A 72,089-nucleotide genomic window follows, 5' to 3' on the forward strand; every position below is an offset into this window, starting at 1 on the left:
TCTGCGACATTACTTCTTCACAGAAGGGGGCATCCCTTTCCACGACTCCTCGCTGCCGACCATGTAGTCGACCACAGCCGGTAGCGTGAGGTTACACCCGATAACGCCCCTAAGGACACGGCGGCGGCGGCTCTCGAGCTTCTTGGCCCCACACGGGGTATACCCCGCGGTAGTAAGGATACTTCAACGTCGGCTAACTTAGAAGTCTAGGCGCCTTATAACTCGTTTTCACTGTATATATATATTTATCCGAAGAAAATAATAATGCATCATAATTAATTTTTCATGAATTTTGATTAGATTATAGTGAATACAGACATTTTTTCTATTTATGTATACATACTGCACATAATGATCTAATACTTTTTATATATTTTAAAATTACCAGCATATGCTTGATATTTTTTTGAGATTTTGGGATAAGTGCCGTGCAACTTAACAGTTCTCTTACTCTAGCATACCTATACCCCCCCCCCGTGATCGTATCCTCGTGGAACAACATTCTTATTCTCAAGGCAGCACGACGCAACGTCGGATAGCTTACTATTTCCCCCTTTCATTCTCTCATAAATATTCGTGTGTCGCTTGATAGCTGATTGATCCAATACGTTCATCTGCTTCCACTCGACGAAAGTTCTAATTAATCTCAAGCGTTTCCATTCAAGACTGCACACACAATCTAAAAACTTTTTTACAAATCTTTTTGAAGGCTTTGACATCACTAAAGATATTGTAGGAAAATGTATGTGATCGAAATCGTTGGTTAACGAAGAGATAGTTTTATTCAATGCTATTTAACATAATCTACTATTATAAAGATCGGTTTTTCTCCTCTCACAAAATAACATGATCTCAAAGTCTGCCTCACACTGAATATTAAATTATTATAATTTATATTATTACCTCAATTTTTGCAAACATTACATAAAATATAAATTAATTTGAGAGTAAAACGTGTTTTAACCCTTGGGATTTTTTTCCCCTATTGGATATTAACAACGGATTCCAAATCATGCCAGCGCGGATGCTACTTCTGTGTTAAAAAAGGATGTAGGCTTTGATCCAGCCTAAAAGATGATGTAGGTTCTGATCCAGTCTAAAAGATAATGCAGGTTCTGGTCCAGGCTGAAAGATGATGCAGATTCTATACCGAGGACACTGAAACCACAGACGAGATACAGGAGTAGACCAATCACCCAATGTATTTGTTTGTCTCACCACAGACGAGGTATAGAAGTAGACCAATCACCCAATGTAGTTCTTTGTCTCACGTCCGCGGGGCTCTAGAGCCCCCTTACTATTTTTGTGTCACATCCCACCGTATCGGTCGGGACTAATATTGTGGAACTAATATTACAGACGAGATGTAGGAATAGGCCAATTCAGTCATCTCATCTTATGCTGTTTCGTGTCGCACGAAATAAAATACCGTGAGAATGTTCATGGTATAAAAGTTATTCTGTACCTTGAATTCTGTTACCTACCTTTTCTAAGAAATTAGGTGGCAACATGGTCAAAGGAGCGCTTGTCGACATCATTACCAAAAGAAATTGTTATAAACATTAATCAGCCAGAAATAACAAATTTATCAATAATCACTATCACGGCGATCGAGATCTACCAAAATTAACTGGGGTGGGAGAGTTGAGCACCACGTACTGCGCAGCTGAACTCGGCGGCCGCGCTCAGTCAGTCAGTCGAGGTGCGCACTCAGAAGGGAGCGGAAGTGCTGCGGAACCAGAAGGCCGAAGGACCTTGGAGCTGCCTTTTTTTTTTATCGTGAGGAAATGTTTTATACATACCCCGACTCCCTGGGGGAAGCCGGGGTTATGTGGGACTCTCCCCCCGAGACGAACCCCCGGAGACTACCCACTAAAACCTCACGCCCACCTAAGCTAAAGGGGAGGTGCCTGGATCAGGCGAGTACTGAACAGGACACCTCCCAGCTATCATCATACCCCGGGGGAGGGGTTAACCTCCCCCACTGCCTACGCTATAAGACCCCGGGCGGAGGGACCCGCCCGGTGTCCCCATCCCTGGAGCCTTCGAATTGGGCTTCCCGAGCCCCAGCTCGGTCCACCCACAGCTCCCGGAGTCTTTGTGCCCCGCTCGGAGCCGGTATCCCGAAGGAACCAGCCCCGGCCGAGGCAAGAAGACGCCGCCACCGGAAGGAAGGGCCGTCGGAGGCGCGATCCGGCACGCCCCGACCCTTCCTCACCCAGTACCAATCGGGGAGGGACGGACCGACACCCCCCTACACCGGGAAACTAACCCGGGGGGTGTCGGCCTATCACGGGGGGAGCTATGCTCCCCCCGGGGGCCCGGGTCAGCTCACGCCCCGGGCCCCCAAGTTCGCCGCCCCCAATGGTGGGGGCATAACAGGGCCAACCCCATTCCGCCCCCCACCACCGGGGGCACATGTTGACGCGGGGGAGACCCCCGTGCCCTCCCAGCCGTCGCCGCCCCCCTCCTGGGGGGCACACGTCGGCGCGGGGGTCGCCCCCACGCCCAAATACTCCTCGCGGAGCCCGGGTCTCTCTCCCGGGCCCGCTCGGCGGCCTCCTTCTGCTTAATAACATCATCGAAGAAGGAGGCCACCGCCTTTCACGACCTCACGCTGTCGACCATGTGGTCGACCACGGTCGACAGCGAGAGGTCCCACCCTTCCACCGTAGCCCTAAGGACACGGCGCGGCTCAGCCCAAGCTGGGCACTCCTCCAGAGTGTGCCGCGCCGTGTCCACATCTTCGCCGCAGTGGTGGCACTGCGCAGTCGGCTCCCGCCCTATTCTGTGCAGGTACTCTCCGAAGCAACCGTGGCCGGAGAGCACCTGCGTGAGGTGGAAGGTCAACCTTCCCCGCCTCCTGCACCATATATAAAATATAGGCAGGAGGGCCCGGACAATCGGACGTGTGGAGGTCGCCAACAGCGCCCTCCACTCCGAAAAAGCTTCCGTCCGGGCCTGGCGATTCTGGCCCTCGAGCTCCAACTCCTCCTCGCGCGTGAGTTCCACCCTCGGCGAGCGGCGGAAGGAGCGGGCGATATGGTATAGCTTCGCCCGCTCCGTCGCCACAATATGGCAGGATGGAACCACGGCGAGGAGTCCCGCCGCCTCGGTGGAGATGGTGCGGTACCCCCGTATGACCCGCAAGGCCAGCCGCCGCCGCACTCTTTCTAAGAGCTTGCGGCTGGGCGTGCTGGCCTCGAGCGAGCGGTGCCATACGGGGGCCCCATACAGGGCTATAGACCGCACCACCTCCACATAGAGGCGGCGTACTTTCAAATCCGGCCCCCCGACATTCGGCAGCAGCCGCGCCAATGCGGCTGCCGTCCTCTCTAGTCGGGGGGCGAGGAGCCCGAAGTGTCCATCGAATCGCCAGCGGCCGTCTATGACCAGGCCCAGGTACCTCATCCTGGGCCCGATCGCGACGGAGGTTTCAGCGACGCGAATCCGGAGATCTTGACCACGGGGTAGCCGCCACACCCGAGACGAACCTTGGAGCTGCCTTGGCCCACCTTGACCACCCCGGCCCACTCTTGCCTACCTTCCAGTTGACCAAGGATCCTCCAGAGCTTCACTGGACATTACTGGCCGATCTTGGTATACCTTTAGCTAGCTTAAGGTGGACCAACGGTCATTTAAAATTTCCCTGGTCCACCTTAAGCTAGCTCGGGGTGGGCTTCTTGGAGACGGCGAGGTCCTTGGAAGCTGTCATCGCTCACCTTGATCAACTTTCAGCAGCTCTTTGTAAGTAACAATTCAAATATACACTTTCTGTTTTGGAATTCGTGTTCATTCAACGAATGCGGTCAATTATTATTTCTGTGTTTTTAATTCGAATATGCGTCGGGACTTTTCAAAAATTTCTCTCCTTGAAATTATATTATATTTTATTTTTTACATAAAATTGGTATTCCTCCGATCGGAGGTCATCCGATCGGGTGCGTCCCGTGGGTGAGTACGGGTATTGGCGAACCCGGGGTGACCCGAAGCGCCATTTCAGTAGTTTGAAGTTCTGACTTCAACTACTCTTGTTGAATTCTTGTCGGTTAGGCCGCACTCGCGTGAGGTGTTAGCTTGGCTCTCGTGAGCTGGTGTTAGGTTGGCTCTCGTGAGCTGGTTAGATTCGCACTCTTGTGCGTGTTAGGTAGGCCGTACTCGTGTACGGGGTTTAGAGTTGTATTTCGTCGTTTCTTAATGTTAACGTTTCGTCTTCTTTTCATCGTTTCCTTCTATTTTTGTACCTCTATGGAATTGTGACTAATTATGATTTGTCTGCTTCCGCTGGAGTACGACAGCTCATCATCTTTGTCATCGACGGAGGACAACATATCGACCGAAGACGTCAGCAATATCGACAACGAACAAAGACGTCAACAACATAGTGTCTAATTATTGTTAGTCTGTTTCAGCTGAAATCCAACAGCTGAGCATCTTGGTCGTCGAACGAAGAGACTACATCAAACAACGCATCGACGAAGACATCGAAATAATTGTAAGTTAGAATTAGTTTAATTCTTAAGATCGTCGTTGTAAATATGTCGAGTAACTATTGCCCTAACATCACTTTGCTCGACTCGATCGTTAATTCGATCTTGCTTGCAAGTTTTGAACCGGTCCACGTTGCGAGATTCGGCGTGGATGCACTGAGAAATGATGGTCAGGGAGCAGTACTCGCCAGGTAGAACCCTTCCTTCGTAAAATGTCTGCCTAAGTCATGTCAACGCTGGCGTGGCTCGCGCCGGGAGCAGGGGTTTCATTCTCCATAAGTCTCTTCGTCGCCTTGTCGCGTCAGCATTGCTCGTGGCGGCTAGTTGGGGTTAGGTTGATGTACCAAAAGGTGGAGGCGTTTCTGTTCATCATTCTCCGTGTGGAGCGTCGGGTATCGTATACTGGTCGGCAGAAAGCTCTGCAAACATTGTACGCGTCACGTCACTCTCGAACCAGAGCCTTCTGCTCTGGTTCGGTTTTGTTTCTCTCTTTGAAAGAATCAGAGCCTTCTGCCTGATTCGTTTTTGATACCTTTTGCCCCGCAATAATTACTCGACATACGCTAAATGGAAAAGTGAACTTTTCTTTTTGTGGAAAACTAATCTCATCCATTTAGCGATCTGCGAAATTTAGTTTATAAGATTGTACATCGTCGTTGTAAGAAAGGGAGTCAGAAGGAAGCGTATTGAATTCCTTCTGGCATCCTTTCGGGTCTCTTGTGCAGCAACCTCCTCGTGGTGAGACCTGGGCAATTGCTATTATTCTCTATTTGTAAGAGCTTCTAGTATCTTACAAATAGAGAATAATATCGAGCTAATAGCTGCACATAATTTACAAATTTGCGATAACATTGTAAAATAGAATTTAAGACTTGGTAATTATAAAAACTTGTACATTTCGTTGAATTGTGTTTGAATTTACTTTAGATTAGCTCGGGACGGGCCAAGGAGCCTGCAATGCTTTCCTTGTTTAACCTGGAACCACCTTCACCTTCTTGGTATGCTCCTTTCATTATTAACCGAAACACACATTTTTTGTTTCGGATTACCTTGTCATTCAATGAACATCATCAACTTTTTTCTGGATTTCTAATTGAAGTTTGCTTCTGAACTTTTCAAAAGTTCCTTTTCTTAAAATTGATATTTTTTGCTTAAAATTGGTATTCCTCCGATCGGAGGCCCCCCAGGGGCTCACTCACGGGTGGGGCCCGTGGGTGAGTACGGGTATTTGCGAACCCGGGGCACCCCTAGCTTATAGGTCGTTGCGTCCCAATTTTGCTACATTTATTTTTGATTAGGCTTTTTCGTTTTTCGAATTGAAATTTACTTCTGAACTTTCAAAAGTTCCTATTATAAAATTGATATATGTGGTTTAAAAGCCATATTCCTCTGAACGGAGGTCCCTCCATTTATTATAGGTATATGGTCTAAGCTTCTCGTGGATCTAGTAGCAACATTTATCGTTCGTCAGCGTAGAGGGCGTAAGAAATCTAGTTGTTGTTAACGATGTCGGTATTTCAGATCGTGAGTCACGAAATCCCATATAGTGATTGGTTTACTCTTATACCTCGTCTGTGCTGAAACCCCGGACGTGAGCACTCTCATTTCCTCTCTATTATAATCACCAAGAACAAAAAAAAAAGAATGTCGGAGAATGTAACATTTGGTAATAATCGATATGGTTACGTGATGATTCGCCTTCTCACCGACGAAAATTTCCTCAGTAGCCTTCTGCACCGACAAGATACCGTCGGTGGCTCTTTGTTTCTTAATCCAGCTACAATATATCTTAGAGGGCGTTAGAGAACACCGTATTATTCGAGTTACACAATCTCCCGTAATGCTGGCAGTCTTTAACAGTATATTGTCGGTGCCTCCAGTGATTCATACTGAGGAATATCTCCCATCTCCCCGGTCGGTCATGCAGCGACTTCCTTCAAAGCGGGGAGTTCTCTCCAATCGGTTATTCTTTTTTTTAGGAAAAGCATTTCTTCGCTACTTTTACAGTATGAACCATAGCGTTTTCGTGTTGGAAAATGAATTTATCTTCAACAACACTCGTAGCATATGTGTTTATTTATTCATTCTATATTTATTCTATTTCGACAATATCTCGTTAACTATTAGGTTTAGGACATATGAAGGTCAGTGCATTTTTACAGAGAATTTAGTACTCTATTGATGCATGATATAAATGGTAGGTTATTTCATTTAAAGAAATCAAGGTGACCTTGAACCTCCGACCCACCTCCACCCATATAAATGATGTTTGCATCACAACATTTCTTCCTACTATACCATGCAAATTTTGTACATATCATTCTTTCATATTACTACAAATAACAGAAATATTCAAGGTGGTCAACTTTAGTGGACCACCCTGCATATTCGTCTACCTTATGAATAGATAGCAAGATTTTGTGCAAAATAAATATTTTCCAATTCGATTGTAAGAAATCGTGGTATAATTAGACGAGAATGTACTCTTTTTTTCAATAGTTTCAATAAGACGAAAATAGTGTAACAACATTTTTAAATTGTTCTAACGTCTTTACAGTTTTACTGTTTAGTCGTCCATTATTTTGCCATAAATGCATAAAATTTTCAGTTCATTTATAAACACGCCCTTGGCATAAATCTATTACATTCAGATCATAAAATGAAAAAGTGAAGGGAGTAGTTACGTTTTTACGAAAAGTTTTACAATAAAAAATGAATTATTCAAACAATATTAGACACAAAAGTGCCAAACAGCATTTGGCTAACTAGTTAGTTCATCAGTGTAGGTGGCACACTTAGTTGAATCACTCTGTATATGTAAAGAGTTACAGTAACGATTTCTGCAAAAAAAAGCGATTTCATTCATCTCGCTACACTAGATTTTCCCGCCTAAAAGTCGAATATGTCGAAAATGTTTGCTGAAAATGTGAGCATACGTATCTGAATTCCTTTACTTTTAGAACTTGTCGCATTCTTCATAATGTAATTCTACCGTTTTTTTTTTAATAGTAGTGACACGCTAGTCATCTTTCAATTATGTGAATACTTAATTAGAAAAGGAAAAAATTATTCACAATTGAAGAATATTTAATTGAAAAATATTTCATAGATGGAATATTGCTTAATGTAAGGTCTCATCCTGTTATCCATTGTTATCAATGTAGAACATAATACTTGAAAACAAATTGTGTTTTCCATGTGAACAATTCCACGAAAATAATTGTGACAGCCTTTGTACCGTAGTTACCATGTAGTAATTAATTAATAGGATGGAGTTAATCGTGTCATCATCTGGTAATGATAATGATTCGGAATTCCATAAAAGTCAATACTCAATAAATCAAAATCTTCAAATCCGAATATGTAACACATATATATTTATGTCGATGTTGGTTATGAACGATCAAAGCAATCATTGATGATATTATAACAATTTACTATTAAAGAGAACATATGTATGTAGGTTGTGTATAAATATATATGCATACATCGGGAAGTACTTTTATAAGCCGCGCATAAATACTAATCCCTCCGGGTAGGAGGGTTTCTTAATATAGAACTACTAAAAATAATTATTGTTTTCTTCCTTAGTATCAGTTTACTATCTTTTTTACCTATTTATGTCACCCATTCTCTATGTTGCCATAACCTATGGAATTTAGGACACAGTTTTCACTAACTGTTTAACTAATTTTTATACAATTTTTGCCAAGTGTAAAAATGAACGACACTCGACCTATAAATGAGACAATTTAATAGCAATGCCATAAAACAGTTTTATACATCGTTTCTGTGTATCGCAAACAATTTTTATAAAATTGTCATAACGAGTGCAATAAAAAATTTAGTGTTATCTAGAAGAAAATGTTTAGTTTTATATTGGGGGGGGGGGGGAAGAATTTTCTTGTTAATTTAAAAAATATAACGAGTGGACTGCTAATATTTGATGTTACAGTCCTGGAAATTGAACGATGCATTTTATATGTGCCGATGTTTTCTGTTCTCGAATATCGGACAGTTATTTATGGTAACCAAGCACTTTGAACATTGGTGTGCGCGCGCACATATGTGTATACACAGGCACCGGAAATTCTCGCGAAGTATACGAATTAGTAATCAAAATTTTTCTGTGACAAGTTTCAAGTCGGTACCCCTACCACAAGGGTAGTTACAGGCTGAGCACGGTTTAATGAATTATGGTCTATTTCTTCTGTTTTGCTCAACAAAAAATTATTAAAAAATTTATGAACATTCTACCTAATAGCACACATGACAAGTGAATTATTTCAAATTGATTTTTAAAAACATCTGGAAGCATAAAATTTCCGATTTTATATTGGAGTTTTAAGATTACCACGTTTATATTATCATGTTAGTCGTGTCTCATCGTGATTATTACCGTGTATTTTTTGAGATTTTTCGGATCATGCGAACATGTTTAAAACAATTGGAAATCTCCAGAAATTCTAAAAAAATGCATATTTCGCAGTGAAGTTTCGTAGATACCAGTTTTATAAAAATTCAGTAATGAGATATTGTTGAAACCATTGTTCTTAATTTTTTTCAGAATTTCTTATAAATTGCATCATCGATCAAAAAAGAAAAATTGAGATCGATTTTTTCGATGCCTCTTCACCATTTTGTAGATGTCTTATGTAATATTAAAATACTTTATTTGGCTACACTGTCACTTCGAGGAAGCCCTGATAGATTATTCAGTTGTATTATATTTACAGCAGACCGAATTAGAGGATCAGATAATCAGGATAAGAGAGAGAGCTAGTCGGTTAAGTCGGGATAAAAGAATTTGTTCGTGGTTGCACGTTGAAACGCGGAAAATTCGAAGAGCACAGATTATCGGTAGGCATTCTCTTCCGGGGTACCCTTGACTCATATTTTCGTGAGTAAGAAGCCTATGGTTACTGTGAAAAAGGGCCGCAGCGACGAGACGTCGTCGGTCGTACAATCCTGAGCAAACTGTTTTAGTCGAAACATCGAAAGGGTTGCTATTTTGAGGTGGCTCGCACTAAATATGGTCAGATAGGCGTTGGCGTTGTACCCGGGCAAGACACCCCTGCTCAAGCACCGGCCCTGTAGTGGGGGAGATCTACCAAAGTTACTTAGACAAGTTCACCTCTATGACTTGGACAGTTGGTTCGTCGTGACCATCTCGTACCATCCTCTTACAAACCAACTGTAGACATGGTAAGTAGGTGCCGCGTGTACCGCGACGCCATTGTGACTTTCGTTTGAAGCATACAATACGATCATATCGCGGAATATTGCGAGAAATATTCGTCGAATGTCTTGTAAAAAAAAAAAGAAAAGAAAAGAAATACCAGTGAAATGCTGCGAAAACGAGAAATCGAGAATGTTCGATATCGAATACATACTTGTGACTAGTGGTGGAAAGATTACGCACGGGCCTAAGATTCTTAACGACTCGATGAAACGCGGTAAACTGTGCCCCAAACTGAGTGATGAATCCGTCAGAGTGCAAACTTGCACCAGGAACGTCGGGAATTGTGTTTAGGGAGTGAAAAACAGTGCTCTTCGTTAGATTCATAGTTGAACATTATGGTTGCGTCTATCAGTGAATCCCATTCTTTGCGCGCATTACGTTTCTTGAAATCCTGGCTTTCCTTACAATTGCGGTCTGAACACGTTCGCACTCTCAGCTTTTCGGTCCTGACTTAATGGAAATTTTATTTTTCGTTCGAAGTTTCATGTAGTTTCTTTTTTTTTTTTATTAAAATTCATGTTTTCAAATATGTTCCAGCGTATCCTATTAATCGTACAAAAATACAATACTATTGAGTTTTCGGTGAAATAATCTGCCTTCTTGATTCGCGGATGATGGTGCCCAGGTCCAATTGCTCTTCAGACTTCGCGTAACATTCTAATCTGAAAAGATCAACTTAACCTGTAATTTATTTGTATCAAGTTCAAGGAACAAGGAAGTTCAAGTTTTGGAACAAGCACGACGAGGCATTTTCTCATCTTAATGGACTTGGGCTGCGTCTCCTACGATGTTTTCAAAAAACATTCGTCCCGTAAAAGTGAAATTATGTCACCTCTCCCGAGTTTCTGTCCGTTGTTTTCACCCCTCGCAAAGATGTAACTTCATTTATGCGGTAAAAAGAAATTATGTCATCAAAAACTTGAAAAATGAAGTTTGCGTAGTGTACAATTTTCAAAAGGGGGGGGGGGGCAGGCTAGTGTTTTGAGTTCTAATATCGAGTCAGCTTTGCGGAAACGTTTGCACGTTACTTCAAACAAAATGAAAAAAAACTGGAATGTTACTCGTTTGTTGTAACTATAAAAATGATTATCAAGCGTTTTACTATTAGCATTAAATATTCTTAACGCATAGACATTGAAAGGAATAAGTAAATCATCAATATGTTCCAATAAATTGATAACGAATAAAGTAGTTTTAGCTAATATGTGCTATATATAATGTATGCTATATATTGGAGGGTTACATTGGGCAAACGTAATCGTAGCCTAATCGTTTACTCTGTATACTAGCGGTTTGCGAGATCGTCGCGCATATCGCGAAAATAAGAAAATTACGTAACTGTAGTAACTCGAGAGGCGGCTACGAGTAAAACGGTCTATATATGTCTTGGCTTCTTTTCAGTCACGGGTGATAGAAAGATTCTATTATTAGTCCTTATGAGTAACGCCTTCCAAATTTTCCTCGACGATGCTTACGTTAACTCGGCATTACCGGAATATTAGATAATTGTTATGTCACGACATTATTATTTAACTGTTACATCTACAAAAGCTTTTTCCTGTACAATTTGATATTCAAACGTACAAACAGATTTCATTAATTACGTATACAATTTCCTTAAGTTAAAAATATCTTTTTCTTTTTATTTTTATTGTATTATAAACATTTTATATCAAGAGTTTTGTATTTTATAATGATGGACGAGGTTTTCACGCCTGCGTATGTAGATACGTAATTAATCTTAATTTTGGTGGTAAAGTTAAGTTTGTTGTCAATTTCAATGTGCTATACCGAATTGCAAACTATTACCTCAGTTATTTAAAATGAATAACTTCGATATCTGTAATTGTCTCTCTGGAAGTTTGAATTGGGATAAGCAGTGGTTGAACAGTAATATTTCTACAAGTTATATAAGTACAATTATGAATATATTAATATATTATATATATAAATAGAAACATTATTTTTTAATTTAAATACATAAGTAAATTAAGAGTGTTATAAACGGATACATTAAATAAAATTTATGTAATTTATTATAACTTTTGCGTGATAATTCATTCTATATAAATTGCTTTCATTTTTCTTCCCCATAGTTGAAAGTTCTTTGTCATATGTGAAAAATATATTTTTATTTAGATAAATATATTAACTAAATCTACTTACTTTTCTTTTATTACGCATTTAAACAAAGTTATTTTTCTGTTCAATATATACATATTCATTTTCCAATAACTGTTCTAACAATGAGGTAATAATTTGACGTATTAATCTAGAACCTCGCAAAGCTTTATAAACAGAAAATTAGAGATTTTCTGCATTAAAGTGTGGTCGTTTAAGATCGTGTAGAGAAATAGCGTATCTCGATTTGAAAAATAATCTACGAAAAAGGAAAAATATGGAAATGCGCTTCTAGATCTAAAGCAGAGCAGTTCCCAAAGTTTTACCCAAATTGTAAATTCCAAAATATATGTCGGGCTACAAAAAAAAAAAAAAGAAAAAACTAACGGCATAGGATAACAGACAATAAAAAAATGTATGGTGTAAGTAGGTAGAATTGAATAGGAAGTGATTTTTGTTTATTATTGACGCCACGGTAACGGGAATGAATCCAGTCTGACGTCAATCTTAGCTCGATTAGAGCTTAATTAGAGCCAACTAATTTCCTATTCCATTATTATTTTCTCGCATAACACCTCCTTTTAGGTTTTATTATGAACTTTCTGCGAATTTTATCCAAATACGCTGTGTCGTCGAAATCGAATAATACTATCCAACGAAAAGCAATCGTTAACGTCAAAGACGCCATAGACGCATTCGGTATACATAATCAGTCATTGTCAGTGATATGAGTAACGCAGGTTAAGTATCCAGAGCACTGTTGATTTAATGAAAAGAAAATTGGAATAGTAGAGAAGTTTTTTAATAGTTTTCAAATACTCATTTTCATATCGTAATACAAGAATCAATATCAGAAGAAAATTTTTATACTTCTACCCACTCGGAATTTGTTATGTAACAAACAAAGAAAATTTATATTTATTAACTTACATCAGTTCACGAACTCCATACATTTTTAGCATACTAGGATTTAAATAAACATATTTGCTGTAAACACATGTGATTCACTTGTGTCTATTAAAGTAGAGGCCTCTTTAAGAACTTTTTTCTGGAACGTTAGAGATTTAATAAAAATAGTGTCTGCTCGATAATTGTACAAAACACGGGTCTGGCCAGGGACAATTGTCGGCTAGAAGATACTATTCTTTGATCCACTGCCGGACGTAGAAAAGAACAGCGAACAATTATGTTCTGGGACAATTATAGGCCATATATTTGGAGTAGAGAGTGTAGTCTTTTGGTACGCCATTACATATATGGTGTTTAATAATGTTTAATACTTTCTTTAGATTGAAAACTAGACTTACGAAACGCTAAACGTGGCTATTTTACATTACTTTATAAAAATAACGAGAATGTGTCCATTTTGTAGTATAATTCCTCATAGATGTATTTTTACAATCTCAATAATCTTAAACTGAACATACTAGAACGCGTCCGGTAAATCTAGTGTTAAAATAAAAGTTCAGTGTTCATTATACAGATACAACACGTTTGCAGAACTAATATTAGGATAACAAATTGATTTGAGTGTTCAAAATGGCTGTCGTTAGAAAATAGAAAATCAAAAATCGGAGATCATAAAAAATTTCTGATTTCTTTTTTTCTGATTTCTGATTTTTTTATTTTGTTAATAAAATGAAAAAATGTTTTACATTGTTAGTTCATTATATTTGGAAGATATTTATTTGAAATGTGGTTGAAATTTCAAGTTAGTAAAACACATAGTTTTAAAAATAAGGGCGTTTAAAAGCAGGGGTTGAAAACGGTTATGATATCGATTCCGGTTCTTGCAACAGTTACCACCGACAACCGAAATGATGTTATAACTGTTATGAGAATATCGGTTCTGGCTTATATCGGTTACGGTTACGGTTCTTGAGAACCGATATTATATCGGTTGAACTATAGGCTGTGAAAGTAGAGGCTTCAAGCTTTAAAACGACTCATTATACTGTTTTTTTTTAATGAAATTATTACAGTTGAAATATTGACAACTTTTCAAGAATCCAAAAATTAATGTTCATATACTTGTCACATCCACTATAAATGAAGCTGTAGTAGATGAAGTGGTAAGAGGTTTAAGATTTGTATTAAAACTCGTAGTCTGTTGATAACCACTTGAAAATCATGTTTATATACTACTTACATTAGTTTTTATAGGTAGGGAAGAGTGTGGGAATTAGGAACACCTTATGAAAACAAAATATTATTGTAGAAAAGTAATATTTTCATTATTGCTTATGGCATATTATGCGTTTACATATTTCTATAATTGACTTTAATAAAATTTTAAACTGAATTCAATTTTTAATGAAAAATAAAACCGTTGGTGTTTGTGATTACTATCGTGGCAACATCCTCTTAACTATCGTGGGGTAATCGCGAACAGAGTATGGGGCAATCACGAACACTACTTATTTCTTAGAATAGTCGCATGAATAGCCTGTAGATGTGTTCTGTCCATCATTGGATTTTTCGTGTGCCCATTCGCTGCATTCGTAGCATATAACGCTCTTTACTGCAGAACATTGTTGATTAATTGAACTTTTTTTTTTAATTTTATTTTATTTTATATTTACGAGTCATTTATCTCGATGTACGTGTATATTATTAATTTCAATCAATTAGATTTCACGCATAAAATTGCATATATAATTAAAACTAAGATTTATTTATTTACTAACAGTAATAGAATAGTTAGATTAGAATACGGTTATTGTTATGTACAGCAGTGGTATTTGTTGAAGAAACAAACAAAACAGCTTTTGAGATCGTGGAAACCCTTTGAGAACACAACGTGACGCAGTTTGAAAACGTCGGGTTACAATTCCTTACCATTCGTGTTCGCAATAATAAATTTTGAATTTTCTTGTAACAATTAGTTTTGAATTCTTTGTCCCTCAATGGATACAATAAGTACAGGTTTCGTGTATTTTATTTCAAAAATAAAGATAATGTAATTTTAACTAATTCGAATTCGAAATCTAACTAATTCGAATTAATAATATACATATGAATTGAGACAAATGATTCATACATATAAAATATAATAAAATTTTTTTAAAATCAAGGCAGTCGAAGAACTTGAACTTGGTCTTCTGCGTGAAAACTTGACACGCTACCACCACGCCACGCCGGCTTTTGTTGTAGCCTTCAAAGAATATTGTATTTCACTGAGCAATGAAATTTTAATCGTCAATATCTCTAAAAATATTAAGTGTCTGTCCCTATAATGGTATATATTCGTAAACTCCTAAACATAGGCGCGGAGAAGATTTCCGCAAAGGAAAAGGTTACTTCAAATGACCCCAGGAACCTCCCCTTTCAATGAAATACAACATTTTTGGGACACCTTCTATAATATTCGTATTCGCGATTACTACACGTCTGTGTTTCCCCCACTCTTCTCTACTATGGAGACGCCTAATTGATTTACCAAACATTTGAAATGTTAGGCGGATAAGGAGAAGAAGAAGAAGACCAAAAAGAAGGAGGAGCCGGCGCCGGCTCCTGCGCCGGAACCTGAACCAGCACCACCTCCACCAGAGGAGAAACCACCAACTGCTACTAGCACGCCGAAGGAATCTGGTTCGACTAGAGCGAGCAGTCGTGGTAGTCGAAAAGCAAAACGCTCTGGATCCAGCGTGTTTTCTATGTTTACTCAGAAACAGGTGGCCGAATTCAAAGAGGTAAGTTCCCGATCATTTCGGTCACATGTAACAGCTATAAAAAGAAAGGTATATGATAATTGAGGTGATTACGTCAGGTGATCCATCCTGTATATCAGGCCTGGGCAACTTCTTCCCCGCCGTCGCTTCACGATCCCCACCACCAGTGTACAGGTTCCCCCACCACTGGAGACTTCATATTACCCTAACGTGCTTATATCTGTCCTGGAAACAGCCTCCTATATTCTAACCCCCGCCCCTTCTCCCACACTCTATACGAGCATGGTGGGTCTCAGGAGTGGGAAGAAGACTCACATGTGGCTCGCGAACCACCAATTGCCCAGGCCTGCTGTATATGTGATATTGTGATTAGAAATTTTATATAATAAAACAATTTGAAAGTTGCAAATATAATATTATAATTTATAATATTACTTTACAGTTTCAATTTCGTAGTATAAAAGTAACCAACTAGTGTTTGTATAAGGGGAAAAGTTGGCTTAAGCTAAGATATAATTTAATGTGCATGTAAATATATCATATACGAATAAAGTAGACACTCTGTTAATTATTATGATCGTGTTTCCAGGCATTCCAACTTATGGATGCAGACAAGGATGGTATAATTGGAAAGAACGACCTCCGTGCGGCTTTCGACCAAGTTGGTCGGCTTGTCACTGACAAGGAACTTGATGATATGCTAAATGAAGTTCCCGTCCCAATCAACTTTACTCAATTAATTAATCTGTTTGCAACCCGCATGTCCGGATCAGGTAACTATCAATTCAACAAGAATTTTCCTGTTATAATACAATCAGTATTATAATTGATGGCACACACTTTAAATCAGAACTTTTTTATAAATGGGCCGAACGGCAAGTTTTTCTACCAAGCTAAATGAATTAGTTTATTAAACATGTAGTAAAATTTTGGAAAAATTACGTTTGGTCAGAATAACGAAAGAAGAAGTATAAGTTGCTGTTTCTAACTTGTATTATTCGGGCTTGTAACGAAAATTTTTAAAAAGTGTTTTGTAGAAACATATAAGTTATATACATGCTGAAAATTGTATCGAAATTGGTCAATTGATCTACGAGTTGTAAAGATTGAATATGGTGAAAATCACAGTTCCTCACGATTTTTATTCTATTATTCGGCGATTTTCATCATTTTTAACCGTTTATAACTCATAAATCAATTGACCAATTTCGCTGAAATTTTTACCACATATATAACTAATGTGAATCTGCAAAATACATTTTTTAAAGTTTCGCCACAAGACCAAATAATAAATTTATAAAAAACAACTTTCTCTATTTCTTTGGTAATTCAGACTAAACCCAATTTTTCCAAAATTTTTATTACGTATAATCTAGTAAACTAATCTATCTAGCTGAGCAGGAAAATTGAAGTCATGTGGTCCATTTCTAAAAATGTTATATTGATTTAAAGTGTGTGCCATCAATTGTGAGACTGCCTGTATACATTTTGAAATGATATTTAGTTTAAAATTTTTTAATATTTAATATTACAGTTACTTCTATCTGTCAACTGTAAACATGTAATATTAATTTCAATTGTCATTTTAGGTACCGATGATGATGAAACAGTAATAGCTGCCTTCACCACCTTTGATGTAGATGGTAAAATTGATGGCGAAAGGTGAGTAACATATTCCATTCGTTCCATAGCATTAACCCCTTGCAATCGAAACCATTTTGACTTCAAACTTACAAATTTTATCGAAACCAGAAATTTCACGTGGCTTAAAACATTTTACAAACAAGAAAAAGTAAAATTAAAGGCATTTACTTGAACCATATTTAAACTTTCAGCAATTTACCAATTACAAACAAATTTAGTAAAGTGAAAATTATTTCGAATTGTAGTACAGTAATTTTGAATGGCGCCTTCGCCGCTTGAGTGCCGATTTGATTGATTTTATCAAATATTGTTATATTGAGTTGAGTGGAAAGTTCGTTACATTTCGTGTCACAAGCTAATGCATCTAGTTTTAAATAATTGTACTTAGTGTGATTTTATTAAAATATGTTACTCCTTTTAGTACGTCTAAATTAGAGTATACATTTATTTACATATGTATGATGACTTAACTTGTACGATCTAAGTCAGAGATATTCTGTTGACAATAATGTCTGATATATTACTCAATTTAAAACCTGAAACGCTAAAAATCAATTACCTGGTTTCAAAATAGAATGTTAAAGGTTCGAAAATAAACGACTCCTTTTCTTATAGATTGAGGCATGCCTTGATGACCTATGGTGACAAATTTACCGCGAAGGAAGTCAACGATGCATACGACAATATGTACATTGACGACAAAGGTTTCATCGATACGCAAAGTCTTATCGCGATGCTGACTGGTACGGGCGATGAAGATGAGGATTAACTTTAAGTGATCTAACATGATACAAACTTCTGTTAAACCTTTAACCATTGAAACAAAGTCTTGCATTAACGCCAGACTCGTGTGATTTGCTTCCAAAGGGTGAAAAGCAGCGATAAAGTAATCACAATCATTCCCTTTCCTTTGCTCTTCACTGGTAGATGTCTTCTTTTCCGAGGGAAATGTTTCAAATAATAAAAGTCCAGTAACAAATGATGAAAGATCACAGAACATTCTCCTGGAGGTAAAACAACGTATCTGCCGATAAACGAGGCTTTGAATATCCACATTATTGTTCGTATAATAAAATTACATAAAAAATTTCTAACAATCGTTTCAATTTGACCTATTCAGGAATATCATCATCAAATACATGGACAAATATATTTTGTGTAGCAATTCCATATTATTTAACGAAACAAACGTTGATACTAGCGACAAACATGTCAGAAGAATTTCAAAAGCATACCTATATCGAATTATCAAGTTTTGATTCATAAGCGAAGAGATAAAGTTTAAGATGTTCGCATGTTTATATCCCTCGCGAGAACTTTGCTATTAAAGACTTAAAAGGATTGTAAATATTTCCGAAAAGAATAAACGGATCAAATTATCGGAACGCGTTTTGGTTATGTCCACTTAAGACATATTCTTTTTTTTTTTAATGTTTCCAAGTGGACGGAACCGTATTAGCCAGTCTGCAATTCGGTAAGGGAATTTCATTTCACCTTTGTGAAATACACTCTCAATATTACCCAGTCAGACAAACCAGGCAATGTCAGAAAGTCAGCAGAGTGTGCTAGACGATGTAGGCAGTGGATTTGAAGCGGGCAGTTGGTACAGCGCCCCCTAACTATCAAATATCTGTTACACCATCTACCGACGATTTCAGTAACTGCAACTCTTGCCAGTTTAGTTACAACGATAGCGACTATTTTTCATTACATTATAGAAAAACAGAAATTTATTCAAATTATAATTAATATATTATAATGTACTATAATTAAAATAGTCGCTTTTAGCAAAACGAGGTATAAGAGTAGACCAATCACCATATGAGGCTTCGTGTCTCACACCAAAATAACTGTGACGGATGTCGATAATGTGAATCTCTATTATAATATTGATTAATTGTAAATTTTGTAAAATAGTTTCGATTACTTTGTTAATATTCATTCGTTTGGTTGCCTACCAACGAATTGCATTTGTATTCATCATGTTGAACCACTGCCAATAAAGTTACCAACAAACATTTAAACATTTCTAACCAATCTTCTTTAGAACTTTGAAAAAAGTTGCATACTTACGATATTCATTCAGCACCATGGTGCAATGGCTGCATCGGCGCCAATCGTTTCCATCCTGGACTTCCTCGTGGCCTTATCGGCGATCAAAAAGGAATGTGCCTGGTATGTTGGCTGCGAAATTATGATAAACCGCACGACGGAATTGCCGATTTGCTCGTTTCGGATTATCCGGCGAGTGCACCAAGTCCACCGAGCGTACGCACCCCGCGGGATGTCATGCCGGGAAGCTCTTCGTGCGAGCATGGCATCGCCGCGGCTTCCGTAAGAGTGCCGTGCGTCGTTTCCGTAAGTGGACGGATGTATCTCCGAACCTGCTGCTGAACGACCTCATGATCGTACGCGAGGAGGACACGTACTGGCGTTTCGGTCAGGTAACCGCAGTCCATCCTGGCTTAGACACCCTCACTCGCGCTGTGACGATACAAACCGTGCTCGGACACATGCAGTGACCGATCGCGAAGCTGGTGTCCCTGCTAACCGGTACCGATGCTTACGACACCGCAGTAACGACAGATATCCCCTAAGCGGTAGCATTTAAGCGTAAACGGTAAGACGCAGCTTGCAAGGCTTAGATTGTAACACGTAACCTTAAGGTGAGTTGTAAGGTACCACAGCGTCTCGATCGGGCCCAGGATGAGGTACCTGGGCCTGGTCATAGACGGCCGCTGGCGATTCGATGGACACTTCGAGCTCCTCGGCCCCCGACTAGAGAGGACGGCAGCCGCATTGGCGCGGCTGCTGCCGAATGTCGGGGGGCCGGATGTGAAAGTACGCCGCCTCTATGTGGAGGTGGTGCGGTCTATAGCCCTGTATGGGGCCCCCGTATGGCACCGCTCGCTCGAGGCCAGCACGCCCAGCCGCAAGCTTTTTGAAAGAGTGCGGCGGCGGCTGGCCTTGCGGGTCATACGGGGGTACCGCACCATCTCCACCGAGGCGGCGGGACTCCTCGCCGTGATTCCACCCTTCACTGTGGTGGCGGCGGAGCGGGCGAAGCTATACCACATCGCCCGCTCCTTCCGCCGCCCGCCGGGGGTGGAACTCACGCGCGAGGAGGAGTTGGAGCTCGAGGGCCAGAATCGCCAGGCCCGGACGGAAAGTTTATCGGAGTGGAGGGCGCTGCTAACGCCCTCCACACGTCCGATTGTCCGGGCCCTCCTGCCCATATTTCATATATGGTGCAGGAGGCGGGGAAGGTTGACCTTCCGCCTCACGCAGGTGCTCTCCGGCCACGGTTGCTTCGGAGAGTACCTGCATAGAATGGGGCGGGAGCCGACTACGCAGTGCCACCACTGCGGCGAAGATGTCGACACGGCGCGGCACACTCTCGAGGAGTGCCCTGCTTGGGCCGGGCCGCGCCGTGTCCTGAGAGCCGCAGTGGGCGGGTGGGACCTCGCGCTGTCGACCGTGGTCGACCACATGGTCGGCAGCGTGGGGTCGTGGAATGCGGTGGCCTCCTTCTGCGATGAAGTTATTCAGCAGAAGGAGGCCGCCGAGCGGGCCCGGGAACGGGACCCGGGCTCCGCGAGGAGGGTGTGGGCGCGGGGACGACCCCCGCGCCGACGTGTGCCCCCCAGGAGGGGGGCGGAGAGGGTAGGGAGGGCGCGGGGGTCTCCCCCGCGTCAACGTGTGCCCCCGGTGGTGGGGGGCGGAGTGGGGTTGGCGCGGGGAGTTTCCCCGCGCCCTGTTACGCCCCCACAACTGGGGGCTGCGTACTTGGGGGCCCGGGGTGTGAGCTGACCCGGGCCCCCGGGGGGGAGCATAGCTCCCCCCGTGATAGGCCGACACTCCCCGGGTTAGTTTCCCGGTGTAGGGGGGTGTCGGTCCGTCCCTCCCCGATTAGGGAGGGGGATACGTGGGGGGTTTGGGGAAAGGAAGGGTCGGGGCGTGCCGGATCGCGCCTCCGACGGCCCTTCCTTCCGGTGGCGGCGTCTTCTTGTCTCGGCCGGGGCTGGTTCCTTCGGGACACCGGCCCCGAGCGGGACACGAAGACTCCGGGAGCTGTGGGTGGACCGAGCTGGGGCTCGGGAAGCCCAATCCGAAGGCTCCAGGGATGGGGACACCGGGCGGGTCCCTCCGCCCGGGGTCTTATAGCGTAGGCAGTGGGGGAGGTTAACCCCTCCCCCGGGGCATGATGATAGCTGGGAGGTGTCCTGTTGAGTACTCGCGTGATCCAGGCACCTCCCGTGTAGCTTAGGTGGGCGTGAGGTTTTAGTGGGTAGTCTCCGGGGGCTCGCCCCCCGGGGAGAATCCCACATAACCCCGGCTTCCCCCAGGGAGTCGGGGTATGTATAAAACATTTCCTCACGATAACAAAAAAAAAAAAAATGGTACCACAGCGTCTCCCACCATTGGGGGCGGTGGATTCGGGGGCTCAGGGTGTGAGCTGACCCCGGCCCCCCGGGGGGGGGGCGTAGCTCCCCCCGTGTTGTGACGACACTTTAGCTCCACCCTTGTGGGGGTTGTCGGTCCGTCCCTCCCCTAGGGGAGGGGGAATCGTGGGGGGTTTTGGGTAGGAAGGGTCGGGGCGTGCCGGATCGCGTCTCCGACAACCCTTTCTTCCGGTGGCGGCGTCTTCTTGCCTCGGTCGGGGATGGTTCCTTCGGGACACCGGCTCCGAGCGGGGCACGAAGACTCCGGGAGCTGTGGGTGGACCGAGCTGGGGTTGGGAAGCCCAATCCGAAGGCTCCAGGGATGGGGACACCAGGCGGGTCCCTCCGTCCGGGGTCTTCTAGTGTAGGCCATGGGGAAGGCTAACCCGGGAGGTGTTCTGTTGATTACTCGCGTGATGCAGGCACCTCCCCTTTAGCTTAGGTGGGCGTGGGTTTTTAGTGGGTAGCCTTTTGGGGATTTTCCCCAGGGGTAGTCCCACATAACCCCGGCTTCCCCCAGAGGACCGGGGCATGCGAAAAGCATTTTCCCACAAAAAAAAGGTACCACAGCGTCGGGGCCAGCCGTGACAGTCAAGCGCTATTGGAAAGAATGCGGCGCCGGCTGGCCTTGCGGGCCATACAGGGGCACCGCACCATCTCCGCCGAGGTGGCGGGCCTCCTCACTGTAGTTCCACCGTTCCATTTGGTGGCGGCGGAGAGGGCGAAGTTATATCACATCGCCTGCTCGTTCCGCCGCCTGCCGAGAGTGGAGCTTACGCATGGGGAGGATCTCTGTTACGCGAGGTCCGGGCGGACATGTTTGCTGAGTGGTGGAGACTGTTCGCCTCCACGACACGTACGACCGTCCGGGCCCTGCTGCCCATATATTCGATATATGGTGCAGGAGACGGTGAAGGTTCACCTTCCGCCTGACGCAGGTGCTCTCCGGCCACAGGTGCTTTGGGGAGTACCTGCACAGGATGGGGCGGGAGCCGACCCAGGTGGCGCAGTGCCACCACTGCGGCGAAGATGTCGACAGAGTGCCCGGCGTGGGCCGAGCCGCGCTGGGTCTTGAGAGCCGCAGTGGGAGGGTGGAACCTCCCTCTCGCGGCCGTGGTCGGCCACATGGCCGATAGCGCGGAGTCGTGGATGGCGGTGGCCTCCTTCTCTGAAATCGTAATGACGCAGAAGGAGGCCACCGAGCGGGCCCGGGCTCGGCCAAGAGGGTGTGGGCGCGGGGACGTCCGCGTGTGCCCCCCACTCGGTGGTGAGCGTTGGGTGGTAGGGCGCGGGTGACACACCTTTGACTTTGGCACCAAAATTTGTCTCCAAATTCTTATCCATATGTTTCCGGGTTCGTCTGCGTTTGACTCCATTCCTAGAGGCTTCCTGATTTCGCATCAGATTCGTCCGCATACCTAAATAACAAATTGAAACCATATTCCTAAAGTAATAACCCTTCGTCGGCCTCTCGCGCTGCTCGCAGCCCTGGCTCGTAACAATGTTAACTCACCATTCAGATCCAGCAATTCTTAGTGGATCATTCCCACATTATACAATCTTACCGCTCGGGTAGTATCAATTAAATCTATAATATTAAAGTTACGAGGCCGTTACAAACAATAGGAAACCTTATCCTTCTATAAACTATAAACCGCTCGCCGGCCGCTTGGCTTAGGCTCGTAACAAGTTTTTTATTGTAAACTTTACATTGCAAAACTAGAAATTAACACTAAACCTACCGAACCGTAAAAGTAACTCAACCATGTTGTCTTATAAAAATGACGAGATTGAATTTATTTGGATTTTGTGCGGTTCGCATCATAATATTAGGTGTACCCGAAAGTAATGTCGTTACTGCGCATGTCAGTATTTGTTTAACATTTATCAGATAATTGTGTACTTTAAAGTCGTGCCAAAGACATTTTAAGGTTAAAGTGACTTGTTTACTTGTAAATAATTAAATCTTGAATTTATTTTTGCAAGTTTGATTGAAATGGCCAGCGAAATACCAGAAGAGGTACACATTCGGCATTGTATGCTTTTTGAGTTTCACAAGGGTAATGACGCAACTGTTACTATCAAAAACATTTGCGATGTTTATTCAAGTGCATTAGACGTTCGTAAATGCCAAAGCTGGTTTTCTAAGTTCAGACCCGGTAATTTTGATCTTTCCGACTTGTATCGATCAAGAAGACCAACAACTTTAGACAATGACGTGTTAAAGGCGGAAGTGAAAGCGAATCCGTGTCAGACAATCGAGGAACTGTCAAACACTCTTAACCAGCATAAATCGACCATCCAAAGACATTTGGAGCAGATTGGTAAAGTAAGCAGAGCAGGTGTTTGGATCTCGCACAATCTGTCCGAAGAAAACAAAAGAAGAAAACCAAAGAAAAATTAATGAATTGGGGTGGGAGGTACTGTTTCACCCATCATACTCGCCCGACAAGGCACCATCGGATTTCCATTTATTCCGATCGCTACAACACTTTCTATGTGACAAAAAATTTGAAAATTTGGCTAATATCCAAAATGTCCTCTCCCGATATTTTAAAAAACCAATTGATTTTTATCGATCCGGCATTAAAAATTTGCACACTAGATGGCAAAAGGTTGTTGATAACGAGGGTGATTACATCATTGATTAAAACTAAAAACTTGTTAAAAAGACGACATTACTTTCGGGTACACTTAATACATGCTCTACTAAATATATTTATTTTATCATTTCCCACGGAAGCATCTTTATAATTTCAGTAATTGTAAAATAAAAAATCTGGAACCGGTCATTTGGACCGGCGGTTGTAGGTGTAGTGTTAATGAAGTTCTTGAGTACTATCACAGACGAGGTATAAGGATAGACCTATCATCCAATGCATTTTCGTGTCCAACGTTTTTGAGGTCACGTAACCCCATTACCATTTTCGTGTCACATCCTGTATTACCAACTGGAACTAAAATCTGCTGACAGCGTCGTTAGTGGTAGGAATTAAAATTAAAAATAGCTATATATATAGTCACTGCAGTCTCGCGAATACAATAGAATATTGTTTTCTAAAACGCTTTAACGATTTCAAATACTAATTTCGGTTATGATTAGTTAAACTTTATGTTGGGTATAAATAACAAATGAATGAAACTGTACGTACAATACAGAATATGTTTAACTGCAAAATTCGAAATGTTGTAAACAGCCAAATATTAATATGTACTTTATAAATGTAACGTATACGCGAATAAATTCATTGTTCAGAACTGTATTGTTATTGTTATAGGATGACATCATTTTGTTCCTATTATTAATTAACTACATTGCTTTGAACAGTAATTATTATATAAATATTTTTTAAATGGTTTTTATGAAAATTTTCATGAACATTACAAGACAAATGTTTTAATAACTTACTAAAAACTACAAAGCCAAGCTTTCAACGTAACTTGGTTATATATAAATAACCTTTTGTAATTTTGAAATTTGAACACCAATTATTACTATATTTGTTAACAATAAATAAAAGATTCGTCTTAACATCAGCTACAACAATATGTAATAAAAAATACTTAGTTTTATATTTACTTAAAAAATTAAGATGACCATAATTTTTTATCAAAAAAATTTTTGTCTATTGGGATTTATAGATAACTGAGTATCGATTAACTTTTGTTGGAAACATTATTCTGCCAGATTATCCGAAATGTTTAAAACATCCCCAGATGGCTTCTTTTGGGTCACTGAGATCTTGGTTGGTGGCCCGTCGAGAAATTTTCCGAGTGTGGTACTCGCGAAATTATCGTACATAATTCCTTATGCGTTGCTTCCTGGGTATCTTCTGAAAGATTTCCGATGGATAATAGGATGCTTTCTACCACATCAGCACCTTGTATGAGCACTTTGTGTACAGTTACCAATATATAATACCATGGATATAAATTCATTCCCCGATGCTCTGTGTGCAACTCGTGCTATGTACTCCAACTCTTCCGGGGTGTACTGCGTCAACAGGCTTTCTATTTGCCCGCGATTTATCATGTCACTTGCCTCAGAAAACCCTTTTTTTGGTCGTCCACCTTCACTGCGTCCTTCAAATTCAAACAGTGGTTGTTCAAACCAATCGGGACATTTTAAAAGAAATCTATCAACATCGCGTTCGTTGTTCTTCCATTTTTTTACTAAATTGATAGAAAATTGTTTAATTATTTTTCTAACAAAATCTTCTGACGTCTATCAAAATTTTCAAAATTACATGTCTGAGCCACATATTCATAAATTGAATTTTGGACACCAACACTACTAGACGCACAGATGTTATTTCTATCTCGAAGAAATTGAAAGATGTCCCTCCCTACAAACAATCAAGATTAATGTAGAATACTTTGCACAAGTGTTCATTAGATTTATCTAAGAATTTCGCAGTATTTCGTTCGTAAACAAATTTATTTGAAGAGAGAAGTCATCCTTTTGTCCGAACTGACCGTTCTATGTAAGTGCTATGTAAGCATGCTTATGAATCAACGGCTATCGCCATTGTATATTGTTTTGAAAGAAGTCAAAGGGCAGTTAGGACCTCATGTACGAAGAAGTGTGTTCACAGCACCTAATGTCCACATTGAAGCTTCCACATCGGGTAAACTAACGAAAGAATTATTTAGAACGTGGTTGACTGAAGTATTTCTCCCATCTGCTCCAGAAAATTCTGTTTTACTTCTTGATTCATGGAATGGATATAACGACGAGATCATACGTAACGCCCTGCCAGAGGGCCGATCTTCCGATCTTGCAATATTATTAAATATTGATATCAATCTACACGCAAGAGATAATATTATTAAACTACACTCATTAATCCACAACCAATTATCAGCTGCGCGTTATAAACGGCTGTTTCAATATGCTTGGTTCCGCAGTGGATATATAGAAGAGCAGCCAGGAGAATTTGAAAATCCCGTAGAGTTCTGCTTTACAAAATTAGATGGTCTAACGTGTTTCCATTGCTCAAATGTAGTTGTACTTAAATGTTCTTGGTGCAAAGAACATTTATGTTTTTCTCATTTTATCCTTGAGTATCATTATTGCCAGAATTATGTAGAATAATCTTTGCGGATAGCTCTTCTTTCAAAATCAGCTCTTTTCAGAGCTACCACAAACGACGCGGGAAACTCTAGCTTCGATTACTTTAATGATCCACAGTTTAAAAAGGTTGCAGATATATTTTGACCGAAGGCCCAACAACCGCGCAATATCAATATTGCCAGAATTATGTGGAATAATCTTTGCGGACAGCTCTTCTTTCAAAATCAGCTCTTTTCAGAGCTACCATGAACGACGAGGGAAACTCCAGCTTCGAGGATTCACAGTTTAAAAAGGCTGCAGGTATATTTTGACCGAAGGCCCAACGATTGCGGAATTTCACAGGCGAATTGGCTATAAAAGTCGGTACCCTTACTCCGCCGCACAGTGGTCTGAGAGCGGCTAAAACTCCATATTTTCAAGTGTCTTATAAAATGAAATTTGTTATATTTTTTACTAGTAGGGGATTAAATCAAAACGTTTCAAGGATGAATCAAATTCGGCAATTCCATAAAAATGAATTAAATTCGGCCATGCTAAACATACCTAGGTTTCAGAATGAACTCAAGCGCATGTTTGAAGAAACCGTATGCGCCTGTAAAAATAGAAATACGAAAAATATTTTTTTTTCCTGGCTTACTTCGAGTACTAAGACTCGGAAACAATCGTGGAAACTATTTATTTTTAATTTCTTCGAGCAGTTTTACATGTAATGCCATTAAACGTGGAAAAGAGCAACGTTAATGAAGTTTAAAAAGCGATATCTCTCTTGCGCCAACGTGTGCCAACGTGCGCATGCTAAAAACACGTTTGTAGATGTCTAAGTAAATAATAAATCCAAAATTATACTGCGGCAACCTGCGGCTTCGCGTTTTATCTCATGAAATGTCGGTGAAAAACGTGGTGTCCCGGGTGAGGTCAGGTTTTTAGTGGGTCTAGGTACGCCAAAAATCTGCTACCTGAGCCCCACACTACCCCATTCTGGGATGTGCGTAAGGCATTTTCCTCCTCTTACTTAAAGAAAAAAAAGTATACCTTTTTCGTGTAAATAATAAGCTTAATTAAAATTTAAATAACCGTTACCTCTATATCATAAATTTTCATTAAATCTTGTTCATAAGCGTATTCTTCTTATTTCATTTTATTTTAAATTACATAAAATTATTATTATTTAAATTAAGTAGTATTTTTTTATGGAGAGGAATTATTTTTTATCATTTTTAATCTAAATTGTTTCTATACTCATTTAAAGCAGAATAAATGCTTTTTCAATTTATATAAATAAACTTTTATTTATTGATAGTAAACAAAATAATAATTGTTGTTGAAAATTTAAATACCTATTTAGCGCTATTTATATCTTGAAATTGATTCATATAAACTGTTGTTGGCTTCTTTGAACCTTTTGTTATCAAATACAATTTTCAAAAAGGGCGGAAAAATATTCAGAAGATTGTCAAAAAATATTTTAGTGACAGTTGTTATGCGAGGTTCTATATTCGTTACAAGTTGCGGCATGTCTGTTATTATCGATAATTATTATCGATATTGTTATTATTGATAAACAATTACTTCAAAACTGATAACAATAATGGTAAGAGATCAACTAAATCTGAACTCATGTATGCTTTTACGATTTAACGATTAGTCAGATCAGCAATAAACAGAATTTTATACAGATTTATTGTTTATAATTAATAAGTTCTTGCACAACTTATGAAAATATTTGGAAAAAAGAACTAATAATTGTATATGTAATGTTAACATATAATAACAGACACGCTGCAACTTGTAACGAATATGGAACCTCTCATAACAGCTGTCATTAAAATTTTTGTTGACAATCTTTTGAATATTTTTCCGTCCTTTTCGAAAATTGTATTTGATAACAAAAGGTTCAAAGAAGCCAACAACTGTTTATATGAATCAATTTCAAGATAAAAATAGCGCTAAATAGGTATTTCAATTTTTAACAACAATTATTATTATGTTTACTATCAATAAATAAAAGTTTATTTATATAAATTGAAAAAGCATTTATTTAGCTTTAAAATGGGTATAGAAACAGAAAGCATTGTACTTAAACAGAGATGAAATATTCAGGTTGAATTAATCATGTAATATCTCGTTTCGTTTACTTTTCCAGAATTGCGACTGTAACTTGGAAAATAGCCGAAATACGCGCTGTGCATTACACGGCAGTAACAGTAAATTGGCAACTATGCGACGAATATTCTCCGATGTGGTTTGGCAACTACGCCTTCGATACCTGTGATTCAATTTAATTCCTAAACTCACCACTCTAAATCGTAGAGGGCATACCAAAACCTCTGATTTTTTGAACGGTCGATATTTCAAAACATCGGACACGAAGTCCCATAAGATGATAGGTCTATTCTTATACCTCGTCTGTGCCAAAACCTCTGATTTTTTGAACGGTCGATATTTCAGAACATCGGACACGAAGTCCCATAAGATGATAGGTCTATCCTTATACCTCGTCTGCGGTACTATAAGTGTATCGATTCGAAAGACTGCTGCGGGCACGCGCAAGCGTGCTTCCCAGGATTCGAATTGTAACTGAACTCCTCTTTCTGTAGGGGTCACACGTTCAGAACGATAAAAATGCTTAAACTGCTATCCGCAGACACCTAGCAGTAAAGGGTTAAGATAAGAGTAACGAAGAAGTTCCAGATTTCAACAAATAGAAGTTGCAAGTTTTTAATATGATTCAGTCTACACAATCAGATAATGAAGAAACTTAAAATAAATTGGAGTCCTTAAACTACCTTTAATTCGTATTTAATTTTATGTCTTCAAAATATATGTAAATTACAAATTATAACACATACGTTTGATAAATGCATTACAATGGAAACAGAAAATATTTATGTATAATAATAGTTTACAATTAAAATCAACCCATATTAGGAACAGCCTGGTTCTGCAACCAAAAAGCTTTTCAATTTATCACATATGAATAATTGGAATAATGTTCTATCATAAAAATATAACATTTCATAACAAACCACGGAAAATAATTTTATTATATGTTTAAAAGCCATATATACTACAGTCATTTTAAATATGTTACGGAATATTTTTATATTTGTTCCCTAAATGTGTCTCAAATTTAATAATACCGTAAAATAATGATTTCATAATATTGAATCGCAAAATTATTAAGTTCTCATGTTTTTGAATGGAAATCAAAAGCAAAAATGCAAAAAATATAGTAAAAGAAAACACATAAAAGTGAATTTTAATATTCTACATACTAAACCACAGAAATATTTCTCCCTTTTATTCGCTTATGAAATACTGACAAACATATTTAATAACCATAGGAGTACCTAAAATTATATGACTTTTATAAAAAGTGTACCTTAGCTAAATTTGTATCACTCTTAAACTCATCATAAACAAAGTCGTAAACATTATATCGTCTCTACAAATAATTCTGAATAATATGTTCCATTGTCTTTATGAAAGTTACATGTAAAAGTAAAATGCATACACTATATATTACATGATTTTAAAAATTTTCTCCGATGTATGTACATTTCCGTAATCACACGTGTTACGATTACGAGGATATCTTCAGCGTTTACACAGCATTTTACAAAAATTAGTACGTTAAGAAAACATCGAATTTTTCACAATTTATTCTTCACTTTTTTTTACCTTGCGAACGTGGTACTGTGCAGTCAAACTTTCCACCGAACTGTTATTATTTTTAATACCTTAATTATATAGTGCTATAACAGCAATTTTATATGAAGTTTGTTTAATAATTGATTTTACGTTTACATTGTACATCCTATATTTATTAGCTTTTAATCGGTAGACAGTTTAGTTCGTTTACGATGATAATTTCTTGCCAATGCATGAATAATTGTTACTAGGAAATAACATACCATCAACATTACAAATTTATCAAATAACCATGAAATTGTTGTTGCTCCATCCTGTAAGTAAAATATATTTTGATATACTTTCAGACATACCAAACATAAGTAATTGAAAGTAAGAAAACCATACCGCAGATGTTTTATCGTGCAACTTTTGTTTCTGTTGAATAAGATACTTTTTCAACGGCTCTTGAAACTTGGAACCCACATATGGCACAACTGCCAGTAACTTAATAAATTTATCTAGAAGTTCCTCATTAAAAGCTATAATTACTGCAAGCTGTTGAATGTGCATTTTTACAACAGCCTTTCCAATAAGTGTTGCACCAAAAAATGTCCAAAAAGGAATTAGATAGTGACCACACGTCAGTCCAGCAAGATCAAATAATGGATTGGGGATCTGCAAATCATTTATTTTGATAATAACAAGTCACTACAAAGGGCCTAGCCGAATAAGATGGTCAAAACTGCCCTTAGACGTTTTTCAATAATTAATGAACCATTCGAAAGCTGACCAAGAAAAACCCCTCTGAGCCAAATTTCAACCCCCTATCCTGCTCGTGAGGGTAGTTACAGGGTAAATTAGATTTTGAGCTTTTCCGTGCATTTTCCGCACTCTGATGCTTCCCAAAATTCTGAAAAAAATGTGACATATTTTGGACCCTAAGGCAGATTTTTGAGAATTTTTTCAGATTTTTTGGATGCAAACTGTGGTCGTAAAAAATGAAAAACCTCAAAAAAATCGGAAAAATGCAGGTTTCTCAAAAATATGAAAACATGCTATTGAGCTGTTTAGTGCCCCAATAAAGTACCATAACAGGCAGTGTCCTCAATTTGTTTTAGATTTTTTGTTGTGGGAAGTCTTTGTCAAAAACAAGAAAAACCGAATTTTTTCCACGTTTCTGCTATTAGGAGGAAAGTTACACTTGTTGATTTTATCGCAAGTATATATTAAGTCATTTTTAACGTTATTACATTGAAACAAGTAAGTGTTTGACCTCAGAAATATGTTTTAAGAGAAAAATAAATTCTATTTCGTGCGATATATACCAGAATGTTCGCAACGTTTACAACATCGCCGGTTGGCCGAGCAGTCAAGGTGTCGGACTACGGAGCGGAAACGCTGGGTTCGAATCCCGTCGAGGGTAAAGTTTTTTTTTTCCCTACATCATCTTTATTTTTTCAATTTCTTATATAGTTTATTCATGTGATTTTAACAATATTTTTTTAATGTTTTAAAAATATTTAAGAAACATTTTTGAGTAAAATATATGTAAATGTAGTTTTAGAGTTATCTATCACTTCCTCGATTCTCTAATTGTATATGATCTTCATTACGGTCCTCTCTAACATTCTTAATATTAAAATTCATTAATCTGGTTTCTAAGCCTTGCGTCTTCATAAATTAGGGAGGAAATGAGAAGAACTCTGAATAAATAACACGCAGCAAAGTATTGGTTTTTGTCAAATTGAAAGAAAAGGGCTACATACTACCACTATTTTTAAAGTGAGGTATCAGGTACAAATAAGCCTTAGCCATACCTCTTTATTGTAACGTACATGAGGATGTATTTCCGTTTATAGTTACTTGATTGAAAACCATCATGAAGAGGGGAGACTTTTGTATTGTCGACAGAGGTTTTCGAGATGTTACATCTCATTTAACAGGTCTTGGTTTCAGAGTTCTCATGCCTGCTTTAAAAGGTAATCGTTCTCAACTTTCGACGAAAGAGTCGAATTATTCCCGAAAAGTCGCGAAAATTCATTGGGTTGAGAGGCAATGTATAGTATACAAGGTCAAAAGTACCAGCTTCTACACAAACAAGTAGACAACGAACCTTTCCAAAAATTGGACATAATTGGAACTGCAAAACGACTCCATTTCAAACAGTATCTTCGGTAGATACTCTGGATTTTCCGGAAATGACAGAAGTAGATTTAAAAATTCTTTTCACGGAATCTTACCAATTTTCGCAAGCAATTTCTATATTTGGCGGAAATCGTGGACGAACACAATAATATAAATATTAATTTATTGCCTAATCCAAGAAAATAATATCATTAAATTCGAAGTCAAATCGGAGTAATATATAAATAAAAGTTAGTTAAAAATGTTACCTCAATATTTTTTAAAAACATTAAAAAAATATTGTTAAAATCACATGAATAAACTATATAAGAAATTGAAAAAATAAAGATGATGTAGGGAAAAAAAAAACTTTACCCTCGACGGGATTCGAACCCAGCGATTCCGCTCCGTAGTCCGACACCTTGACTGCTCGGCCAACCGGCGATGTTGTAAACGTTGCGAACATTCTGGTATATATCGCACGAAATAGAATTTATTTTTCTCTTAAAACATATTTCTGAAGTCAAACACTTACTTGTTTCAGTGTAATAACGTTAAAAATGACTTAATATATACTTGCGATAAAATCAACAAGTGTAACTTTCCTCCTAATAGCAGAAACGTGGAAAAAATTCGGTTTTTCTTGTTTTTGACAAAGACTTCCCACAACAAAAAATCTAAAAAAAATTGAGGACACTGCCTGTTATGGTACTTTATTGGGGCACTAAACAGCTCAATAGCATGTTTTCATATTTTTGAGAAACCTGCATTTTTCCGATTTTTTTGAGGTTTTTCATTTTTTACGACCACAGTTTGCATCCAAAAAATCTGAAAAAATTCTCAAAAACCTGCCTTAGGGTCCAAAATATGTCACATTTTTTTCAGAATTTTGGGAAGCATCAGAGTGCGGAAAATGCACGGAAAAGCTCAAAATCTAATTTACCCTGTAACTACCCTCACGAGCAAGATAGGGGGTTGAAATTTGGCTCAGAGGGGTTTTTCTTGGTCAGCTTTCGAATGGTTCATTAATTATTGAAAAACGTCTAAGAGCAGTTTTGACCATCTTATTCGGCTAGGCCCTTTTATCCTGATTCTACAACTCAAAACCGACTGAGCTTGTGATGATAAACCGTCTACGAGACCGTGCAGCATGTGACCGTGGCATGAAATTTTCTTGCGAACTAATTACCCATTATTAAGAATACAAAAATAGGAAAACGTTTACTTACTGAAGCACAGGCAAGGATTCCCCAGAAGCCTGCTTTTTGTACAAAATGTTTCATCGTTAGTTTGATACGTATCAAGAATGATACATTTTCACCATTTTCTAAAGCTTCTAAAGCTTCTAACTCTTTCAAGTCTTCTTGATCGAATTTGTCGCTTTTGTTGTTTTGTCGACTAGTTCGAGCAGCTCTAGCCATAAAATACGGCGGCAATTCACCAAGGGCAGTACCAGCACCCCAAAGCATGGCTTCTACACGGACTTTTCTCATGATATTTAATATTCCTGCTGTCCACATTGGATCAACTTTTGTGGGACATATTATTTGATCAGGATATGGTGGTTCAGGAAAATTAAGCGCACCGCACTCATATGCAGCCATTGTAACAGCTGCTATGTGTGGCCCTAAATAAAGTACGAAAGTATGTAAGCCGGTACCAAGACCTACACTAGAAAGGACACCTAAACCTATCCAATATAACCACCAAATCACTTTGATCTCCCATGCTTTTAAAATCTGAAAATATGAAAATATTTAATAATTTTAATCTCAGCCTTACGCTTTATATGTGCAGAAATTATGTAAAACTTATGCAGAAATTTTATTCTTTTTCCAGCTTGTAAAAATGTTCTTGGTAATATCAACATCTAATCAATTACATGTTTTATTGTCAGGCCGCTTATTATCAGCAGTTATACTGTCACACTTTGTTGTCATTTAGTATACAAGTATACAGGAAATTGTTAGTTCTGCTACTATTTCAAAAAAATGTAAGATCTCATGATATTCAATAAATGAAAATGTAACATCTTCATTAATAGATGTTAAATTACACAAAATAAGTACACCGTTTTCCAAGTACATTTGAAAATTTTGCAGAATTGTATCTCCTACACTAAAAATTTTGTATCTATAACAACTGCATTGTGTTTTACAAGTTGAAGACACTGTAAATCCATAAATATTCGCTATCTCAAGACGAGTTCTTATATCTTAATGCATATTTGCATAGTGTGTTATGAATTGCTTGTGCTGCAATGTATAGTTCTTGGAACAAACTACTTGGAGCAAATAAAATGTTGTATTTAATATCAAAGTATGAAATAATAACATTTATAAAATAAAATGTAGATGTCTGCTACATTACCACTGTCGTTTAAAGTATTTTGAATGCAAGGTGTTTATACGATCAGCGACGAACTACAATATACCCAGTAAACAATTTGCTATGAATTTGCCATCAGTCTACAAATTCCGATCCATTTGTTTCCACATTTGGCTTGGTGTTTGTCGATAAGTTTTGGTGTCAAATTCATAGCAAATAGGGACAAAAATCTGCTTCAAGCAGGGATTGGTACCAAATTGACCGCCTTTTGCTCGCAAAGTGTGATAAAAACATTTATCAAAATTTGCTCGAAACAGATTTGGCTAACTGGGAAAGTACAGAGCATTTGGTTCTAGTATTCATTATATTCAACAAGGTACCACATAATAATATTATAATAATATTTGTTGAAGGTTGTAAAATAATTAAAAAATCGGGGATCTGGATCGATTATCTGTGCCGCTCGTCCACTGGATCGTGCCGCTACACTAATGCGAATCAGACTACTCCATTATTAGAAAAATGTTCCTCTTACAGAGTAGGTATTATTAATCGGTAGAAATATTTTCTATTAGATTTACCGATGTGTTTAATATGAAATCATTTATTAGTTTATTCAAGTTGATCCATCAGACGCGTTATGAATTCTTCTTCAATAAGTTTAAGCATTTCCCGTGAGATTACTGTATATGCACTTATAGTCTACAGATACTTTTTTACTAATTGTAATGCAAGTTACTTTGCATTACAATTTTATTAACGGAAAATTAGTGTAAATATGATCTCAATGATATCGTATTTGGTATCATTTTAATCAGAAAAATTCCACAAATATATTGGTGAAAGACTCGTAAAAAAATAATTAATAATAAAAAAGTTTAAGTGGATTATAATTTTGATATCTACAAATTTAATATTTACCTGTTGATGCGGGCCAACAATTCTACTTAACACCAGGAACAATACAATTATTGAAACTGTGCTCCATACTGTTCTCTTGTAAAGTAGTGTCTTATTTCCTAGGCTCAGTATATTACTAAAGAGTTCCCGAAAAAAATAATTGAGAGTAGTAATTGGATGTTGCCATAATGTTAGACATTCAGGATCTATATTACATTCGTTATCCGAATTCTTTCGATCTCTTGAGGACTGTGTAAATGATTTCTTTGCCTCTATGTTTTGTTGAGCACCATTAGCAGGAGTTGAGTCTTTCACACGTTGAATGGCAGTGGTATTTTCCAACATGGTATCGCTCAATTGATTATTCTGCAAATAAATAGCAAATAATTTAGATCATTAGTGCATCATATAACTAAAACATACTGCAACCAATTGTAATGATTGTTACTCCAATAGTTATTAGTATTAATTAATAGTACTCCAATAGCACTTTTTCCATAAAAATACATTTTAACTTCAGGACAAAAATTTTTTAAAGAAAATTAGCTTAACGTGACAAAAGATAAACGTTAAAGTTAAAGCTAGCAAAATAAGCAGCAAACTGCATGCATTAATTGCTTTAATTTTTCATAATTAATGTTCATAGTAATGATCATACTCAACTCGTATACACCATTTTGTACGAAATTGAAATATAAAATACTTATCACGTAATGCAGTGTTTACTTAATATACAGTGATTTCTCTATATATGTCGCAGAGGACTGGCTGATAAACGGCGCGGAACTATAACCCTCTACCACGGAGTATACACCGTGAGGGGCCGCGAAACTCGAGAGGCCCCGGACGCCGAAGAGTGTAAACATAACACGAGTCGGGTTTATCGGTGTCAGACGAGAAGGACACTGCAAATCCAATAACAAAACTTCTTTATTTTTAATTATTTTTTTATAGGACTTTCACCAACATATTTGTGGCACTTTTCTAATGAAAATGATCCCAAATATGATATAATTCGGCGCGGATCAAAGAATAGTGTCTTCTGAACGATAGACGACGTTAGTAAGACCCGTGTTGTTGTTGACATATATCGAGAATTCACTGTATTACAGTTTCCGTTTTGAACAATACGAAAGCACAATAAAATCATTGCTTTGTTCACATTATCGTATAAGGATGTGAATATTTTCCTTTCGTGTTGCACAGGACATCAGATTTACTTATGGGTTTTATACTGGCATGTATCGTGCTCTCGTATGCTACAAAACAGAAACTTTAATGCTTCATAACTGTTGAACGGATCATTGCCGTTAATATTTTCACAGTCGACGACACGCAAAACGAACCTAACCCTAAATCTAACCTTGACAACATACATGTATATATCAAGGTCGAGATCAAAGTTCGATGTTCGTATATAAAATATGTCCGAAAATTTTGTTCTATCCGCGCCTGTTTTCAAAGTAGCTCTCAGGAAGATGGGTTGTGGGCAGTGACACCATCCCTCAAATTTAGAGTTACCACAACTATTAACCCATTTGCATCATAAGGAAATATGAGAAGAAGGCCTTTATCACCAAACTTTTTTCAGCACTCCACAGAACTTCAGGACTTCATATTTTAACATTATAAGAAAAAATCAGAATTACTACTTTCATCTCCAACAACACCCTCCATTTCTATTTTTTAGCTAACGAATAATGATAGTGACCAACAAAGTTGAGCGTATGCATACGGCTCCGGTGATAGTGACCAAGAAAATTGAGCGTATATATACGCTAATGATGCAAATGGGTTAAAAGGTATGTATTTACTATTTCTGTCTATCTTTCAAGTTTGTAAAACAGACCTGGGCAACTTGTGGCTCGCGAGCCACAAGCGGTTCCGCTCCCTACTCCCGGCTCCCCCCAAACTCTTGTGAAATGTAGTTGTACACGCATAAATTCGCAGTCACGTGGTCACGCACGGTAAAGCATGAAATACTTGATAATGGGGGACCGGTACACTAGTAGTGGGAAAAGTGAAGTGACAGCGGGGATTAAGTTGCCCGTGTCTGTTGTAAAGCTTCATCAAATTCGGAGGGTGTCATATATCTCACAGTAGATATCTCGTAGACGTAGTAATTTATATAGTAGATAATAAACACAGGCATACAGTGTACGGTGCCAACCATAATTTCCTATACAGGGTCTTCGCGGTAAATTGGATCATCATTTTTCTCGTAAACAGTAAGCATTTTAAAAAGATCGAAGAGGAAGAACTTACGGTATATATCATACTGGCGACACGATAACCTATGTCAATTTTTTATACCTGCATTATTTTTCGAGAAACGAAAATGACCTTTAGTTTTTTAAATGGAATTCTATATATTTTTTAATGTCGTATGAACGCGTGGGTCAAGATGAACTCACTGATATGTAACACAATGACTTTCAAGGTCATACAAGGTCAGAGATAAGAAAATTATTTATATTGAACATTTTGTAACATTATATTTACTGCTATGTTGCAAGTGCAAATTAATAAGACTACATATCGTGTTCAATATTAATTCCGTAGCAAGAATGCATTTCTGAGCTCTGTTGATTACATTCCTGATACTTTGTGATTGCACTGGATATGGATGCACATGCATCTTTTTTGTCTTACTTTATGTCTTCCAAATTTTTTGGCGGTGTAATATTCACAATATCTTTAATATGACCCCATAAGAAACCCTGAGCGATAAATCGGAGGATCTTGGAGGCCATTTTATAGGTCTGTACGTATTAATCCATTTATGATTGAACATATTATCTAAGAACCCTGCTACCTGTCTCACGTATTTAAACACAATATCTACTTAAACACTTTTAATTCAATAAATCAATACTTTGTGAAGTAATAACACAACAGGCGTGTTTTACTGAAGTTAACAGAATACTGGTATTACGTTTCCAGACTAAGGAATGCGTAAGTATGTACTATGGGAAACATAAACAAACATTAAAACAGTCACTAAACAAAAATTATGTAGCCTTATCGATAATACAGTAGTAAGTACAATGTTACGAAACGTTCGATCTACATATTTCTCTTATTTCTGACCTTGTATGACTTTGGAAGACAGTGTGGTCAAGGATTCACGATTTCATGAACATTCTACCTAATAGCACACATGACAGTGAATTATTTTAGAATTTTTGGTTGCAAAATCGATTTTTAAAAACACCCGGAAGCATAAAATTGTCGATTTTATATTGAAGTTTTCACATTACCACGTTTATATTATCATGTTAGTTGTGTCTCACCGTGAATATTAATTTCATCTTCTTTAAAAATTAATTTCATCCTCGAACACGTTTAAAAAAATTTGAAATATCTAACAATTCGACAAAAAAATGCATATTTCATATTGATGTTTTGGAGATATATATGTACCGAGGAGGCTACAACATGTTACATCATTTTTGTGCGTGGATTTCAGAAGATTTCAAGATTAATTTATCAATTTTTCAAATAATTATATTAATAAAGGAATAAAGGATTGCGAATCAAAAGACCAATAACTTGCGAGGTATCTCACGTTTTAAGTAAAAATATATTATGAACAAATAATGTATGAAATAATATGAATATATAAAATATATGAATATATGAAATATATAATATTATTTTTGTTATTAAACTATTCTTTTAAACGTTATAACTTCCTACTTTATTCTGAAAAATGTTGCAAAGAATCGATCCACGTAGGTTAAGAAAAAGACTGAGGACAATGAAAGTGATCAAACTTAGTAATTCATGCGATATTGTCTTTATAACAATACAGACAAGTTGCAAACAAAACGCACATGATAGACTCCAATATTCGAACCAATTCAAGTAGTTGAACGTTATCTATGATTCTGCTTCGTCCTACTTGTTGAAGGATTGACTCGACCGCTTGTCGCTTTGCTTGAAATTGATCCAGATTGATCTGACAATCGCTTAACTTCTCATGTAGGAAACCAAAATGAATAAATAATTTTAAAGCTTTAGTATTTGAGATTATTTGCACAAAAGTTTACTTCCAATCCGAAAAGTGTCGCATCTTTTTCGGCAGTTTTAATTGCACTTAAAAAGAATATATGGGGGAGGAAACCCCAGATTATCGATTTTCCTCTATAACTACGCCTATGGAGAAGGTGCAGTGTTGAAATTCATACGGTGTTTAAATCGGTTTAAGGGCCCGGGATAGTCACATGACTTTTTCAGAGTCAGCAGACAGATACTGACTTAAGACCCGTCTTGGTCTTGATCCGACGGGTCTTAAGTCTGTGACTAAATTTGTCACATTTTTTGCTCTGTATTATCAATATTATGAATTCTGACGCCAGAAACGTGCTTCAAGTTTTTGGCTTTATTTCACAGAGAATCAAGACAAAATATAGCTCAGAAAAGTTGAGGCACGTAAAACCATTTTTTGTCGGTAATGTAGTCACTCTACCTTATCATCAATTTACAAAGACCGGGCCTTTAAGTTTAAAGGCACTCTTTAATCTTTTTATCCGGCTAGTATTGTAGTAATAGTAACAATGCAGTAAGTGGATAACCGTACGAAACAGATACAACGTTGCCTATACAGAGTTTCATATACAGGGTGTTTCACCAGACGTATTACATGCCGATATCTTCAAATCTATTAACAGGTGTCGCCAGATCAGAATAACTTTTTTAACTAGTTACCCAAGTTTCCCCACCTAACTGTTGAATTGTAACACAAGCGTGGTTAATTGCACAAGTTTGATTCTTCTGGGGAGTATCTTCAAAAGATTTTAGTTACAGTCAATTTTAGAGCTGTGCGTCACACAAGTATGTTAAAGAGTACGGTGCGTAACCACACGGTCTGACCTAGAGCCGCCTAGATCCCACTATATCAATCTCCTTCTACGACGCTATTCCCCCACACGTCCGCCACGGCCCGGTCACGTGACACGTTTCGCCTCTATCCTGCATATGTCACTAGATCACGTGAGTGATCAGAGAGAGGGTAACTGGCAGAGAGAGGGTAACTTTTTCTCCTCAATACGAGTTGTTTCCCCTGATCTGGCAACACTGGTCTGATCATTCTGTCAAAACATAACGAGACTATAATTACAAGTACGTAAACTGGTCACGATAAAAAACGAGTAAATATTAAACTCTAAACTCTTTACAGCACACTTTTGAGCCTTTGCGGCACATCAAATATCGCTGTTCCAGAGTTTCTAACGCAAATACTTTACGTGCAGTTATTGTGTATGTAATTTAATCGCTACATTTTAACACTCCAGCTACCACTACCGGTTAAATGTCCGGTTTCGAGTTTTTTACTCTGTAATTATTGAAATTGTAAAGACGTATTTATAAAGACGTACACCAATTTCCTTATTAAGCCCGTCGTATTAAAAATTGTACAAAATCTAAATAAAAAGAATCTCGTAAATTTTATACGACAACATATATCAGCCATTTTTAATGATCGATACATTAAGTGTTAATATATGATATATGTTAATCTGTACAGGGTAAAGCGACATCTTGGATCAGTTGCAATATTTGATACTTTTGGACATATGAGAAATGTTTATTTAGAGAAATTTTATGATGCTGAAAAGACCACGAATTCGTACTCGTTTTTAACTATGTTTTGTAGATGGAGCTACTACGTCAGTTTCAAAATTAGTCCCATTTTTGTTAATGGCTGTACTACCATATTCTTGGTACAATAGCTAATATTTCGACAATTTCAACGACTTACATAAGATAAGGTCACCTAACATTGAATAACGAGGCAAAATAACAAATTTTGTGCAAGAGAGAAAGCACACAACACTGTATAACTCTCTTGATTTGCTTAAAAACGATTATTATAAAATTATTGGTAATGAATATTAATTTGTTCGTTCTGAAATTACCTAATTTATAAGGCAAAGTAGAATTCATGCGGCAGTCAACGTGTTGAAGTGGCATACAGTGCCGGACAAAAGAGTTCGGACACCTTTTAAAAACGAATACCTTTTTTAAAATTGGAACAAACAACTTGATTTTTTTTTAGATATTAGAAGGGTTCATTTATTAAAAAATGTGTTAAAAAACTTCTTTTTAAATCGCTATTGGTAAGAATTGCGAAGAAACAGTGGTTACGATTTTTCACTTTTTTGTGTGTTCATACAACGAAAATTTAAAACATGCCTTTTGTAAATCTAAGTGATTTATGTACATATGTAAATGTACAAAGTTTCATCGACCTCGGTTGACGCATAAAAAAACTAGGCATTGAAAGATGGTAGGCATTTAAAAATGTTTAAATTCCAAGCTTGCAATTTATTTAAATCGCAGTTTCTCATATTTTTTGTCATTTTTAATCATCTATGGTTCATAGTAACCTTAATTGACTTTGATTAAACTTTGTGTATGTATATAATTTACTTAAGACGAAAGACATATTTTAAGTTTTCTTTACAGGTACAGATAAAAAAGTTAAAAATCGTGATCTTTATAATCGAGACGCAGTTGACCACATCTCGGCTAAAATCAACTTCTACTTACAAAAAACTATTTATGCATCTGTAAAAACCATCTTTCTGCACAAATTTGCAGTAACACATTTTCTGTTTTGTTCGTATAATTCTGCTGCGGTTTGCGAGTGTTTGACAATAAATGGGGAAAAATTTAAGGGATTATTCTTTAAAATAGTAAAAGACGAAAATCAAAAAGAGTAAAATTGCGATTTCGATTTTGTTTTTTAATTATTAACAATGAAAGTTGACTAATAGCAGGATGCAAACCACCTATGTGTATACATGTGCGCCTCTGCCTTTTGCACTCTGTCTTTATTCTTGCTCTCTTTAATTCGACTTATAAAAACAAAGCTGAAATTGCAATATTTTATTCTTGATTTTTGCTTTATATTGTTCTAAAAAATCACTATTTAAATTTTCTCCTTTTGTTGCCGAACACCCTGTATCAGCACGTAAAAGATATTGTCGTCATTAGAATACTTATCAAAAAGCCGATATAATTATCATTGCAATAGTTTGAAGTAATTGTATACGGCCGGCTTCGGAATTAATAGCTTACGACAGCCAATTTTCCTCCGGCGCGTACCATAGAAGTTATTCGTGGCGCATTGGGGCGACACTCGTATGAATAGGTTTTTCAGAACACCGATGAGGCATTATTATCATCAGTGCACTTTCTTTTGTCAGTGGTATCCTCAGAAAGCCTATTCCACTCTATCGCATGATCATTTCGAAAAAGAAATAAAGAAAATAAATTTGAAAAATAAATTCGGAAGATAAATTTTGGAGCGCGAAATTTTTGAATACAGGATATCTCGATTCTTTCAATGTTTTGAAGGACTTGGCACTTTTCCCTTCCACGGTTTTCCTTCGTGATAATTTCGAGAAACTAAATTTGAAAAATATAGTAGTAATAATACACTTAACACTTTGAACGCCAAACTAGAAACCCCAAAAATTCCATAAAATCAAAGTAAGTTATTTAATGAAATAAAAATTGCAAAAAATTAAATGTACGATACTGAGTAATCCTCCGACTTTCTTGCATGTTACAGATCCTAATAATTCCGTCAGCCACATATGGCTGACGTGGCGTTCAACGTGTTAAAGACCGATTTATACTACCGTCACAGACACGTATCGGCAACGGCCCGACCACCTAACAACCTCGCGAAAAATACCCTGTCATCGGTGTTTTGTAAAACCTACTGATATGTGTGTCGGCCTGTGCGCCACGTGCTGTTCATACGATACGCGCCTGAGGTCGGTCGAGCACAATGGCCGTCACGGAGGGCAAGACATGCGGCCGGAGCTAGAGGGCCGAGCCCTCGAAAATCATGGCATCATAAGGCATTAAGAAAAACAATGCTGTGTCAAATTTGATCGGTTTAAAACAGAGACCAAAAATCACAGTTCGTTTTTAAATTTTCCGAAAAAATCAATAAAAAAATTTTAATTTTTATTCAAATGGAAGTCAGGTGTTAGTAAATATTGCAGAAATGAGAAATGAATGTTCGAAAAATGAAGCCATTAAAATATTTTAAGACATCTGTTATGGTTACAAATACACCACTATGAATGACTAAAATTTTTTCTGTTCATTAGTAATTGTTACCGATGACGGAATTCATTTTTGGTTACGAATAACTGTAAGTGACAGCGAGAAGCGTTTTCGGTTACGAGTAACCGTTAATCGTTATCGATGACTCGGTTTTGTTTTGGTTACTACGTAACCACCCAGTTAGCCAAATGCTGTTTCAAGCAAATTCAGCGCAATGTTTGCACCACACTTTGCGAGCAAAAGACTTGCCCATTTGGTACCAAACCCTGCTGGACCAGAATTTGGTCCCCATTTTATATAAATTTGGCACTAAAATTTGTCGACAAATTCCCAGGCAAATTCGGAGACATATGGATCGCAAATTAAGTGCAAAGTTTGCAGGCAAAATTCCATGCCAAATTGGAGCCCAACCTTGGCTTCGTTCGGCCCTCGTTAGAGAGGGCAGGTCCGTCGCACTAAGAGCGGACGTAACCTTGTTCGCAAAAGTGGTGCGTAAACACCATAATGTGCCGTGAAATACAAAGCGCCGTAAAAAATGTGTTATAAAAAATAAAATATGTGTATAAATGTATTGTACTCCAATTTTGCCCGATATTTATTTTCAAAACAAGGTTAGGATCCCTCGTAGTGCGACCAACCTGTCCTCTATAACGAAGCTGAACGAAGCCAAGGTTTGGCTTCAATCTGCCATGGAATTTTGGCTGCAGACTTTGCACTCAAATACCGAGCCTAATGCGGAAACATATGGATAGGAATTTGCAGACAAATTTTGGTGCAAAATTCAAAGCAAATTGTTTACTGGGCAACATCGACGGCGGGACTTTTATCTTGGTTACGAGAATTATCGATGTCGGAACTTTTGTGTTGGTTACTTTCAATCATCCTACATTTAAAAAAATAATATTAATAATTGGTATCTACGCACGATGTAAAATTAATTCTAGAATTTGTACACTTTTAAGGAGGCTGTTCCATGTAAATGGGTCAAAAAATCGTTTTGTTTTATTGTATTTTTTAAAATTATAGTACCATATAGAAATTCATGAAAATGACAAAGTTGCAGTGCCGATACAAAACTTTATAGGCATCTTTCTCAAAACATCCTCTTTTCACTTGGCGTAGATAAAATCTTAAAAACTACATGGCCGATTGGTCTAAAATTTTAACAGGCTACTCTACATTCCTAATCGCTGTAGCCGGTACCAAAATTATATTGTTACATACGTTGAATTTTTCATTCGCATTTGGTTATAAAAACTACCGAAAAAGTACCAAATTTCGAAATGTACACTTTAAACATTCGCCATTTTGCCAATTTTTAAAATAAATTATTTTTTTGATGGGGGCGATAAGGGCAACCATCCAAGGGATGATTCAGAATCATCTTGATTTTTTCATTTTAGTCTGTGTTTATTTGGGCTGGATAGAGTCAAGAAAGAAGTATTCAAAACTATACAAAAAATTGTCCTGTATGACCGGAGAGTAGCTAAATCAATTGTAAAGAAGGATTTGATCGTAGGACGTGCCATAACTTTGAAAAAATGTATGATAATCGATTAGTTTTTTAGAGGGTAGATGAGACAGCCCCCTTAAAAGTATATAAATTCTACAATTAATTTTACATCGTGAGTGGATACTAATTGTTAATAATATTATTTTTAAAAATATACGATGATTGAATGTAATTAAAACAAAAGTTCCGGTATCGACATTTCTCGTAACCAAAATAAAAATCTCATCGTTGATATTGGTTACGTCGTAACCAAAATAAAAATCTCATCGTTGATATTGGTTACGCGTAACCAAAATAAAAATCTCATCGTTGATATTGGTTACGTCGTAACCAAAATAAAAGTCCGCCGTCGATATTGGTTACGTCGTAACCAAAATAAAAGTCCGCCGTCGATATTGGTTACGCCGTAATTAAAACCTAACCGAGTCATCGATAACAGTTAACGGCGACCAAAAAATAATTCTCATTAGCGATAATGGTTATTCGTAACCGAAAACGATACTCGTTGTCAACAACAGTTATTCGTAGCCAAAAATGAATTCCGCTATCAGCAATAGTTACTAATGACCAGAAAAAATTTTAGTCATTCAAATGGTTATTTGTAACCAAAAACATTTAAAGAATAATTTTAACTTTTATACCACAACTTTTAAAATGTTGGTTATAACAGTTAGGGTCTCTGGTTTAAAAGGGCCATTATACCCTTAAAGAAAATGTACATAAAGTATTCGATTTGAATGGAATCCGAATATTTTTATAGCGCTTTAAAATTTCATGTTATTTTGTTTACAATTTATTGCACGATAAAATATTACAATTACAAAACAACTCCTAAATTTTCGGGAAATAATTAATCAAACATTTTAATAATCTGTGAAAATTTTCATGGCCAAGAAGGGTGAAATTAATAAAGTAACTAACTAATTATCTAACTACAAATTAATAAACTTGATCGTACTTCGGCGTTCAAATATTAAAATGAAGAACTGCAAATATACTTTTCGTACTTACAATATTTCAACAGATATCGGTTCGTTTACGTTTGAACGTGAACGGACGTATTCTTGAAATACGAAGTAGCAGATTAAAGTGTTAAGAAATGTAAATGGTAAACTTACAAAGGAACGTATTGAAGAGACATCCGCCGATTTAAATAGAGCTGTAGTTCTCATTAAAAACAAAAGTAAATAGTTCTTAAAAATATTTGACAAATGTCGTTTTTATTAGGAATGACACATATTTGAACGAATATCTTGAAATCTAATAGAGCAAAAGCCTAGCTTAGCTGGTAAAATTGTGTATTTTTAGCACAGCATGGTATATGGGCTGCGGTCATTAACATTATCACGTGCGGACGCGACTAACCTTTTTTTTTGTAACCATTAACTAATATGGTATTTCTATTCACTTTTTTATTTTATTTACTTGATATTCTTAATTTCTTTATACATCTATTCACAGCAAACTTGTATCGTGAAAATTAATACAAGTAATGTTGTAAATTATTAGATTCAATATAATAATAATAATTTACAAAAGAATTGAAATATCGTGTGAATTGTGTCTTGCAGAAAATGCAAGAAAAATTACTTTTATGTAATTATAATACCTTTTTGATATTACATAAACATAAAATTTTAGATTATTTGTAGTTCACGTTTGTATACATATACAATGGATCAAGAAAAATATGGGTCCACTATGATCTTTGTGGTAGCATAAGCAATATGCAATAAGGTCAAAACACTGATTTTCGTAGTAAATGTACAAGTAGGAGTGTCATAATATAAAAAGGTCAACAAAAAATCTGTTTGTAAGCGTTAGAATTTTAACTAGTCATGTCGTGTCATAGTCTAGAAAGATCTCTTCTAATATATTCCTAGATCTGAATTTGATTTAGTTTTACAAATCCAACTGTTACTCTCTATTGTTATAATTAATGAATGCCCTTATTTAGACTCATCATATATATTAACAGAGAATATATTTCTTATGGTTTGAAGTAATACATTACGTTTGAGTAACATCCTCTGCTGAGTAGAAAATTCTATCACAAATATAACACAAAAGAAATATTTCATTACTTTTCTTATAACATGAAATGAATAGTATAACACATTTACCATATCCATGTTAATATGAGATTCCTCAGTTACTGTACGCACACGTTAAACATTATTGCTTCTGTCTTTTGATTTTGATGTATGTTTACTTTTTTTAGAATGTATATACGTAACGAATATATAAAAATATATAAATAAAAAATGTAACCAACAACCTTCAGGTTTCCAGCATTGAATAATTAGCTGGAATACAATCTGTTAATATACTAATTAATAGTGTACCTATACATTTGTCACATTATTTTTTATCAAGGCAGAATTATTAATATTGCTAAACTGACACATAATTTATGTGTTTAATAAAGTACTAAGTATTCTGAAATGTATCAATATGCTACTTTTTTCACTTACATTGTCACAAAAATCTGAGTGTTGATACTTTTTAATCCATCACCTACATATAAATAAACAGGAAACTTAAGTATTATTAAAATAAAAAAATTAACAAAAATTACAATCTTTAATGGCTAGATTTTTTGAATTTCCAAAATATACAATGGAACACTAACGCAATGCTAGTTGCATGTGACACATAACTATAACTATATCTGACCAGTTATCAAGGAAAGTAGAACTTTTTTTCGTTGAGTGCAGGTGAGATACATGTCTCGTTGTCAGTTACGTTTGTTTATTCTACTAGGTCTCCCAGAATGTATTATCTATTTTTTAAAGTTAAGTTTTCATACCTAAAGCTAGAAGAAGTAGCTAAAAAATGTTTATTACATTATTCCACTTATTTCTACCAGGTATAAGACAATAACTAATTTATGACTGATGATAATACAGAGCAATACAGATAACATTATGTGCCTTATGAATTACACGATGAGAATAATGTTGCTGGGGACATTCATCATTTGTATTGTGAGGAAGAATGCTGTATTAAAATAAGTATACAGAATTCAAAGTAAAATTTTATGGTATAAGAGATCAAGAATTTCATAGAAATTGCAAGGAAAAGATAACAATGAATTGTATATAAATAATAACAAAAATATAATTGTTCTCATTCTCAACTTGGAAGGTTGTTAATAATTGTTTGATATAAACCATGGCTGACAAAAAAATATATGTCAAATATCCTTAAAAAACAACTTGTTACTAAAGTTTCAGCAAGTCAATAAATGTTACTTTGTTACTTTCCCTTGTTAGTGACATTGTTACAAAATTTTACACTTCCTTCTATTAGTATCATTAGATCAAGTACCAATAGAAATGGCTAACAAATTCATATAAAAATGCAGTTTTCGTTTTAATGAACAAGCGGATGTACTCTTTAATCATAAAGAATATAATCTGTCGTTTAGTGGTCATATAAAAGATTTAGTAAAACTGAAAACTCAAGCACCTAATGTCCAAACGATAAAAAATGCTGTTATAAAATCAAAAGAGATGGTGCGTGCTATGAACCTAACCCAAACCTTGCAGTAACGCATGGTAATCCTCAGGTTAATTCATGGCAGATTGTACATCAGGTTGGTACTAATAGAAGCAGTCTGTCATGAACTCTTGATCCACAAAAATTCCGCCCATATCATGTTTGCATACATCAAGAACAACATGAAACAGATTTTGAAGATCACATTATATTGTATGAAGAGAAGCAATATTTAATAAATTTGACTTAATCAAGTTTCATTAACTATACAAATTTGTATAAAATGTATTATTAGTTAATCAGAAGTTTGTACTGATTAGAATATGTTAAAAACTAACGACAATAACTAATAAACGTGTAGCATTATCTTATAGGTGTACAAATAATTACACTGTATCAACCCTTAAATTTTACTAGAAAATATACAATTACAAATTTGCTAGGATTGTGATACCATACGTACAATATGCATAGAAAAGGCTATATTCAATAGCATATTTATAAATTAATGGTTAAGATGCAATGGATCAGCTTAGATCATAATATAGTTTGACTTCTTTTCAGAAACTAGTGGAAAAACATTGTGTGCAAGAAGAAACTAATAATATCAAAGAATATAAAACAAAAAATCATTGCAGTATGTGTTACAATTAATTAAAAACTGTTAAAAAGTGTACAGTAGTTTGCTGATAGTAAAGTTATATCAATATAAATTCACTATTTTGAGCATCTCCTATAACACAAGAGACATTAACTTAATTTATTATTTTATGTTGAACAACTTTGTTCTATAGGTAATGTAAAATGTCTAAATTATTCACCATTTTATCAAAGACAAAGAAGTTCAACATGATAATCAAATAAATAAAAATAACATTCATTGGAGTTTCTGAAGCAACTCCAGCTATAAAAAAATTAATACAGATTATTTGGCACTATACAATCTTGGTAAATATAACTTGTTCATATTTCTAAAAATGATACATATTCTAGATTGGCAAAATTTTACATTTGAGCACATGTCATATTTTTATTATTATGCAAAAACACTTACAACAGCTCTAAAAGAACTAAAACTTGATTATTTCGCATAATCTAATATTGAAATACTGGAGTACAAGTCAGTTCAATTATATACTATTAGAATTTTTACGTCATAATAAAAGGCTACCATTTAATTACTTTATTTGGCTATGAATAATTTAAGTAATTAATTTTAATTACTATAGTAGTTATGTAATTAGTTGTAGTTATTACTATAATTTGTAGCCATAATCAATCATTATTGGTACTATTATCAATAAAAATTAAAAAATTATAATTTGAAATAAAAAAGATCTGAGAACTATACAGAAGAACCTCTATTATTGGAACTAATCAGCAGTCATAAATATTTGGATAACGGAATAGCTTTTTGACTAGTGAACTTCATACATTTTCAGAACAATAATGCAAATGAACACTGAAACTGTACCTACATCCAATTTTGTGAATCCCATACTTTTTTCAGTTGCAACATCATAGTTCTTTTAGTTTCAATAATTCTTTAAATCTGCGTTCTAAACCAATACATATTTATAAATATCATAAAGTTATTTCTTGTTTGTGCTAACTACTCACTACATTTTAAGTTAAAATTTCATCTTAATATTTCATTGAACTTCCAAGCTTTCTCGTATATTATTAGTAGACTGCAGATGTTTATGCAATTTCCAATTTTTGTAGGTAAATTTTAAGAAAGTGGAATCAAATAAAATCTTATTTGCAGTGTTGGTAGCCATTATAGATCTGAAATAAATAAAAATCGTACTAAATTCTATCGAATTTTATATCCTAGTATTTTCTGAAAATTTTATGTCTGCATTGTAGAAATCACTCGTAAAGAGTTTTGTATTGTAAACTTTCTTTTGACATTTTGTGCAAGCTTAAAAAAGTTATTCATTTTTAAAGGGTGTACGAATACTTTTTATACTGACTGTATATAGGAAAACATGTGTAGAATTCAGCTAATGAGTATACCAATAATAGAACTTCGACTGTATTCGCATAGAGTTTTCTATCACCATGTGTATTATAATTGATTTTCAATAATTACATACTAAAAATTAGTGGTATAAGTTTATAACAAGCTATAACATATACATACTGATTAGATAAACAGATTAATCTAGGAATGCTATAAGAATCTCATTCATAATAAAACCACAACTTCAATAAATAATTGACTATTGTGTTTTTTATATTCTTTTGTTTATGTTACTTGTTTGGTTCACTATGTAGAATTTAACCATTTGAATACTACAGACATAAGTACATCTCTGATAATTTTTGTGGAAATTCAAAATTTATTTAATTTAAAGTAAATGAAAGATTAAAATTACAATGTTTTACTCAACAAGATGAGCCGCATATTATCGAGAGAGAGCATTTAGACCTAAAAATCTCTGTACTTGTATAAAATCCCTGTACTTGTATTATGTTTTAACTCATACTGTTATTTCCAAAGTACTACTGCTACTACTATTACTAGTACTACAACTGCAAAGCGATAGTAAATTAAATATGGCTCCATATTTGTATAAATATTTCAATGATCTGATACATTTTTCAACATATGGTAGTATGTTCTTTTAGTACTCGTAAGTCTGAGAATCACTATCTATTTTTTTTCCACTCACTTAACATTAAATATGTTAACAACTTATTTAATGAATTAAGCAATGCTCTAAGAATTGGTAGTTATTATTATTAAATGGAAGATATTATTGCGTAAGACAAAATATATATATTTCCTATAATAAAAATTAATGGTTTTAGTACCTCTTTTCAAAATATTTTCATTCATACGAGAAAATAAAAGGTGTGTATTATATTTGAAATAAATTACCATTGAGCTTCTTAATTTCTATGTTATATAACATAAGAAATTGTTGAGTCATTCATATGGATACAAATGGATATAAACTTTCAACCTTAAAAAAATGTTTCTAGTAGTAATAATCTTTTTAGTAAAAAAATATCATTACATATACCCAAAAAATTGAATTTTGTAAATATTTTACAGAAAATTAATGAAATCATTTGAATAACAATGTTTAATATTTGATATATTATAGAAAGTATTTGGGTATATTTTAAATTTCATTCTACATTAGTATGCTCAAATTATTTCATAAAATTATAATTTGGCCTTTACATTATATAATAAAAATTCTAATGAATTACAATCTTCAATGGTATTGATAATTACATTCATATTTATTTTCAAAATAAATATTTACATATAAATGTTTGCTAAGTGTTTACACTGTTGACTATTCCTTAATTTAAAAAATAATAAGGAACTTTGAACTATGAAAACATATTTGAGCATTGAAAATTGATTTCATATCAATTTTATAAAAAAAAAAACATTTGTATAGTACATATTTCAAGACGATATATTTTCAAACTAAAATATTATAAACAGTTTATTTTATCGAGTATTAGACACTGTATATAACAATATAACATAATAAAATACAAATGTGTTACCTTTTAACCTTAAAGTACGAACGTGACGAAGCGTTGGATCAATGCAAGATTCTTTTCCAAATCATCATGCACGCACATTTGAGTAAAAACGAAATTACTTTGGCATGTATTAAATAATCGATAGTTACCATGTGCACCGATGAAAGTTAACGTCTTTATTTAACTTAATTAATTAAACTGTCAACTCGACAGTAACGCGTGTATTACATTCATGTGTGCTAGTCATAGCACTTCCTATATATACCAAATGCTAACATGCGTTAGCTTACGTATACAAAAATGACTAATCACTAATAGGTTTCAATAGTGAAGGTATATACGCATCTTTCTATTCGCTTAGTATCACTTAAAATAAATTGCCGTATATTGCCGTAACCTTATCATATTGAATACTTATATACATAGATATGCTATACTATACATAGATTAGTTTCACAATGATAGAATATCATACCGAGTCGACATTAAATACTAAAAGAACTTACCGTTTTAAACAGGCATTAAAGTATTTATAAATTTCATTTAAACAATCTTTGTCAATAAACGATATTTCATTTAAACACATATATTGTGATAAAAGTTTAAAATATATTATTTAAATCTCATCAGCACAAAATTTATTATAAAAATCTAAAAATTTCTACAAAAGAAACTGTACGTAACGCAATGTTATTATGTTGACTATAAACGAAATTAATGATATTCGCGATACTTAAAATTAATTCAAACTGCAAGAAAAAATAAAATAAAATTTGTGATGTAAACAATAATTAAATATTAATTCTATAACAATGAAATATCCAAATTTTTAAATGTAATATACACAGAAATTGTGTATAAGCAATAAAATATATTATTTCATATTTTATTTTATACAATTATATATGTAGTTATGAAAATTAAATACAATTATGTATGTCTAACTTATATTATGTGTACATAATTGGGTGCATAATGCAGATTACAACTGATTACAATAAGGGTAAAAACATGCCGAAGATACGTGAACGCTATCTCCATATCTCGATGGCAATCTTAGACCATATATACTTATAGACTTGGCTTCAGATATCAAGCTCTGTCCCAAGATTATTTCATCTACCAGATGTTTGCAATTAGACCATATAAACCCATAGAAACGGCATGTGTATAGTACGTGTATACTGTATAGGAAAGCCGAGAATCAAGTGAAGAAAAGATAACGGGAACATCTAATGTCACAAGATAATTCTCGAGATAATTCCAAAATGGCTGACACGGCAGACCTTCGTTGTAATACCTTAATAAAACATATAGAATAATTATTGTATCTCAAATATACTTTATATATTGATTATTTCATGATAAAATGTCAAATTTTTTTAGATTGTCCTGTCCATTCTTTCCGTGTATTGTACACAACGTGCCTGCTGACCTTCCCCCCCCCCCCAAAGTCAAGTGTTGACACTGTCCGTGTGGTCCGTAGGTTAAGGGCTAAGGGTAGTCACGTGACTTTCCCAGAGTTAGCAGATCGGTATCTGCTGTAGAGTTTCCATTATAGAAATGGTATTACCACAGACGAGGTATAGGAGTAGACCAATCACCCAATGTATTTCTTTGTTTCACGTCCGCGGGGCTCTAGAGCCCCCTTACTACTTCTGTGTCACATCCTACCGTATCGGTTGGAACTAATATTGTGGAACTAATATCACTGTCGAGACATAGGTATACGCCAGTCACCTTATGCTATTTCGTGCGATGATCTAGATCTGAGTACACACAACATAACTTATGAATCGGGGATATTAGTGAGAATCGAGTATCTTGTATATTCCCAATAATCATGTATAAAAGTTACTTTCGCATGCTTTAAGACTTGCTCAAGACATGCTTTAACACTATTCCTACCGGGACCGGTCAAATGACCGTTTTTAAAATTTCGATTAGAATTTCTTATATACAACGTAATTGAATCGCCTTTAAACTTCACGACTTTTCCTAAAATATGCGTTGTAGCCACGAGTAAGGATTTAATCAGGATATGCTCGTCCTCTCTCTCGGAATAGCAAATAGGCCGAGTCCCTCCGTGATCCCTCTATTTATATAAATTCGTTGCTATCCGCGAACGTGAAATCAACACCCGGTCGTTAAGCGTGATTCGACTTTTCGAGCGCTCCCCTCGCGTCGCTTCCCCGCGTGATTGCCTACAAACTCCCTTCGCGAAACTTCTAGAAGCTTGTCGTTCCGCGTTTTGTCTTACTTTTCCGTCTCGAATTTTCTATACATGCTACAGCGTGTAATACATTTTTCAATATTCACTTCTTTTTTTATTGTTTATTTTCTGAGAAAAATTTGTAGTCTGTCTTACCTACCGCGACCGGTCATTTGACCGGTAGAACGATTTATATCTGTTTGTAATAGTATTCTTTCAAAGACTCAATTCCAAAACTATAAAGTCGTTACAAACGAAAGGTAAGGCAGTTGTGGTATGATTTTAGCCGAAAAGTGTCATCCAGGGACTGCTTTACGGCACTTCAAAGTGTTTACAGTTCTCGCTCGCCTATCGGTGTTTATTTGCCTGATTTGTATCCGAAGCGGTCCAGAACCTCGGATTTTCTTACACCGTCTTATCTACTATAACCAGAGAGGAATGAGAGTGCTCACGCCCGGGTTTTCGGCGTTCCCGATATAGTGCTGACATCTGCTCAGCCTTAGCATGGCACAGAACCGGTCAGTCTTTCCTGGAACAGAACCGGTCAGTCTTTTAGCATGGCACAGAACCGGTCAGTCTTTCCTGGGACAGAACCGGTCAGTCTTTTAGCATAAAACTGAACGCACATTATTTTTTTAACCAGGATTAGAACGTACAGCTTAATTGTTGTACATGAAATATGTAACTAACATGTAAATCTTGTGTACAAAATCTCTAATTAATATAAATTAAGAATAATATTAATTGTAATGATACGTATTTTATTTTTTTTCCCAAGTTTGTAGTTGCAAACTTTAGTTGTAAAAAATGGAAAATCCGGAAAAATTCGAACAAATACAGATCTCACATCGAAGTTTAAAAGCGACCAAACTGAATATTAATTTAATAATGAGCTATTGTCATCAACACTATCTTAAATTTTTTCATATATATAGCTACTGTTATTATTAATTAAAAAAAATTTCTTTCATGAATAAATATTTTTTCCACCTCAGCACCATAAGATTTTTACTAGATGACTTTAAAAACACATTAGAACTATTTTTAAATAATTTTACTCGAAAACATTCTAGTTTACTCTTTATTTCACCGTTCTACTAATTTTTTATGGGCTGCATTGCAGCTCTGTTTAACACCCCTTTACAACCCAATACCATGGTACCATCCATATTCAAGGAAGAACAATTTTTTGCGACGATCATTGAAAAAATAAAAGTGTTTCCTTCATTTCAGTCCTTTAGTGCGTTGGTGACGTAGCGCCCAGCACACCTACCTGTGTTCTGTGTCACATCTGGAGTTTTATGGTACGCTAACAATCCCTATTGAGTCGCAAGCCAGACCATACAAACGAATGCATCCACGACTTCCAGAGACCTGCCTCCAAAACTAATTAAAGGAAGGCTAGACATGCAGTGTGTACTAAACTCCTCAAAAGAGGTGGATTCCAGTCGCTCGTGTCATAAACCGCATTCGATACTTCATCGACAGGGTGATCTTACATATTTCTGTAACAGTTCCTGAACACATTATCATTCATCTGAAACTGCTTTGTACGACATTACACACGCCACATAATTTTTATTTTCTAATTTTATCAAAGTAGTATATATAACAGAATCATACAAGTGTCTACAATTACTTGAAATCCAAAATACAGAGCGTTTCTTCCTCTGCGACTGTAAAAAAAGGACTTTAAAAGAATGTTTAGATAACAGGTGGGCTGTCCTTCCAAAAGGCACCTGTGACCAGAGTTGGGCATTATTTAGATAAAAAATTATTTAAATAACGATTCGAATAAAAGATACTTTATCTTTATTCGTTATTCAAAGGTTCGAATAAAAAAAGTATCTTTATTCGACGAGTATCAGATAAATAATTTTATTCGACGAGAATTTATCCGACGATAAAGATAATTTTTTTTATTCGAAGCGGATTTATTCGAACTTCGAATAATTTTTTCATCTTTTATCTATATCTTTTATTCGAAGGCTTCCAATAAATCTTCGAATAACTTTTGCCGAGCGCCGAGCATCAAAGACTCAGCGAAGACAGACGACATACAATGTAAGCGGATGGAGAATCGCGCACGAATGAAAGTTTAAACTTTTAGATTTTTCAACATATCCTCAAAAAATTGTGACGAGCGAATGGAGGGGATTTTCCTGATGAAAATGAGATCAAATTCGAGTGTAATCGAACAAGTTTCACTGATACGTAATGGTACGATAAAAATTACAATCTTATTAAAGACAGTCCAAATGATGTCGTGTTTGCACTCATTTTGATCGGAACAAGCTCTACAACTCATTCGTCTTAACAATATTGTTCTGATTAAAAACATAAAAGCATAAATTGCCAATAATGCTGGATTCTCCATCTGCTTACATTGTAGGTTGTTGGTCGGTCGTTGGTCTTTGAAGTTCCGAGCTCGTAGAGTCGCGAGATATCGGTGTGAAACAACTGCCAATCCAATTGCAAAACTTCTTTATTTCTCATTATTTTTTTATGGGACTTGCGCCAACTAATTCGTGGCATTCTTCTGATTAAAATGACACTAAACACGGTACAAATTGGACTGTATTTAGCATTTTTATCCGTAGATTTATTCGAAGGCTTCGAATAAATCTTCGGATAACTTTTGCCAGCTCGACGAATAAACGGCGACGACGGCCGACGAGGACCGACGAGCGCCGAACGTCGAAGACCCAGCGACGACAGACGACATACAATGTAAGCGGATGGAGAATCGCGCACGAATGAAAGTTTAAACTCTTAGATTTTTTAACATATCCTCATAAAATTGTGACGAGCGAATGGAGGGGATTTTCCTGATGAAAATGAGGTCAAATTCGAGTGTAATCGAACAAGTTTCACTGATATGTAATGTTACGATAAGAATTACAATCTCATTAAACACAGTCCAAATGATGTCGTGTTTGGACTCATTTCGATCGGAACAAGCTCTACAACTCGTTCGTCTTAACAATATTGTTCTGATTAAAAACATACAAGCATAAATTGCCAATAATGCACGATTCTCCATCCGCTTACATTGTGTGCCGTTTGGCAGTCGCTGGGTCTTAGACATTCGGCGCTCGTCGGTCCTCGTCGGCCGTCGTCGCCGTTTATTCGTCGAGCTGGCAAAAGTTATAGCAAAAATTATCGAAGCCTTCGAATAAATCTACGGATAAAAATGCTAAATACAGTCCAATTTGTACCGTGTTTAGTGTCATTTTAATCAGAAGAATGCCACGAATTAGTTGGCGCAAGTCCCATAAAAATATCATGAAAAACAATGAAGTTTTGCAATTGGATTGGTAGTTGTTTCACACCGATATCTCGCGACTCTGCGAGCTCGGAACTTCAAAGACCAGCGACCGACCAACAGCCTACAATGTAAGCAGATGGGGAATCGAGCATTACTGGCAATTTATGCTTGTATGTTTTTAATCAGAACAATATTGTTAAGACGAATGAGTTGTAGAGCTTGTTCCGATCGAAATGAGTCCAAACACGACATCATTTGGACTGTCTTTAATGAGATTGTATTTTTTATCGTACAATTAGGTATCAGTGAAACTTGTTCGATTACACTCGAATTTGACCTCATTTTCATCAGGAAAATCCCCTCCATTCGCTCGTCACAATTTCATGAGGATATATTGAAAAATCTAAAAGTTTAAACTTTCATACGTGCGCGATTCTCCATTCGCTTACATTGTATGTCGTCCGTCGTTGCTGGGTCTTTGAAGCTCGGCGCTCGGCAAAAGTTATTCCAAGATTTATTCGCAGCCTTCGAATAAAAGATACAGATAAAAGATGAAAAAATTATTCGAAGTTCGAATAAATCCGCTTCGAATAGAAAAAATTCTCTTTATTCGTCGGATAAATTCTCGACGAATAAAATTATTTATCCTATACACGTCCAATAAAGATGCTTTTTTTTATTCGAACCTTCAAATAACAAATAAAGATAAAGTATCTTTTATTCAAATTTTCATTTAAATAATTTTTTATCCCAAATAATGCCCATCTCTGCGAGGGCCGTTAGCACCGTGAAAGATTTACTTAATATTTAATTGAATTTAATAATTACAAAGAGGGTATCATGAACAAAGTGCATGCACTTGGAACTGTTACAAAAATATGTAAGATCACCCTTTCGATGAAGTATCGAATGAGGTTTATAACACGAGCGACTGGAATCCGCCTCTTTTGAGGAGTATAGTACACACTGCATGTCTAGCCTTCCTTTAATTAGTTTTGGAGGCAGGTCTCTGGAAGTTGTGGATGCATTCGCTTGTACGGTCTGGCTTGCGAGTCAATAGCAATTGTTAGCGTACCATAAAACTCCAGATGTTACACAGAACACAGGTAGGTGTGCTGGGCGCTACGTCACCAACGCACTAAAGGACTGAAATGAAGGAAACACTTTTGTTTTTTCAATGGTCGTCGCAAAAAATTGTTCTTCCTTGAATATGGATGGTACCATGGTATTGAGTTGTAAAGGAGTGTTAAACAGAGCTGCAATGCAGCCCATAAAAAATTAGTAGAACGGTGAAATAAAGAGTAAACTAGAATGTTTTCGAGTAAAATTATTTAAAAATAGTTCTAATGTGTTTTTAAAGTCATCTAGTAAAAATCTTATGGTGCTGAGGTGGAAAAATATTTATTCATGAAAGAAAAATTTTTTAAATTAATAATAACAGTAGCTAAATATATGAAAAAATTTAAGATAGTGTTGATGACAATAGCTCATTATTAAATTAATATTCAGGTTGGTCGCTTTTAAACTTCGATATGAGATCTTTATTTGTTCGAATTTTTCCGGATTTTCCATTTTTTACAACTAAAGTTTGCAACTACAAACTTGGAAAAAAAATAAAATACGTATCATTACAATTAATATTAGAGATTTTGTACACAAGATTTACATGTTAGTTACATATTTCATATAAAACAATTAAGCTGTACGTTCTAATCCTGGTTAAAAAAATAATGTGCGTTCAGTTTTATGCTAAAGACTGACCGGTTCTGTGCCATGCTAAAAGACTGACCGGTTCTGTTCCAGGAAAGACTGACCGGTTCTGTGCCATGCTAAAGCGGCGATGTCACGAAAGTGGGAACGCCGAAACTCCGGGCGTGAGCACTCTCATTCCTCTCTGCTATAACTGTAAAATAAATAAAATCATAGCCGAAGGAGATGCCTAGACGTCTTCTCACGAATTCAAATCAGTAAAGTCTTGTGAGCTGAACAGAGAGCATCGAAACGTGAAAGTTACAAGGAGCATATTCGGCAGTCTTTTACTATTTTGTATTTTTATTCTATTATTATTCTACTTTTATTTTATATTGTATTACGTGTTATAAGTGTCATTTTCAAAAAAGTGAACAAACCAATAATACTTCGTAGGAAGTTTCACATTTTATGTTTTGTTCATTTTTTTATCCATCTTGATTTACATTTTTATATTTTAATTTTTATTTTATCCCTTGAATATTCATTTCCAAAATGTCAAGACGTTCGAAATTTTTGATATTGAAAATGACAATACGGAAAATTATGATCTATTTGAGACTGACTTGAACACCGATGAGGACGAAGAGAATGTTTCGAACGTACGTAGAGGACGAAAGAGAAGGAGATTTTTAGTTAGTTCCGATAGTGAGAATGAGGAAGAGGTAATCGAAACTGCTGTAGACGGAACTGTTTGGCAACAAGTAAAAGAAGGGTCTAATCCTGGAAGAGCACCTATTCAGAATATTTTTAGGGGAACATCAGGCCCAACAGGGTATAGTAAACGAAATATTATGCGCTGAAAACGAATAAAATATACATTATATACTCCTAAATAAAAGAAACTATATTTTTGTACTGTCAAATTGGCTATTATCTTCATTCTATATTAAAAAATATAAGTTGTGCTAAAGACCGGTCATTTGACCGGTCGCGGTAGGAATAGGTATACATGAAGTGTCGGTAGGAATAGTGTTAAAAGTTACTTTGTATCTCGAGTACTATTAGCCATTTTTATTAGAAAAATTAGGTGGTAAGATAGCCAAGGAGGTACTCGGCAGCATCATTGGAAAAAAGGAATTCTTATAATCGTTAAACAAGCAGAGATAATAAATAAAAATTTATTCTGTACCTTGAGATCTATTACCTACTTTTACTAAACAATTAGATGGTCAAGGAAGTGCTTGTCGACATCATTGGCAAAAGGAATTGTTAGAAACATTAAAGAGCCAGAAATAATAAATTTATCAATGATTACTATTACGGCGATCGAGATTTAACGAAATTAGTTGAGGTGGAGGGAGTTGCGCATCGCTGTGCACCGCGCACCTGTTCTCGGCGAACGCGCTCAGTCAGTCAGTCGAGACGGGCACTCAGGAAGGAGCGGACGTGCTGCGGGACCAGAAGGGCGATGGACAACCTTTAAGTTGACCAAAGGTCCTCCAAAGCTGCCATGGCCTACCCTGACCTCCCTGGCCTACCCTTGCCTATTTTCGAGTTGACCAGAGATCTTCCAAGCTGCCCTGGCCAACGCTTGCCTATCTTGGTCTACCTTTAGCTAGCTTAAGGTAGACCAAGGGTCATTTAAAACTTCCTTGGCCTACCTTAAGGTAGCTCGGGGTGGGCCAAAGATTCTTGAATGCATTCTTCGTTTACTTTGGCCAAGCTTCAGCAGCTCTTTGTAAGTATCAATTCAAATATACAGTTTCTGTTATCTTTTTTAATATGTGTACATTCAACGAATGCCGTCAATACTTATTTGTATACTTCTAATTCGGATTTGCATCGGGACTTTCCAAAAGTTTCTTTTCTTGAAATTAATATTTTTGGTATTACTCAAAATTGGTATTCCTCCGATCGGAAGCCATCTCCGCGGAAGCGGCACGGCGTTCCTCCTCGCGGGCATAGCTCCCCTTCAATTTATGGTGGGCGATCGGATACCGGATCGCCTGCTCCATCCGGGAGGGGGAGATTGACCCGGACGGGGAGGAGGTCGAACTTCTGGTACATTTAATTTTTCAAGTGCAACAACTAGTACCATTAATACAATAGAAAATGTCTGTTTATAATTGAAAATCATTGATTCACTTGTAACGGAGCGTTTCGAGACGTTGCCCTCTCGCTGGATGCTCGAGTATTCCAGGGTTCGACGAGAGGGCAGCAAGGTAGTAAATAAGGGAACACCGGAAATCTGATAAAAACCACAGTTTATTTGTCGGTCCTGGTGGGCGGGTTGTGCGATGGCCTGGCGACAGTTGACGGCTAACGCCTCTTGGTCGGAGCGGGCCTTTTTTTGTTTAAGGGCGGTGGGGGAATACACTTACGCCCACCCGACCTAAGATGACAATCGACCAGGTAGTGTGAGACTCCACCTCAGAGAAGTCGAGGGACTACCCACTAAACCCCCACCGCTCAGGCAAAAGGCCTTACCTCCGCTTTACTGCTATGACATTATTCGATACTGTTCAATAACTTAACTTCGAATGATGTCATCCGGAGCAGTTCTTCCTTATGAAACATATCGTACCAGCACGTAAAGACAAACTTCAAAGCAGGTGTCAAGAGAAAATTACATTAATGAGATATAACACGCACGCAAATAACGAAATATAAGGTAAATACAACATACAAAGTAATTAACGAAACATAAAAATCGTAATTACATACTACTAGCAATTAACATACCAATAATAACATTTAACATACTAATAGTTAGACTGCGGATGTTTATGCAATTGTTAATTTTTGCAGACAAATTTTCAGAAAATGGATATTACGTCCAGTGGTTCGAGTTGGGCAATAGCGCAAATCACGAGTTCGTGGACAAGACGTTAATAATAAATTCAGCTTTTGAGTCCACACGGCGTGTTGCGGACGTAAATGCGTGCGAATCTCGGCGGCGGAAATGCGACGACACAGGTGTCCGAATGCATGGTCAAGCCAAGCGAGTAAAGGTAGACGCAAGGCGTCTACCTTAGGCCGCTAAAAACCTCAACAAATGGAGGGAATATTCCCTGATATGAAGGTTTAACGAGCACGGGGGGACCGAAGAGTCCACCCGGGGCCGTCAGGCTACTGGAAGAAGCCACGAGATTCGCTAAGCGCATGAGGGGGAGAACAGATGTTTAGGAAAAACAAAGAGTCGGGAACATCTCGGGTACCGACCCCTCATTGAAATCCGCAGGTATGCGACGACATGCCGGGGTTCCGCGAAAAAGGGATTAAAAGTTTCCAGGTGATAAGGCGACCGCGTGCCGAAGGCTACGGTTTTGTGTTGGATTGTGTGCACCATGGAGGGGACTCAGTTGTCGAGGATCCTCGGGCTGAGTGGGGGATTCTCGGGCTGCGAATTCAGTTTTGTGTCAGCAGGCAACGAAACGAAAACAAATATTTGTACAAGAACATTTTGGTGCCGAAACCCGGGAATTTCGCCGGTTTAGAGAGACAAGGCAATCTTGTCAAAGTGCTTGTGTCGTTTCGAGGAAGTGATACGAAGCTGACAGGTCAATGGCTAGAGGGAAGCGCAAGGCTCCTGTGAACGGAGGACGGCGAGCCCCATGTTCGCCGAAAAGAACTCGTACCCGAAGCGAAGCAGGAGCCATCAGAACCACCCTGGGGATCAGCGATACTGACGAAGCCGGACCATCCGGACTACAACCTGGACAGATGAACCGAAGAAGATTGGGATCGCTCACCTCAGACGCGCCGGTGGAGGAAGGGATCGCCGAAGACTCCGATAGGGACAACCGTCAACAGGAGTCATCCACAATTCGAGGAGGAGGCGACGTCGGGAACTGGATGAGTAACAGGCGACTTCAAATACAAGAACAGGGTGAGCGTGACTGTCCGCGAGAGAGAGACTCGACGATACGAATTGTAGAGGCTATCGAGTCTACGTTGCGCACCGTCCGCGAAGCAACAATAGGGGAAGCGAGCTTACGCATCGCGAACCGATTGTCAGCGACGGGAAAATTGCCTGAGTTTTCGGGAAACCCATTAGAATGGAGGCATTTTAAAGAAGCATATCTTTTAACCTCAGAAATGGGTGGATATAATGAACGCGAAAACATGGCTAGATTGTTTACCGCGCTGAAAGGAGAGGCACGTGACTCGGTTAGTAGTTTGTTCGCCATAGGACGCGACGCGTCATTGGTTATGCGTACATTAGAATTGAATTTCGTGAATAAGAACATGGTGGTCCAGAAGATCGCGAGTGACATCAAGGAATTACCGAGCATAGACTCTGGTAAAATGAGCATAACGAAGTTTGCGACGAAACTTCAAAACGCTGTCACTGCCTTGCGTTCTCTCGATCTCGTCGGATATCTCCACAGCCCCGATCTGACGCAGAGTGTGGGAAATAAAATACCATCGGCTCTGAAATACGCGTACAATAAATACTCTTCTGAATCCTCTCAGAATAAAACGGAGTTAGAAAAACTAGCAGATTTCTTAGGCAGAGAATCAGAACTCGCAGAAGCAGTAGGAGTGTTTAATACAGAATCAAACACCGACGTGACGTCGTCTAGGGCCGCAATTCCGAAGGAGCAGCTTAGGCCGAAAAGACGGAGAATTGCGACGGAAAGGGCGTACGACATAAACTTAGTTGAAGGTCAAAAGGGGGACGTTGATAAATGCGTGTTCTGCAATAGGGGGAATCACATCGCAACCGAATGCCGAGTTTTTGCAAGAGAAACAATAGCGCGACGATGGTACTTGATAAAAAAAATTGAGACTGTGTTTCAAATGTTTTCGGAAGGGGCATTCGCGAATGAAATGTAATGGTAGTAACTGCGTGAAATGTGGGGGGTCGCATCATGCTCTTCTGCACAACAGCAGATTCGAAAAAAAATTACGGACCGCAAGGCCGGAAGCAATCAGCCGGGAGCTAGAACCGCCATCGAGTGTCATTCCAGGAAACACCGCTAATAACGGTTTATGACTAAACAAAGGAGGAACACTGCTGAAAATACTGCCGGTCCGGATAGTGGGTCCAATTAAGACAATAAATACGTTCGCCTTATTAGATGAAGGATCTACGGTTACCCTCGTTGTCAAAAAAATACTATCCGGCACGGGAGTAAAGGGGACACGCGTAATCGTTACATTAAAAGGCATAGACACGCGGGAGAAATTGGTGACGAATAGCGAGAAGATAGAGTTCGACATACAAGGAGAAGGTAATATACATAAAATCAAACAAGCTATTGCGATACGAGATCTAAGACTTCCGGTCCAATCACTCTCGAAGGATATCGTACAGTACACCCAACATAAAGAAAAAATAGCTGTCCAATCATATACAAACGCGCGGCCCAGGATCCTTATAGGACAGGATAATTGGCGCTTAATAGTAAATCTTGAGTTGCGCACGTTGGAGAACACGGACCTCGCACTCTCCCGTTGCCTACTGGGATGGACATTACACGGGCAGCAACAACAATGTACAGAGAAAATAGTTTCAAGCAGATGCGCGATGCAACAGGCATCTTTTGGATTTCCAGATAGCGTTAAAGGTCTGGACCAGGACGAGAGCCTCGATCAGTTAATGCGAAATTACTTTGAAATAGATAGTCTGGGCGTAAGGGAAACAAAAAAAGAAAACGGTAAAGTTAACCGTGTAATGAAAATCTTAAACGATACAAGCCGTCGCGAGGGGAACGTGTGGGAAGTAGGGTCGTTGTGGAAAGAAAACCGTGCGCCACACGTGGACAGCAAAATAATCGCGCAAAGAAGGCTCGATTCGTTAGAAAGGAAACTGGATCGCGACCGGAACTACGCGGCTAAATATTACGCGGAATTAGATCGCGTTATAGAAAGTGGGTATGCGGTAAAGGTGAATCCTGAACTCAAAAGGGAAAAGTTTTGGTACCTGCCGCATTTTGGGGTTCAAAATATTAATAAACCGGGAAAAGTAAGAGTAGTTTTTGATGCGGCCGCCAAAACAAATGGGCTTAGTTTGAACGACCAACTAGAGGCAGGCCCAGATTTGTTACAGTCATTACCCGGTATCTTGATGCGTTTTAGGTTGTACGAAGTCGCGTTTAAGGCGGACATAAAGGATATGTTCCTGCAAATAAAAGTCAGAGACGAAGACCGTGGAGCACAGAGGTTTCTGTGGCGCGGAAAAAGAAGAGTAGGAAACCCGGATACGTATGAAATGACACGCTTAATATTCGGCGCGAAATCATCTCCGTGCAGTGCGTTATACATTAAAAAGAAAAATGCCGTCGAAAACGCCGAGGCGTCACCGGAAGCAGCGAAAAGCATAGTTGAGGATAGCTATATGGATGACTATCTAGCCAGTCGAGGAACCGTCGATCAAGCGAAGAAACTTATTCACGATGTGATCAGGATAAATCTAAAGGGAAGTTTTAAAATGCACACGGTTGGGCAAGCAATTCCGTATATATTATAGATTCTATTCCGGAGACGGTTAGGCAACAGGGTCGAGATGACATGCGCTTATGCGACCGCGGGGGAGAGCGAGTTTTAGGACTTATTTGGAATACCCAAGCGGATGTATTGCATTTTGACTTAGGAATGACTAAAGTATCGGAGAGTATACTCGCGGGCGAAAAAAGACCGACTAAACGAGAATTTCTCAGAATCATCATGTCCGTATTTGATCCATTAGGTCTTCTGTCTCCATTTACTCTAAAATCAAAAATATTAATGCAAGAGATATGGCGCAGTGGCATAGAATGGGATCAACCGTTAAGAGACGAAGAACAATTAGGTTGGGTATCCTGGCTCGAGGGACTTCGCAAAATAAGTAGTCTCCGTATTCCTCGTTGCCACACACCAACCGGGATCGACTGCGCGAAATTTCAGCTACACATATTTTGCGACGCCAGCTTGAAGGGCTACGCAGCAGCAGCATATTTGAGGGTTGTCATGCGAGACGGATTCGCACGTGTAGCGCTAATCATGGCGAAAACCAGAGTAACACCTTTGAAACCGTTGTCGGTCCCACGTTTAGAACTACAAGCCGCGTTGTTAGGTGCGAGACTAGGTAAAACTGTTGCCGATGAACTAAAAATCGAAATAAGTGAGCGAATATTCTGGTCCGATTCTATCACAATCGTTCGATGGATAAAATCAGAACCGCGAACACGGCAGGTATTTGTAGCAAATCGATTAGGAGAAATCGGAGAATTAACGTTGAGTTCCGAATGGCGGTGGTTGCCATCCTCTTTAAATCCCGCGGATGACTCCACGCGCTGGTCAAAAAAAGAAATGAGCACAAACGATCGTTGGTTCACCGGTCCGGAATTTTTACATCAGGCAGAGTCGAATTGGCCAAGGGAAAAAGATATCACCGAAGCCGAGAAACTGCAAATTGATGCCATTGAGATAAGAAAGGTAAAGGTGTACGTCGCTCAGGCATACGAATACTATGTCCCATATGTCGCGAGAATGTTGGGTTGGCCGGGATTATTAGTAGCCGCGAGACGCATAAAAACCGCCTTTGACCACTGGAGAGGAAGAAGCCGGACTCAAATAACAACGGAAACGATCATTTCAGCCGAACACTATTGTTATCGCTCTATTCAGTCCGAAATGTTTGTAGAAGAACTGGAAGCATTGAAAGCGAAAAAGGGCATCAGCAAAAAAAGTAAGATTGTAGCACTGAAACCCTACGTGGACGAAAAAGGAATTCTGCGAGCCTGGGGACGAGTTACCAAAATAGCTGAAGAGGAATTTAACAACCATCCAATCATTTTAGATAGCAAACATCCCGCTACCAAATTGCTAATAGAACATTACCACCGGCGTTTTTATCACGCTAGTAATGAATCAGTCGTAAATGAGTTAAGACATGTAGTATTGACTACCCCCCGTGAGGGGAGTTCCGTACCTCGAGGATTCGCCCCATACCGGAAAAGTCAGCCGTTCATGTTAGGCTCTCTACCCCTAGCTCCATCAGTTGCAAAGGAAACAGCCCGTAGATGTTGTGGACTTGGGCATTGGAAAAACCCCTCGTTCACCAATTAAGGATCATCACAAAGGTAGACCGTCCCGTACGGGAAGTAACTCGCTTAGCCGCTACCGAATCGACTTGCGCCGACCCAGGAGCGTTACCAGCGGGGGCCACGAGGAGGCGGAGTTACCAGCTTAGCGCTCGGTCTCTAGCAGGTTTCGTCAACGGTGTGGTAGCCGTTCTCATGACTATTTCACCCTACGATCCCGAATACCCAGTTGTTGAGGTATTACCTGCGAAGGATCGTCAGGGTTGTTTTTGCCTGTTTCCTATGTGCCGAAGTCTATTCTGCTAAGGCATAGTTCCATAGCGTGTTTAAACGCCGGACAGCTCTTTTCTCTCAGCCCGTGATTGGCTGGTCTTCCTGCTCTCTTGCAGTTAATGCAAGTAGGCTTCTCTTGTTTGGACGGGCATTTGTCATAATTATGCCCGTCTTTGCCGCAGTGCCCGCACGTGTCGATCTTTGCTCTGCAATGTTTTGCAACGTGTCCAAATGACTGGCATTTGAAACACCTTGTTGCAGCTATATAATCTTTTAGCCCGTAGGCTTGGAACCCTATAAAGACCCGGTTCCTGTCCAGCAGGATTTTCCGGGTCTTCGTTGACACTTCCGCCACCCAATTGGTGGTTTCACAGTCCTTTTTGCCTGTTTTGAAGAGGAGTTTAAACTCCTCTTCTAATTTTGCCTTCGAGTCAAGTTCCAGGTTCTGATTCTGGATTGCTTTTTGGATTTCCTCCTCGGATGTCTCCGAGGGGATTCCAAATATTATGATTTTTGGTCTCCTCTTGGGGAGGGGACCAATGTCTACTACCTTTTGTAGTTTCTCGTTGCTGAGGACTTGCTCAAGGTCCTCAGCTGTTTCTGTCTCTATAAGAATGCCGGAGTTCCCGAGTTTCCTCAGGTTCCGGATTCTGATCTTCTGTTCTGTCGGATTGATACAATCCGACAGGACCTTCTTGGTTTCATCGCTGGTCTTAATTTTGCTACCCTTTACCGGGTAGATGGCTGCAGCTGGCTTGGACTTAGCTACGGGGGTCCGTTTGGCCACTTGCTCCGTTGCTCTATTTGCCTTTATGATGTCCGAGTACAGGAGCGGCTTAGAGGACGGGGCCTCTTGAGCACTGCTTCTCTCGGACGAAAGCTTGTCTATTTTCGCTGATAACTCGTTCAGCTTTTCCGTTATCTTTTCGATAACGGTGTCTTGCACGGAGCGCTGCTCCCTTAGTGCGTCTAATTTTACTCTCAAAGCCTTGTTGTCTCTGCCGAGTTCAATTCTGAACTCCCTGGCTTCCGTTTCTGTCTCCTCATGTTCCCTGAGTAGGGTGTTGAGGAGCTCTTCACCTCTGTCTTGTTGGGGCTGAGTGAGTCCCCGGAGGAAACTTCTGAGGCGTTCTTCTGTGTTCAATGGCATGCCATCGAACCTCTCCAGCTCAATCTTGACCTCTTTCAGTTGTCTAAGTTGTGACTCGTCACACGAGTCACCTGAGTTTCCTGTGTTCTTGTTTTTTCTTTTTCTATTGGGGGGAAGAAGTCCCCACGCAAAATCCTCGAATCCCACTTCGGGGTCTGACTCGCATGAGTCCATTTCGTCTTCCCAGGCACTAGCTGTGTCCCCTTGTGCCTGGGTCGTTTCCTTTTTCACCTCCGTCTTCTTTCCTCCTTTCTTTCCCTTCTTGCCTCCCGTCTTCTTCGTTTTGTTATGTGTTTTAGTAATTGAGTTCATAATTGTTCCCACGAGTAGGGACGAAAGACGGTCGCTCCCCGGGTTACGCCCTTTCCGGGGAGAAGGCTTTTACGCTCAGGTTTCGCCTGGTATCCTGAGGTTTGCGCTAATGGTCGATGGACCCACCGACCGCCCGTGTAAACACGGGACCTCTTTCGCCGCGTTCTCAGCTTAGAGGTTAAGGGTTTGTTCAAGGGGTTCGCCTCCCCGTTAGGCCGACCGGTTAAGGTAAGCCCCCCGTTTCTCCCGTTCTGCAACATACCACCGGATGTATCCGGTGGGTCGTCGCGGCAGAGGGGAGTCTTCCGGGTGAGAGCCGCGGTTATCGCGAACGATAACACACGCATGGGCTCCCTGAGAGCCGCGGTCATCGCAAAAGCGATGACTCCGCCAGAACTCTCTTAATGAGAGAGCCGCGGTTGTCGCAGAGCGACAACTCACGCAGAGCTCTCTGAGAGCCGCGGTCCCCGCCATGCGACAACTCCGCAAGAGCTCTCTTCCCAGAGCTGCGGTTGTCGCATGGCGAGAACTCTCGCAGGAACTCTCTTACCAGAGCCCCGTTAGTCACCCGAAGGTGTCCAGGTCCTACCACGTGAAGGAGGGGTTGGTGCGTCAGGGTTATACCATGATATAAGTCCCTGACGCTTATAAGACCCAATGAGTTAAGACAGCAATTTTATATAATAGGAATTAGACGCGCGCTTCGGTCGATAATAAGTAGGTGTGTAATATGCAGGATACGCCGGGCGAAACCGCCGAATCCGATCATGGCAGCTCTACCAGCTGGTCGCATAGCATATAGGCAACGACCTTTCTGTCATTGTGGCGTGGACTATTTCGGCCCGATGCTCGTAAAAATTGGAAGGCGCAGGGAAAAACGGTGGGGGGTGCTTTTCACTTGTCTTACGACAAGAGCGATTCATTTGGAATTAGCTCACAGCTTGAGCACTAGCTCAACCATTATGGCCATAAAAAGATTAGCGGCGCGAAGAGGTTCGCCCTTAGGAATGTACAGCGACAATGGTACAAATTTCAAAGGAGCGAGCAAAGAACTCCGGGACGCAATTGCGACTATTGAAATAGGAAAGATATCCAATTATGCTCTGGAAAAAAGAATAAAATGGATCTTCAATCCGCCGGACGCGCCTCACATGGGCGGAGCATGGGAGAGGCTAATTAGATCAGTCAAAATTGCTCTCGATGCAATTTTGCGGGAACAGGCCCCTAGCGAAGAAGTCCTCCAAACGTTAATGGTAGAAGTAGAACATTCGATTAATTCGCGGCCGCTAACGCATGTATCCACCGACCTTCGCGATAACGAAGCATTAACTCCGAACCACTTCTTGATAGGATCATCGTCGGGGGAAATAAAATTAGGCAGGTATGACACTCAAGTAGCGTGTCCGAAGAAACAATGGCGAATTGCACAAGCCTTTGCCGATGCATTTTGGCAAAGGTGGTTGAGAGAATACCTACCAACTCTAATCGCACGTCCAAAATGGTGCGAGGCAGAAAAATCGCTAGAGACCGGAGATATAGTGCTGATAGTTGAACTAAATACACCCCGAAACCTTTGGAGAATAGGTACAATAATTGAAGTGTACCCGGGTTCAGATGGGGTAGTCAGAGTAGCCAAAGTGCGAACAAAGAAAGGCAAATTCATGAGACCCGCACGGAAACTAATAAAAATAATGTCCAATTCGAAATCAATGTAAGTTAGTATTGTTGTTGCGATTAGAATTAAGTTAGTATTGTTGTTGCGATTAGAAATAAGTTAGTATTGTTGTTGCGAACCCTAATAGAAGTCAAGATAACGTCACTGTTACTTTATGCCAGAAATTAAATAAAAAAAAAAAAAAGATTTAATTTGAGGGGAAGAATGTTGCGGACGTAAATGCGTGCGAATCTCGGCGGCGGAAATGCGACGACACAGGTGTCCGAATGCATGGTCAAGCCAAGCGAGTAAAAACGCTAAAAACCTCAACAAATGGAGGGAATATTCCCTGATATGAAGGTTTAACGAGCACGGGGGGACCGAAGAGTCCACCCGGGGCCGTCAGGCTACTGGAAGAAGCCACGAGATTCGCTAAGCGCATGAGGGGGAGAACAGATGTTTAGGAAAAACAAAGAGTCGGGAACATCTCGGGTACCGACCCCTCATTGAAATCCGCAGGTATGCGACGACATGCCGGGGTTCCGCGAAAAAGGGATTAAAAGTTTCCAGGTGATAAGGCGACCGCGCGCCGAAGGCTACGGTTTTGTGTTGGATTGTGTGCACCATGGAGGGGACTCAGTTGTCGAGGATCCTCGGGCTGAGTGGGGGATTCTCGGGCTGCGAATTCAGTTTTGTGTCAGCAGGCAACGAAACGAAAACAAATATTTGTACAAGAACACGGCGAGTATAACTGTGTCTGACTCGGGACACGAGACTTTTGGATGCGCGTGATTTATTGGCTGACACTCACCGGACTAGATCCCTTCGTCTGGCTCTCGCCGGGCTAGATCCCTTCGGCTGACGCTCGTCGGACTAAACCCTCCAGGGGATTTGGTCGGTGACGACGCACACTTTCCTGGAAAAATCGTTCTAGCGGTATTTCCGGCCGGCGCGACGAGGCATGTGATTCCTTTGACAAAACAATGTGCGCGAACTAGAATAACTATGAGATCAACGGAGGAATCTGGTTCTCGGAGGTGTACCGGGCCACTGGTGGGCTACGGGCGTATGAATAAGAACTCAGATTCAGTTCTATAAAACAATCTGTTTTCTCGGAGGATTTACTGGGCCACTGGTGGGCTGCAGACGTACGGGAGAGAACACAGATTTAATATGAACATCGGAAGAGGCAATTAGCGAAATCACATACGACG

General features: G+C 38.3%; 5 protein-coding genes across 8 annotated transcripts; 4 read left to right on the plus strand and 1 right to left on the minus strand.

Moving 5' to 3' along the window:
- Positions 1-9,537: 9,537 nt before the first annotated feature.
- Mlc2 (myosin regulatory light chain 2) lies at positions 9,538-18,265 on the plus strand. The gene is made up of 5 exons (XM_076799620.1): positions 9,538-9,695; positions 15,312-15,545; positions 16,114-16,297; positions 17,114-17,186; positions 17,784-18,265. The coding sequence occupies exons 1-5, from the start codon at positions 9,693-9,695 to the stop codon at positions 17,935-17,937; spliced, it is 648 nt and encodes a 215-aa protein (XP_076655735.1). The 5' UTR covers positions 9,538-9,692; the 3' UTR covers positions 17,938-18,265.
- Positions 18,266-23,452: 5,187 nt separating this feature from the next.
- Positions 23,453-24,118, plus strand: LOC143360467 (histone-lysine N-methyltransferase SETMAR-like). Its single transcript, XM_076799326.1, has one exon. It carries the CDS (start codon positions 23,607-23,609, stop codon positions 24,012-24,014), a length of 408 nt encoding a protein of 135 aa, XP_076655441.1. The 5' UTR covers positions 23,453-23,606; the 3' UTR covers positions 24,015-24,118.
- A 5,349-nt stretch (positions 24,119-29,467) lies between these two features.
- On the minus strand, positions 29,468-52,695 carry LOC143360656 (vacuole membrane protein 1). Of its 4 annotated transcripts, none has more exons than XM_076799698.1 (6): positions 52,306-52,695; positions 48,815-48,901; positions 35,691-36,035; positions 33,671-34,180; positions 30,723-30,992; positions 29,468-30,649 (listed from the first exon to the last, which is right to left on the minus strand). In XM_076799698.1, the coding sequence occupies exons 2-6, from the start codon at positions 48,827-48,829 to the stop codon at positions 30,518-30,520; spliced, it is 1,272 nt and encodes a 423-aa protein (XP_076655813.1). In that variant the 5' UTR covers positions 48,830-48,901; positions 52,306-52,695; the 3' UTR covers positions 29,468-30,517. The 4 variants fall into 4 exon arrangements, with proteins under 4 accessions (XP_076655813.1, XP_076655811.1, XP_076655814.1 ...); XM_076799696.1 differs by having other exon boundaries at positions 48,809-48,901; XM_076799699.1 differs by lacking the exon at positions 48,815-48,901 and having other exon boundaries at positions 52,434-52,695.
- Positions 52,696-63,020: 10,325 nt separating this feature from the next.
- Positions 63,021-67,272, plus strand: LOC143360330 (uncharacterized). The gene is made up of 4 exons (XM_076799057.1): positions 63,021-64,125; positions 64,466-65,884; positions 65,932-67,193; positions 67,243-67,272. The coding sequence occupies exons 1-4, from the start codon at positions 63,021-63,023 to the stop codon at positions 67,270-67,272; spliced, it is 3,816 nt and encodes a 1,271-aa protein (XP_076655172.1).
- A 2,716-nt stretch (positions 67,273-69,988) lies between these two features.
- On the plus strand, positions 69,989-70,936 carry LOC143360332 (uncharacterized). Its single transcript, XM_076799059.1, has one exon. The coding sequence runs from the start codon at positions 69,989-69,991 to the stop codon at positions 70,934-70,936; it is 948 nt and encodes a 315-aa protein (XP_076655174.1).
- Positions 70,937-72,089: the final 1,153 nt, after the last annotated feature.

Source organism: Halictus rubicundus, chromosome 13 (assembly GCF_050948215.1).
Source record: "Halictus rubicundus isolate RS-2024b chromosome 13, iyHalRubi1_principal, whole genome shotgun sequence".
Lineage (NCBI taxonomy): Eukaryota > Metazoa > Arthropoda > Insecta > Hymenoptera > Halictidae > Halictus > Halictus rubicundus.

Coding starts and splice junctions, on each gene's coding strand:
- Mlc2 (XM_076799620.1), top strand. Junction 16,298..17,113: donor AACCCGCATGTCCGGATCAG/GTAACTATCAAT, acceptor TTGTCATTTTAG/GTACCGATGATGATGAAACA. Junction 17,187..17,783: donor GGTAAAATTGATGGCGAAAG/GTGAGTAACATA, acceptor CTTTTCTTATAG/ATTGAGGCATGCCTTGATGA.
- LOC143360467 (XM_076799326.1), top strand. CDS start 23,607: ATGGCCAGCGAAATACCAGAAGAGGTACACATTCGGCATTGTATGCTT.
- LOC143360656 (XM_076799696.1), bottom strand. CDS start 48,829: ATGCGTTACTGCAAGGTTTGG. Junction 34,181..35,690: donor TTGTTGGCCCGCATCAACAG/GTAAATATTAAA, acceptor TCATATTTTCAG/ATTTTAAAAGCATGGGAGAT. Junction 30,650..30,722: donor TGCACGATAAAACATCTGCG/GTATGGTTTTCT, acceptor TTTTACTTACAG/GATGGAGCAACAACAATTTC.
- LOC143360330 (XM_076799057.1), top strand. CDS start 63,021: ATGGCTAGAGGGAAGCGCAAGGCTCCTGTGAACGGAGGACGGCGAGCC. Junction 64,126..64,465: donor CGACATAAACTTAGTTGAAG/GTCAAAAGGGGG, acceptor GACTAAACAAAG/GAGGAACACTGCTGAAAATA. Junction 67,194..67,242: donor TTCTGCGAGCCTGGGGACGA/GTTACCAAAATA, acceptor CAATCATTTTAG/ATAGCAAACATCCCGCTACC.
- LOC143360332 (XM_076799059.1), top strand. CDS start 69,989: ATGGCAGCTCTACCAGCTGGTCGCATAGCATATAGGCAACGACCTTTC.